At 33.4% G+C, this 63,597-nt stretch overlaps 2 protein-coding genes and 1 long non-coding RNA gene across 10 annotated transcripts in view; 1 reads left to right on the top strand and 2 right to left on the bottom strand.

Annotated features, from left to right (window-relative positions):
- The window catches only part of LOC141909349 (uncharacterized), a 2,953-nt gene extending 1,684 nt beyond the window's left edge, over positions 1-1,269 (bottom strand). For all 7 annotated transcript variants that reach the window (XR_012619694.1, XR_012619696.1, XR_012619697.1 and 4 more), the window contains exons 1-3: positions 987-1,269; positions 800-904; positions 1-488 (exon numbers count right to left, since the gene is read on the bottom strand). The exon at positions 1-488 is cut by the window's left edge and continues 371 nt beyond it. Coding sequence is in view for 1 of the 7 variants with exons in the window: in XM_074799771.1 (XP_074655872.1) it covers positions 1-488; positions 800-844 (533 nt within the window). In the remaining 6 variants the exon portion in view is untranslated. The remainder of the gene's footprint in view (positions 489-799; positions 905-986) is intronic.
- A 16,093-nt stretch (positions 1,270-17,362) lies between these two features.
- Positions 17,363-21,619, bottom strand: LOC141909350 (uncharacterized). The gene is made up of 3 exons (XR_012619700.1): positions 21,561-21,619; positions 19,393-19,494; positions 17,363-19,279 (listed from the first exon to the last, which is right to left on the bottom strand). It is a non-coding gene; the product is annotated as an uncharacterized LOC141909350 (long non-coding RNA).
- Positions 21,620-33,223: 11,604 nt separating this feature from the next.
- Positions 33,224-60,768, top strand: LOC141909348 (spliceosome RNA helicase DDX39B). 2 transcript variants are annotated; one of them, XM_074799769.1, is made up of 10 exons: positions 33,224-33,316; positions 35,421-35,654; positions 39,978-40,105; positions 41,575-41,851; positions 43,022-43,140; positions 44,194-44,325; positions 46,072-46,181; positions 51,503-51,647; positions 56,404-56,551; positions 60,518-60,768. In XM_074799769.1, exons 2-10 carry the CDS (start codon positions 35,453-35,455, stop codon positions 60,529-60,531), a joined length of 1,275 nt encoding a protein of 424 aa, XP_074655870.1. In that variant the 5' UTR covers positions 33,224-33,316; positions 35,421-35,452; the 3' UTR covers positions 60,532-60,768. The 2 variants fall into 2 exon arrangements, with proteins under 2 accessions (XP_074655870.1, XP_074655871.1); XM_074799770.1 differs by lacking the exon at positions 33,224-33,316 and adding an exon at positions 33,327-33,499.
- Positions 60,769-63,597: the final 2,829 nt, after the last annotated feature.

The following is a 63,597-nucleotide window of genomic DNA, read 5'->3' as shown; positions in this document are numbered from 1 at the left end:
TTGTTTTTTGTCATATCTTCATTCGAATTAGTTCCACAATTTTGATTCATAGTCTGATCATAGATCTCATTAATATTCATTTCATGTTTTTCAGTCATTTTCATTTCATCTTTTTCATTTGTTTTCAAATCATAGTTTCCATTCATATGCATTTCATATTTTTCATTCATTTTCATTCCATGTTTTTCAGTCATTTTCATTTCATCTTTTTCATTTGCATTCAATTCATAGTTCTCATTAGTTTTTGGTTCAAAGTTTTCATTGATTTTCACTTCATACTTCTTGTTTTGATTGTTATCAGAGTTTTCTTTTTGCGTTTCGTTAAAGTTTTCATTTTGAGCGTTTTTTAGGTTTTCATTTAAGATTTCATTTTCAACTCTTCTGTAGTCTTCATCTTGAGATTTTTCATAATTTTTTTCCATTGATCCTTTTTTCATCTCTCTGTTTTGTCCAGTTAGGGCTGAGGGAACTCCAACCACCTCCACCTTCTGAAAATAGAAAAAAAATTCATTCACTATACGTTCGTAGAATTTTCTAATGAGTTCAATTCAATTCAATAGCTTATAATTATCTCAACAAGAACCAGGGATGATACGACACTGGTCAGTTACACACCCTCTAAGCAACTGGTTTATGATTTACTGATATGGTTTTTTCTGATAAAATACCAAAATCAGGCACCAAAATATTGCGCAGCTAACACATGTGATGAACAGTTTAATGAATTTTTTACTCGGAAAAAAGGCCTACATACTTCTTACTAGAAGATTAACATTTGCCTATGAAAAGAGGGTCTTACCTTCTTCGGCTGAAAGCTACCAGCTCTTCTTTTCCTTTTAGGCATGATGAGTAATGTACTGATCAATATCCTATTTCAAGTATCAACAAGTATCAAGTATGTGACCTATCACAAAAGAAATATTATCACAGCATTATTAATCAGCCTGTAGGAACTTTCTCTAAAATTTCGAAACAATAGGTGACACCTGCTACAAATAGGTATGGTGTGTTGAACAAGCAGCCTGTCAGCTGTGATAGCTCCGCTGGGTTTGGTTGATGGCAAGATTGGAAGAAAATTGAATAAAATGTGTTGAAAACAATGCATCAAAAATGTCTCCAAAACTAAACAAATTAACTGGATTTTGTTTGCAAACTTTTGGAATAAACCCTATAACCCACATAGGCTAGACGTAGTATCCTGAACAAATGTGCAACGACGAGTATTAAAACAGGCAGTGAACACTATTATGGTTCGCCCGATTACCGATTGGTGGCAGTAATAGGGGTAATGGGCTTTCATACCAAAGGTCGAAAGGTCGAGCCCGAGAAATTTTCCAAAATGTTAAAATAACAACAATTTCTACTTGAATTAGTCGCGTACACTCCTAATTCAAGTAGAAATTATTATTATTTTAACATTTGGAAAATTTATCAACCTCAACCTTTCGACCTTTGATATGAAAGCCCATTACCCCTATTACTCTTAAAATATTCATATATATATGAATAACATTTAAATCATTGAACTTCTAAAATCAATTTTAATAAAAAATATAGTATTAAAATGGAAGCAAATAAGTACTACTGCCCAACATGTAATATCGATATAGATAAATCCCAAAAAGCAAGACACAATAAAACTAGAACACATTTAGAGAATAAATTGAAATTAGAATATGAAGATGATATATTAGAAAATAAATTAGAAGAATTAAAGGATGAAAAAGAAACATACAAATGTGATACATGTAATCAATCATTCAGTGATAAAAGATATTATAAAGAACATTTAAAATCTATAAGTCATATTAGAAATAAGAATAATGATATTTTAGGTGAAGATTATTTTGATAATGATAACGATAAGAAACAGAAGACAATTAAAAGAATAAAAAATAAATTAAACAATAAAAGGCCATACATGGAAGATGTAAGAAATTATATTAATTCATTAGATAATAAAAAAGATATAGAGATAACCGAAGCATTTAAAAGTGATATTGGTCCAGCAGCTATCGAGTTTAAATTTCATAAAGGTAAAACATTAGAAGAAAATAAAAAACATTTAGAAAATATGAAAGAAATAATAAAAATAATTACAGACGTTGAATATCCTAAAATTAGTATATCAGTTAAAGTAAAGTTTATAAAATCTGAAGATAAACCAATATATAATATAAATTCTCATTCACAACATATTATATCTAAACAACATATAGATGATAAATTAAATAAATGTTATAATGAAATAAAAAGTAAAATAGAAGAGAAATATTTTGAAGGATCAGGTTTAATATTTGATGAAATAATATTTATGACTTTACATGTTTATAACACAAAATATAATAAGTTAACTAAATCAAAACCAATTGATGAAAATAATGTATCATATTATAAAGAACCAGATATTGAAGCATCGAGTTATATTAAACTACCATTTAAAACTAATGCTGTAATAAATATACAAAATGAAGATGATAAATGTTTTCTATGGGCTATAATAAGTTGTTTACATCCAACAGAAGATATTACACATAGTTTTAGATTAACTCATTATAAACCATTTGAAAGTAATTATAAGATAGATAAGTATCCTGTTAGAATTAAAAACATCCCCAAAATAGAAAGAGATAATAATTTAAAGATAAATGTATTTGATTTAATTAAATTACCAAATACAAAAGGAAATAATATTAAACATTATACATTAGAACCTTTATACCTATCAAAAGATTATGATTCAAATGATGTTATAGATATACTATATTATGAGAATCATTACATGTGGATTAAACAAATAGATTTATTTTTCAAATCAGAAAATGATCACCATAAAATATATCTATGTAGAAAATGTTTACATAGATTCAGTAATGAAAGTACATTATTAAATCATAAACAACTATGTGATAATCATGATTATTGTAAATTAGTTTTACCAAATGAAAAAGATAAAATATTAGAATTCAAAAAATATGATTACAAAAATAAAGTACCATTTGTAATATATGGAGATTTTGAATCATTAAATAAAGAATTAACAGATAAAGATAGAAAAGATATATATTATAAAAGAAAGAAATTAAATTCTAATGAAAGTGATTATTCAGATGAACCACCAAAAACAAATACAATTAAAAAGATTCATCAATCAGCTGCAGCTTTCGGGTTATATATTAAATCTAATTATCCAGAACTAATCGAAAGTGAATATTATAATTATAGAAATGAAAATGTTATCAATCATTTTTGTGACTTATTAATTGAATATGAAATAAGATTTAGTAAATTATTGAATACAAATAAAGAAATAATTATGACAGAAGAAGATAAAGAAGAATTTGAGTTTGCAGATAAATGTTATTATTGTGAAAAGATATTTAATTATAAAGATAAAAAAGTAAGAGACCATGATCATTTGAATGGAAAGTTTAGAGGCGCTGCACATGAGAATTGTAACTTACAAGCTAAGAAAATTAACTTTGTACCAGTTATATTTCATAATCTATCGGGGTATGACGCGCATTTATTCATCAAACAGTTATGTCATAAAATAGAAGAAATCAATAATGAAATAGAAATATTAAATTCAAAAAGATCAAAAGATAAAATACCAACTTATAAATTTAGAATGTTAGCTAAAACATCTGAGAATTATATATCTTTCCAATTTGGATGCTTAAGATTTATAGATTCATATAGATTTTTAAGTAGTTCATTAGATAACTTATCAAAATCATTAGTTGATGATGAATTAAAGATATTAAAAGAATATTACCCAAATTATGATGATTTTAAATTAATGAGATATAAAGGAGCGATTCCATATTCTTTCTATAAAAATCATAATGATTTTAATATAACTGAATTATTAAAAGAACAATTTTATGATGAATTAAAAAATGAATATGTTAAAGATGAAGTTTATAATAGAACATTGAATATTTGGAATCATTTCAAAATAGAAAATCATGGTCAATTAGTAGATTTATATTTAAAATCAGATGTATTATTATTAACCGATATATTCGAAAGGTTTAGAGATGTAAACCTAAAATATTTCAATATTGATCCTTGTCATTGTTATTCATCACCAGGTTTAACTTGGGATTGTGGATTAAAATTTACAGATATAAAAATGGATTTGTTAACAAATATAGATCAATTACTATTATTTGAAAAATCTATAAGAGGAGGTGTTTCAGGTGTATTGGGTGATAGATATTTCAATGTAAATGATAATCCTGGATATAAATTATTATACATAGATGCAAATAATCTTTATGGTTGGGCAATGATGGAACCACAACCTTATGGGATGTTTGAAATAACTGAAGTTTTACAAATTGATAAATTTGATTGGAAGAAAAGAATACTAGATATTGCAGATGATTCAGATACTGGTTACTTCTTTGTTGTAGATTTAGAATACCCTGAAAATATTAAATTCAAATCTAGAAATCTAGCATATTGTCCCGAACATAAAACTGTTAAACATGAAGAATTATCAAATTATCAAAAAAGAATTAAACCCGATAATCATATTCATACAGAAAAGTTAATGGTAACTCAAGAAGATAAATATAATTATGTAGTACATTATAGAATGTTAAAATTCTATTTGAATCAAGGAATGATATTTAAAAAAGTACATAGATATATTTCATTTAATCAATCTAAGTGGTTAGAAAAATATATAGATTTTAATACTACACAGAGAACTGAAGCTAAAACTGATTTTGAGAAGGATTTTTTTAAGTTAATGAACAATGCGTTCTATGGTAAGACTTGTGAAAACATAAGAAATAGAAGTGATATTGAGTTAGTTAGTAATGGTAAAAGAATTAGACATTTACAATCGTATCCGAAATTTATAGGCAACAGAATATTCGATGAAAATTTAGCAGCAGTTAAATTAAAAAGAACTTCTATGAAGTTCAATAAACCAATCTATGTTGGTGCATCAGTTCTAGAAATTTCAAAATTATTAATGTATCAATTTTACTATAACATATTACAACCCCATTTTGGAGAAAAAAATATAGAAATATTATATCTAGATACTGACAGTTATATATTAAAGATAAAAAGTGATTTAAAATCATTAAAACATCATTTTGATTTTAGTAACTATCCAAAAAATCATGAATTATTTAGCAATGATAATAAAAAAGTTCCTGGGAAGTTTAAGGATGAAAGAAATGATAGAGTTCATTGGTATTAGATCTAAAATGTATTCATATAAAACCAAAACTCATGAAGCTAAAAAGTTAAAAGGAATAACCAAAAGTGTAGTAGAAAAAAATATTCATTTTAAAGATTACATCAATTGTATATCTAATGAAGAAGTTAGAAAACATAAAATGAAATGTTTAAGATCTGAAGATCATGAAATGTATATTGAAGAGATAGAGAAGATAAGTCTAAACCCATTTGATGATAAAAGATATATTTTAGATGATGGAATCCACACAGTCGCCTATGGTTGCAATTTAGATGAATATATAAAATTCAAAAGAGAAGAAACAAAAAAAAAAATGAGATTATGAAAAGGATTCTAACGTGTTAATAAATTTCAATAAAAATTTGTATAATATATGGAGAGTAAACAAGTACACAGTGAATTCTTAGATAGAATTAAAGATACTTCAAGCGTTAAATCTGTAGATTATAAATTCAAAAAGTTAACAGAATTAACAATTCACAAGAAATATTTAATTACTAACATTGAAACAATTACTAATAAATATGGAGATAAATTAGTAATTCATTTAGAATATGAAGGATTAAAAGGAAATATATATAAATTCAGAACTTATTTACCAGATAGATTTCATAGATTATCAAGTGAAGATCTAGAAGAATTATGTTCTGGAGATTTCTATTTCGTATACAAAGGTAAGAATGAAAAAGGGCACCATGAAATAGATTTCGAATGAAAATATGTAAAATAAATGGTAGAATTAAAAGAATACAGAATATTTGTAGATTCTAGAAAACTTACAAATTATAAATCTCATAATTTATTAGTACAATTAGATAGAGAATTCAAGAATTGTGTAGATTTAAAATTAGTAAATATAAGTTTATGTAATTCTTTTTATAATATATCGAATAAAACTATTGAACATAATACTTTTTTAATTCATATTAGAAATATAAATAAATGGTTTCATCTATTTCTAAGACCAGGATTATATAATTTAGAAACATTATCTCAAGAAATTAATCGTAGAGCACGGTTGAAAATTAGAAAAGATGATAAATTTTTAATAAGATTTATAAAAAGTGATAGCTCAAATAGAATTAAAATAAAGGTATTTGATGAAAGTCAACATGCATTTATGGTAAAAAAACCTATAGCTAAATTGCTAGGAATTGAACCAGATGTTGTTACAGTAAACGTAGAAGGTATTTCAAATATAATACCTTTTACACATTTTTATATTTATTGCAATTTAATTGACCCAACAAAAACATTTGAAGCAACTAAAGATACAACATGTAATTCTAGTATATTAAATATTTTACCATTAAAAAATGTTAAAGAATTTGGAACGCAAATAAATTATAATTTAACAGAATGTGATTTCAAACCATGCATTCCTAGTTTTAATAATTTTAGATTAGAAATTAGAAATCATAATGGATACTTAATTGATTTAAATAATTTCCCTGTAATTTATGAATTAGTTATAAGATGTAAGGAGTAATTTTTTTCACTATATAAATGAATATAACTGTTGGACCGAGTATATGTTTTGGGTTTGATTTTAAACATGGTAAAGAAATGAGAATTAAACTAAATGATGTAATTACTGATATAAAAAGTAAATCATTTAACAATGCATCAATGATTGATAAAGAAAAGTATAATATAGAAAAAGTAATTGATTTAATTAAATCACCTTTAGAATATTATGAATTAAATGAAGATGGAATTATTGAAGATATTAAAAACATATTATCCAAAATATATGATAATCATAAAACTAGTAATGAAATAAATGTTGAATTAATCATAAATAAGTTAACTAAATATTTTGAAGATAGTAATTTTTTTGATAAATAAATGAGTGATAATAAGTGGATAATAACTGGATTATATAATGGCGCATTACTATCAGTTGGAACTGTTGGTTATTCAATGGTATTAAAAAAAGTATTCAAAATGGGAAGTGTTAATGTTGATAGATTTGATATAAATGATATTTTGAAATTAACGTTAGCAGTTACTTTATCTAATTTAACAATTGATTATTTGGAAAAACAAAAATATATTCCTCCCATATAAATGCATAATTTTTTTGCTAAATAAATGGCTTCTGCAATTATAACTATTATAGGATCGGCAATTGTTAACGCTTTAGCATTTACTGGTGGTGGTTATTTATTTAAACATATTGATAAAAATAGTTCATTAGGAGAACAAAGAAGACATAACTTAGCGTTAGAGAAATACAATAAAGCTGCAGAAGAATATAGAGAAAAGAGACAAAACTATATGGATTACATCAATAAAGAATTATATGATCAGAAGATTTCACATAGAGATTTTCAATCAGTTGATGATGCAATGAGTTTATATAACGCAGTAACCAATAAAGAAAAATTACATCTATACAAACCTAAATTATCAGATTATTATACCCCAAGTAAAGAACAACAGAAATATGAAATAATATGGATTTTAGGTGGAACAGTTATTGTTATATTTGTTGCTTATAAGTTTACTAATTAGTAATTTTTTTGTTAAATAAATGGAAGATAAAGTTGATAGTATTGATATTATTCCTCATGATATAAATAAAACTAAATTAAAAACATATTTAGAAAAACAAATATTAGAATTTGAAAGTGACCTAAAGATAAAAAAGAAAAAATATTTAAAAAGTAAAATTATATATTATTTGATTATAAGTGGTTCGGTTACAATTAGTTCTGTAATAACATTTTTAGCAATATTCAGCCCATTAACACCTTTAGCTATATCAATTGGTGTATTAGGATTAAGTTCAAGTGTTTTAACTGGTATAAGTTCAAAATTAAATATAAAAAGAAATAAAGAAAAAATTAAAACTAATATAAAAGAAATTAATAAATTAAAGAACACACTAGATTATATAATAAGTTTAAATGGTCATATAACAGTTGAAGAACAAGATAAATTATTAAAAGAATTAATAAATTATTAATTTTTTAATTATATAAATGGTAGATAGTTTTCCAAAAGCTTTCCGATATAATAAATCAATTAAATATAATATTCCAGCAATAGATTTTAATAAAGATATTACATATAGAAATGAAGTTTTAGATTCATTAACTAATTTAGAAATTTATGTTACTGAAACTAATAATTTTAATGCAAAGATGGAAAATATATTTCATGTATATTTAATTAATTTTAAAAAATTGAAAGATGAAAAACAATGGTTATTAAAATCTAATATGAAGTATTGGCAGAATCAATTAAATTTTGCTGTTTATTGTGCAACAACAGGATGTGGAATTAGTTGGAATGATCATTTGAATAATGCTAAATATAAATTAATTCAAAGTTTATTTAGATTTCATACATACTTTCAAATCAGAATAATATTAAATGAATTAGAGTGCGCTTTACCAGGATCTAGGTATTTCAAAGAATTAGATAATAATATCAATTTATCTAAGTTTTATAAAATTTGTAATGAATTTAATATAGATATAAATAATTCTGATTTTAGAACAAAAATTGGAACAATAAGATCACTTCCTTGCCCTAGAAAGATTGCAGAATATTGTGCACTTCCTATACCATCTAATAGTTTTTATAATATCTATAGTAAAAAATTAGGTTATGGTAAAATAGAAACAAAGGATTTAGAAACATTAAATTTTAATAAATTACCGAAATTTTATGATCATTTAAAACAAGAAAACAATAATGGTTGGGTATATTTTATTTTAGAAAATAGTGAAGGTTTTACAAAATCAGGTATAGAAAGAATAAATCAATCTATTAGAACTTATTTGATTTGTATTCTAGGATCACAAGTTGAAACAAGATCACCGATAATTGGAAATTTGAATACATCATTTGATACACAAAAACAATTTAAAGTTTTATTTGAAGATTCCATACATAATGATAAAAATAGATCGATTCCAGAAAACATTATAAGATATCAAAATTATTTAGATAAATCTCATGTAAGACTAAATTATTGTATAGGCCCTAATCTATTAATTATTTCTAATGATTTAGTATTAAAGATGGGAAACATAATTGGTTACAATAATCTAATTAAAACTGCAACAATAAATAATTCATTTGGATTGAATGATATAAATAAAAAGATAATTACTGCTCCAAAATTAATGGAAGGTGAAAAAAATAAAAAACATATTCAATCAACAGAAACTAAAACTAAGAATATTAAATTAAATAATGATCTAAAATAAAAGATTACAATACATCAGAAGATACAAAAACTGATAAAATTCAACATGATATAATTAAACAAAATGATGATAATAAATCCCATGAAAATACTAAATTAGCTATAACTTGTATAGGAATTGTAATCGGAGGAATATTATATTTTAAATTTTAATTTTTTTATTATGTAAATGGATGTAGAAGGTGGAGAAGATTATGAAATGGGAGAAATGGGATATAATAATGAAGGATATATTGATGATGATTATAATGATGCAGAAACTAATATTGATAATGATGATGAATCAGCATATAATACTAATTTAGGTGAAGATGATGATTCCGAATTACGTGAAAAATTAAATAAATATTTAGAAGCTCCTGAAAGGGGTAGAATTTCAGAAGAGAAAGAAAAGAATTTATGGAACTATTAGTAAAAGAACAAGAAAAATATCCTGATAAACCTATGGAATTATATAGAATGAAATCTAGAGTAACAGATACAATTGTTAACGAATTATTACCAAAAGTTGTAATAGATGAAATTGATACTGAAGATGTTGTAGAACAAATTTTTAAAGATGACCCATATTTCACAAATAATTTAGAATTTAAAAATGATGCATGGTATTATAATCTTGATTTAAATAGGAATACTGTATCAATTCAATTATCTAGAATGGGTCAAGAAAATATTTTTGAACCTGGAATGCGAGCATTATCTACAATTGAAGGTTCAAAAGGTGGTAGAGAATTTCTCAGAATTATATGGAATGCAATCGATAGAATAAATGAAGAAGAACCAATTCCTAAAATTGATATAAACAAATATTCACCATTTAAAAATCCAAATCCAAATCCTACTGATGTTGATCCAGAAACTGATGAAGATTTTGCACATCGATTAGATAAATTAAGATCTTCAACACCCGAAACATCGAGAAGAGACACTCAACAAATTGATAATGATTCAAGTCAATTACAATTAACATTAGAAAAACAAATTGATAGATTAAGAGATTCAGAAGAACTGATGAATAGTATATCAGATACATCTGGTTCTGAAACTGGAATAAATCGAATACAATCTTTACTAGAAAAAGGATTACTTGATTTAACTGATGAAGAATTAAAAGAATTTCCTGAACAAGCACGTAGAGAAATTAAAGGTATGCAAGAATCAGCTGGTGAAATTGCTAATATTAAGATGAGATTTTCTAAAATAACCATATTAGAAAAAGAATTAGTTAATGTAGATGAAGAATTAAAACAATTAGAATTAAATAGAGATCTTCAATTAATCGAGGAAGCTGATTATGAAAGCAGAAAGTTAGCTTTAGAAAAAGAAATAGATGATTTAGAATATAACATAAAATTACAAAAAGAAGAAAGAGATACATTATTAAAATCATATGATCTTAATCATATTAAAAAATTAAAAGTTATTTTTAAAGATTTGTTGATAAAACCAGATTCTAAAATATCATTGAAAGATAGAATAAAGTTATTATTTAAATTAGAAGGAATAACAATTCTTTCAATTCTAACAGCTGTAACTATGTTATTTACAACAATTGGTTTAGCAATATCAAATGCTTTAAAATCTACTCCTACTCCAAATAAACCAGATAAACCTCCAGGTAATAATTCTATACAAGATAAAGTTAAAGATGGTTTAAAGAAATTAGCAAAATATTTATGGGAACTATCAAAGAAATCTGCTGCAGCTTTACCAGGAGTTATTGCTTCAATTGTTGGTTTTATATTGAAATCTGCAGGAAACATTATTAACTTTGCTGCTGAACATATTATTTTATTTTTAATTACGGTTGTAAGTGCTATTATTTTTGGGTTAGTAAACATGATTAAAAATAAATAATTAATTTTTTTGTTAAATAAATGAGTGGGAGTTATATAAGTCCTTCTAAGATTTCTAGAATATCTAATGCTATTAAAGCAGAAAGATCACATCATATAATTACTCATAACCCTTCAAATATTAATCCCGATGAAACTTTATATGTTAGAATTCCGAGATTAACACAAAATACTTTTTATGTTCCAAATAGTATTTATTTATCAGCTGATATAAAAGTAATCGGTAATAATAATAATTATGTTGTTGATAATGTTGGAAGATATTTGATTAAAAAGTTAACAATAAAGATTGGTCCGGAAACAGTTTTCTCATTAGATGATTATAATTTATTTATGCATTATAAAGATTTATGGTTAACTAAAGAAAATAGAAATAATATGATATTTCAAGGCATCCAATCAGAAAACCAAAATAAATTAAGATCAGAAGCTAAAAGCGCAATATTAACAAATGATGTAGATAAATTGATAAAAAGTATATATGGAAGCAAATATAAAATTCCATTAGACTTTGAATTGATAAATAATAATGCACCTTTATATAAATACGTAATTCAAGAAGATGTTATATTTGAGATAACATTTGCTCCTGTAAATGAAATTGTATTATCTAGAGTTAATAAAGATATGAGTTATAAATTATCGAATATATGTTTAGAATATGACACAGTAACTGATGAAAATATTTCAAGTATAATTCAAACTCAATACAATCAAGGGTTTTCATTATTATATGATTATATTGATAAATTTAAAACTGTAACTATTAATGCAAATGATGAAATAATTAATGAGAATATTAACTTTCCTAGAAGATCTATTAAAGGTATATTAATATTTTTTACTATTGGAACGTATACTAATGGCGCAATAAATGTTGATAATTATTATAATCCTGAAATAACAAAAGTAGAAATAACTATCGAAGGAATAGCGAATAAAATATTTTGTCAAGGAATGAGAATGATTGATCAATGGGTAGAAATTAAAAAACATTTTATGAATGAAAAAATAAAATCATTTGAAAATTGTAATATTAATCAAATTGATTATTATACCGGTAATAAATATGCATTATGGTTAGATTTTAGAACAACTGAAGATAACTTATTACATGGTTCTGGGAAAAAATTACAAAATACAAAAGATGGAATACAATTATTCATGACAAAGAAAAAGGGAATCAAAAATTTTAAAATGCACATTTATATTATATCTGATGCGCAATTAAATATTGTAAATTCACAATTAGATAGTGTTATGTATTAAAATTTTAACTTTAATAAAAATATATATAATAAATGGAAGGTGGAATATATGAAATACAATCTCCAAGTGAAATGATATCAGATATATATTATATATTACCTTATGATGAATACAGTAAGTATTTTGGAGATTACTTTAATCAATTCAAATATAGAATAAGTAAAATAGATAAGAATATTGAAACAAAAATAGAAGATAATATTGAACCTAAAATAGAAGATAATATTGAACCTAAAATAGAAGATAAGAATGATATTGAATCTAAAATAGAAGATAATGTTATACCTTCTACATCGAATGATGATAAGATTGAAACAAAAATAGAATATAATATTGAACCTAAAATAGAAAAATCAAATGTTCAACCAAAAGATAACATCAGATGTATGTATTGTGAAGAAGATTTTGATAATTATAATGATTATTTATTACACATCAAAAAAGATGAACATATTTTACAATTAGTAAAAACATATGCCAATATATATAAAGATAAATGCAAAGAGGATCAGAATTATTGTGCCTTCTGTAATGAATGTATAACAAAGGCTAATTGGGCAAAACATTATAAATTAAAAACAAAAGGTGGAAATGATTCAGCCCATGCAATACAAGTATTTAAATCTTGGTGTGAAAAATGTAAAGAATATGTAATATATGATAAACAATTGAATCATAAATACTCAATTAAACATATTGGTACAGATAATGTAATAGAAAATCCAACAGTTATAAATCCAAAATTTAATAATAAGAATATATTAGATTATCGGTGGTATAGAAAAACATTTATAGATTATTTATTGAGTAATGATATAGTTACCATATTGAAAAAGTTAGATAACTTTAAACCAAATGTAAGTTATGCAATGAACTTATTTGAACTTAAATATGATGATTTTAGAGAATTTTTAAATAAACATCCATCTAAAACTGAAATCGAAAATTATATTCCAAAAATATTTTCAAGAAAAACATTCAATAAATATAAATTTGGGAATCATTTAGGACTTATATCAAAGATAATGCAAAGGGATATATATTTAGAATACAATAAGCTTAAAGAAAAATATGAAAATGAAAATTAAAAAGATTATAGAATTCACTGTATACTGATGGATGAATGGATGAGTTGGAAGAGTTGGATGAATTGGATGAGTGGAAGAGTGGATGAGTATGATAATATATATATTTTACTTTTTAACACATAAATTGGAAGAATAGTATGAGTATAAATATAATATTTTTATTCTTTATTAAATTTAACAGAATATATATTTATTATTATATGACATTTATTATTTATTATTATATGATATTTATTATTTATCATTTTATTATTTATTATTTTATAAAAATATATTTATTATTTATCATTTTATTATTTATCATTTTATAAAAATATATTTATTATTATATGACATTTATTATCTGTCATTTTATTATTTTATAAAAATATATTTATTATTATATGACATCTTCAAATCAAACTCTTACTGTTTTAAAAATAAAAAACATATGTAAATTATATATTATTACACTCATCCATTCATCCACTCTTCCAATTCATCCAATTCATCCACTCATCCATCAGTATACAGTGAATTCTATAATATTTTGAATTAGGATTTTATTTTATAAATTTATATTCATATGGAAATTGTAATCTCATAAGTAATTTGGAACCTTTATTATTTTTTAATTTATTCATATATTCATCATGTAATTCAGTAGGTATAATTTGATTTTCTTCCAATGATTGTTGCATAGATTTTCTATCTTTGTTGTAGAATAAAACTAGAAATCTTATATTGTCTCTAAAATCTTTCACAATTGAATTATATTTCTGATTTAAAACCCATCTTTCACAATTGAATTATATTTCTGATTTAAAACCCATGTTGTTATCCCAAAATGTCTACCAGAGAAAGCTAAATAACATAACTCACTTTCTCTAACTTTTGAATCATGTAAATTTGCGCAATCATCTATAATGAATAATGTATTTGATCCTTTATAAGTATCAATTGCTATTTTTATACAATTATCTAAATTATCTTTCACTGTTTTAGAATTTAATATAATAAACTTTTTATCTTTAAAAACTATATCTCTATTATACGTTTCATTCATTTCATAAGTTGGGCAGAATAATATTATATTATCAAAATGATTCTTATAAATAGTTTCTAATAAATCTAATATGAAGTGTGTTTTACCACAATTTGTAACTCCAGTAACTAACATATTATGTGGTTCAAATATAAATAAATCTTTATTCATTTATTCTTTTAATTTTACTAGATAAAATCCATTCATTGAATTTATCATCATATCCTTTATATTTCACCAAAGAATACTTTTTTCCTTTAAGAGTTTTTGTTTTCAATACTTTTTCTATTTTGTATTCTATTTCATCTGGATTTGGTACAAGTGATAATTCTTGTTCATAGAAATAACCTAATATTTCTTCATCTTTTAGATCTTCTAATTTATAAACAAAAGGATTAGTTAATATTATCTTTTTAATTTTAAATATTTCTTCAGTAAAATTAGGGGTATAACCTTTATAAAATGTTTTTCTATATTTAGAAATTCTAACGTGTTGTCCTATTTTAAATTTAGGTTCTCCAAAATCATGTGTAACAAACGCACCATATAAATTATTCCAAACTATTTCTGAATTTTCTTCTTTTCTAGCTTGTATAGGTTTCATATTTATAGAACTATGTTTAGAATTATTATAACCTTTAGCTAAATCATCTAATACATCGATATATTTATATGTTTCATTAGCGGTGAAATATTTCCACATTCTAGTTTTCAATGTTTTATTAAATCTTTCTATAACGGATGCTTTTTTATCTGAATGTGTTGAAAAATATTCTACATCGTTATCAGATAATAGTTTTTTAAAATGTTTGTTATAAAATTCCTTACCTTCATCAAATTGTATCTTATCTGGAATAGCTTCTTTAAATATAGATTTAAAAGCATTTGTTACTTCTATACCAGTTTTATTTTTAATCGGGATACTCCATGCGTATCTACTGAATATATCTATAACATTTAGTATCCAAAAATATCCTTTGTTATATTCTTCTAAGTTTTTCATGTCAATTAAATCTGCTTGCCATTGTTGGTCAATATATGAAACCATTACTTTTCTTGTTAAATATTTTTTATCCATCTTTTTATGAATTTGATATGTGGGTTGATTTTGTAACCATGATTTTAATTCACTATATTTTATATTGCTATTATCAGATTTAATTTTATCCCATAATTCTGAAACCTTAGAATATGATACTTCACTTTCTGGGTTATAATATAACGCTCTTAAATATTGTTCTTTTTTCATCTTATTTTAATCCATTAATAATAATTTAGATTTAGTTTCATTTGATTTATTTTCTGGTATGATAGGTTTATTGTCTGTACACGGATAACTAAGTTTCCGATCATCATTGGAATCATCTTTATCATCAGATTTGAATTTTGATTTATATATTACACCGGATAATATAATAACTGTTACTAATCCAATTGTAATATATAATTTATAATTACTTCCAGCATTAGAAGAATTAGATGGATTATTATTTGAATCAATACCACCGTGTGGGTGCTGTACGACACCATCAGATAAAGTCTGTGATTCATTTATGTCAGTTAATTTCTTTTTCTTAGCTTTTTTTAATTCTGAAGATCTTTTACCTAATTCTCTTGCCCATTTAATTTGTTTATCGGATCTAGCCTTTTTCTTAACTCCATCACTCATTTATTTTAGTTAATTTTTGTTCTGATTCATTTTCTGTTTCGATGTTTTGTTGTAGTACATCTGTTTCGTTCTTACCTGATTTATATTCCATAGGTTTGATGTTCGAAAATGTTATGACACCAGTAGAAATCAATGTCATAACCGATCCTAATTGAAATGAAGCATAACCAACCCATTTTTGTAATTCAGTCATAACTAAATAGTCATTTTTCAAATCATTATATAATTTATTTTCATCATCAATTGGTATTAACTGGTTACATAATTTTGAATAACATTTGACAATACCATCTGAAATAGAATCATTTATTTTAGATAATCTTGCCTCTTCATAAATCTTAAAATATTTTATTACTTTATCTGGTTTCATAGAGTCTAGTTCTTGAAAAGTTATTATTTTTCCTAAGAAGTCCTTAGATTTCCCTCCAGCAATTAATAATTCAAGATGATGCTTACAATATAAATAGTATTCATAATCTATATTGTTATTAACTTGAATAGAATTAGAAACAACTGTATCTTTATTATCACTAATACCCAAATCATCTAATGTCTTTTCAATATCAATACTATTCTTACTCGATTTCTTTGACATTTATATTAGAGGAAAAAAGCAAAAAAAAATATTATAAGTATTCTTCAAATGATACTAGTATCTCTTTAGGTTAATACTAAATTGACTAGGTTAGTTAAAGTTAAAGAATTTCTATTCAAATCTATTCAAAATCTATTCAATCTAATGTCAATTAGAATTACCAAACGAAAATATTAAAAATATAATAGAATTCACTAGCTAGTTGAAGTTATTGTTTTTTTATTATATTTTATTTAAATTAGGATTTAATATCTCACTACTATTGTCTATCTATTAGGAGCAGTAACTATAACTGTCCAGATAAGTCATTTCGGATCCTCGATAATAAATCCTCAACTGAAAATAAATTCAAAGAAACGACTGGTGGAAATATTATTTCATAAACAGATATATTTATTATACACATTTTAGCGATCGATAATAGAACAATGGAGAACAATAGAAATGCGGTCCAATCGGACCGGTTATTGCGCAATACACAGTTAACAGTAAACAATACAATATTAAAACAGATATATACAATCGAGATCTAAGACCTTCAGTATTATAATTTATAATTTTGTCCAGAATTCTTTAATTACTGGATTGTTTCCAATCATTTCTTCAATTTCTGGTAAATGTCTTACTACTTCACTAAATGCTAATCCTAATATTTTGAATTTTTCATATTTTATTAATCTATGTATGTGAATGTTGATTTCTAACTACCAACGTGGCGCACGTTCGACCAAACTAATTATTTCTGCACAGATGTTCTTTGTGATGAAGTTAATTAATTCTTTAGAATTGAAAACAAGATATATTTGGCAACATATGTTTTAGTAGTAAGCAAAAGCAATGTATTATATACATACAAAGCTCAAATAGAATTACCAGCTTTCTAACCACTAATCAAAACCTCAGAATGCGGTTGATTCTGTGAAATACTATTCCATAATTCAACAAATGTCTTTGCTTTATCCAGTTGATCTAAATATAATTTCATATCTAGTTTATTAGATTTAATTATGTTTTCCTTCTTTTCTAAAGGCCTTAAATGTTTCCAACTCCAAATAAGTTTTTTATTGTATTCATCATTCATGTCAAATTTAGAAATCGGCAACACATGATCAATATGAAAGTATTCACCATAATTATCTATATTCATTTTATCGTCGAATTGATATATTATCCATGATTTGAGAAATTCATCTGAACAACCCAATAGATTAGATAGTGTTTCTGAATATGTTTCTTTGTTAAATAATTGTGTTAATCTAGACCGTAAACATTGTTTCAATCTAAAATTAAGATCTGTTTGATATCTTTCTCTCATATATTCTGTCATATAATCATTATAAGATTCTCTATTATCTTCTCGATATTGTTTGGTATATAGTTTAATGCAAGTTTTACAGTAATATTGAAAACCATCTTTGCTAATCTTACGCTTACTAAATTCTGTTAATGATTTATCTAATTCACATTTAGAACACTTCTTGTAATATATGTTTATAACACCAGTGTTATTTGTAATATTGATAATTTGTGGTTGTTCTGGTTCCATTTATTATACGTATTTTTTTACTAAATTGGTTAATAATTTATAATCCTCTTCCATTTCTTCGACCAACATCATCCTTTTTCATTCCTCGCTGCTTTTGATAAGTTGTTTCGATTCCTTGATATCTAAATAATACCACTGGGTAAAACCGCTCTTATAGGAGCACTTTTGCTTAATGCGCATGCGTTAATCATAATTATATATTCATTCTGTGAAATAGAAACAACTGAACATAGAAAATTCAAACGCATGTGCACTAAGCAAAACCGCTCTTATAGGAGCGCTTTTGATCAATGCGCATGCGCTAATCATAATTATATTTACATAATGAATATATAATTATGTAAATAGAAACGACCGACATAAAATATCTAAACGTGTTCGCATTAGGCAAAACCGCTCTTATAGGAGCGCTTTTGCTTAATGCGCATGCCCTAATCATAATTATATATTCATTCTGAATAGAAACGACCGAACATAAAAATTCATCAATCAGATTTACACAATACATTATACAAGTTGTTCAGTCATTTCTTCTAATACATCATTTGATTTCTATAAATATAATTTATAATTACAAACATTTTTTCAATTGCTGGTAAATATTTAACTACATCAACAAATGTTAAACTTAATCATTGGAGTCTCAATGTTTTTGAAATTCTTATATTTCTTCTTCGATCTTTTGGTGATTCTATTGATTCGATATCCATTGCTGTTGATTCCTCAGTCAGAAAGAGTATCTTGAGTTTCTCTATCACTTCTTGATGTATATGACTTTTTATTAATCTAAAAGATAATTGCGGTAACTCTAGCTATCTAAAAGATATACTAAATACACTTAAATATATCTAAAGGTTTCATATTTAATAACCCCAATAACTACAAAAAACAGTACTTACATTTAGATTTAGAATTGTAAACTATAAACTCCTAATTTCGTTTCGAAAGATAGAATATCCTGAGCACAATATTACAGCGTATATCCATTTCCGGGGCGATTTCTAGAATGACACGTTGTTGATTATGACACGTCATCTAGTTCCGGTTCTAGAGTGTTCTCTCTCTACACATTTGTAATAATGATTCATAATATCTCGTCGTCATAGTAACAACTGTAACGGCTGTGAATTTATAGATTTATTCCATAGCTCTATACATTGAATGTATATAGGTTAAAATAGAATCATGTTCTAGTATAAACATCTAGAACAAACGTGTTGAGACTTGTAAATTATGAGATTTGTGATTTGCTACGTTCGCCGTATACACAACGCGTTGAAGTTGAAAAAAAAATCAATAATAAAGGCATTTAGATCAATGAAATTAATTAACTCTTTACAATTGAAATATAAGCTGGTAACATATGTTTACTAGAGCTAATACAACCAACTATATAGCTGAGTATTATCAGGCGTTTATAACGATTCAACATATTTTTCACTATATGTTGAGTTCCTTAATTCGATAAATGTCTTTGCTTTAACCAACTGGACTAAAAACAAATGTGTTCTAGTTTTATTGTGTCTTGCTTTTTGAGACTTATCTATATCGATATTACATGTTGGGCAGTAGTACTTATTTGCTTCCATTTTAATACTATATTTTTTATTAAAATTGATTTTAGAAGTTCAATGATTTAAATGTTATTCATATATATATGAATATTTTAAGAGTAATAGGGGTAATGGGCTTTCATATCAAAGGTCGAAAGGTTGAGGTTGATAAATTTTCCAAATGTTAAAATAATAATAATTTCTACTTGAATTAGGAGTGTACGCGACTAATTCAAGTAGAAATTGTTGTTATTTTAACATTTTGGAAAATTTCTCGGGCTCGACCTTTCGACCTTTGGTATGAAAGCCCATTACCCCTATTACTGGTGGCTCATTTTAAGATGGGTTGAAACAAAAATAAAAGGGTGGTTTTCCCTCTGAAACCTGTTGTTGCGGGGAATACCTGCATGATGAGTCTTGTTTAAAAAAATAAATAAATAGGAAATTGAATAATTGGTCGTCAGGTTCCGTTTTAGAAAAGGAATGATGCCAATACAAATATCAACAAATTCAAGTCTTGGAATTACTCGTATGATGGCACTAGTCAGAACCGGAAATTGGAACCTAAATCCACCTTGTTTTGTTGATTTGCAATAAAGATCTCTCGCTTCAAGTTTTTAATGAGCATTTTTTTTCACTAAATTTGTGATTTTTGGAAAATTTTTGACAGTTGAAGTAACGTTTTGTCCAATCTAACAGATTTCCAGGATATCATACTTAAAGGATTAAACGTGATGATGTATGTACGTAAAATACACTTACTAAAAAGGAAGTGCATATTTAACCTGGATCCGGTCACCGACTTCTGAACGCTATTTTGCCAAATCCATTTATTATGTAACAATTAAATCATTTTATTGGGTTTAGGGTAAGGGTTTGGATAGGGTTAGTGTCAAGAGGGTGAGAAGAGGGTCCACAGGGTTCGATTTCACAAGTAGGGATAGGGTTAGGGTTAGGTGAGGCTAAATGTAGCTAAAACATTCGGATGGTTTTCAATGAGCTCTGTGATCTAATAGGAAGACGCTAGGCTAGTAATTCACTGGTCCGGGTAAACTCTGTTCTCCACACTTCCTTCCAATTATCTAAGCCGCGCACCTCTTTGCGCATGTGCGTAGTAAATCAGCCAATTTAGAGACAATATTTGGTAAAATAGCGTTCAGAAGTCAGTGACCAGATCCAGTAAAATAACTACTGCCTACTAAAAAATTGAGAGGCCAGATTTTTATTGCAAATAAACTAGAACATGGCAGATTTAGGTACCAATATCCAGTTCTAACTAGCGCCATCAGTCGAGAAATTCAAGAACCTGACATTGTCGATTTCCCCAATAATTAGGCAGGCACAATTAGGCCTATGGGCCTAGGTAGATTGAATATACAAACAGTAGACTTAAGCTTGAATCAGATCCAGAAAGCAGGATACATTTTTACACTCCCAAATGGTCTGACATGAGTGGGCGGAGTGTACTGTAATTTATGTATAATAGGCCTTCAATTTGAAATTAGCTGACATACGATTTCAATTAAGATATTTCTGTGTTCATTAAAATTGGCAGTCCCTTCTTATAGTATTTATTCACATTCACGAAAACCTGATGACTTGTTCGCATTCAGCAGAATCGGGTGGCTTAATCATAAGTCACAGGGTCAGGGAGATGGAGTGCTCCCTGCTCTCGCACACAGACACACACACACTAATGCAGTTCAAATCCCATTATTCAATATTTAAGCTGCTGTCTATATAGGCCTAAATATTTTCTACCCATACCACAAACACTATTATTAAATCATACGCATTGGGTCAACCTTAACACCTAATGTCTATTTATTAATGGATGAGACCTGTTTTTCTGGGATATTTTGCTTACTTTTTGGGATACATACCTCATTTATGTCTTAACAGAATGCCAAAAATCGCGGACAACAACTGAATATCCGATATATTTCCAGTTCTGTACCAATGGGGTACCCGCAGTGCTACTGTGGCAATCGAGGATTCCACGTATGGCAGGCGAGGATCCGCCAGGTGTCGCTAGTAGATAGTTGGTCGTCCACGTTCGATTTCGTCTACATTTCAATTAAACCTAAATGAACTTTTCTCTTAAATGAATGAATCATTTTTGGAAACTTTACCGATATCCGATTAGAAGAATGAAAGTATTGTATATTGGTAGGTGCTGTGATAGTATATGGATTGAGGAGTTCAAAAATCCAGTTCAAATGTCATTGAAAATGAACTAATTTTGACAACGAACGACCTACTGCTTGTCGCGCCATCTGGTGGTATAGCTGGTTTCGCGGGTACCCCATTAGATGAGTTGGTTAAAAGACTCCTTAAGTCCAATTGAATGCGAGAGAAAATCCTCCATTTTGTGAAATTTCTTGAATTTTTACATTGTCACCATGCCTACGAAATGAAGTTATTTTTCTTGTGGGGTCTCAACAACTAAATCAGGGTGGCGTAGGCATGGTAACAATGTTCAAATCCAAGAAATTTGACAAAATGGAGGATTTTCTCTCTCATTCAATTGGACTTAAGGAGTCTTTTTGCCAATCCATCTAATTGGTACAGAACTGGAAATATATCGGATATTCAGTTGTTGTCCGCGATTTTTGGCATTCTGTTAAGACATAAATGAGGTATGTACCCCAAAAAGTAAGCAAAATATCCCAGAAAAACAGGTCTCATCAATTAATAAATAGACATTAGCCCAAATTTGGCCTTTTAAAAGCTACTTCTATGTGTAAGTCATGCGGGATTCGATATCGATCTCACACCAACCAGACCCGACTGCTACCACAACGCGCGGATCAAGACGAATTCCGGTCGGCTTTTAATACCAGTCGTCAGATTACGTGGAAAAATACATCATATTAGGCCTAACCGTTATATATACATACCTCTCTGAAGATTGGTCACAGAAACACACAACAAAGTCGTAAAAATGCAAGTAACGTAGAGTGGCGTCGCACGTTGTAAATAAAGAAAATGGCGTCCGAGCTAAATTGACGCATGCGCACGAAATCTGAAAACATTGAATGGATGTCGTAGGTCGAACCCCGATTTATAAATCCGAATCCGTGATTTATTTTGAAGCTCAAGGTCGTCGGGTAATTTGCAGGCTTTTCACGATGTACATTTATCAATGGATGATGATTCTTGCGACATTCTTATTTCCTGTTTAGACCAAATAATTACGCGGGATTAATTCATAATCAATTATAATACGCAAATTGGAAATGGTCAGGCGCTGAGTTATATTTCTTTCATAATTGAAAATTAGGTTTATAAGCTGCTAGTAGTCGAATCTGAGAGGAGTTACATTTTATGAAAAATTTTTGGCTGGAAAGGGGAAAATTAATAATAATAATAATAATAATAATAATAATAATAATAATCAACAGAATTACAAGAGGGTTTCTGCGAAAGCAGCAGAAACCCTAAATATAGCTGCAAAGCAGCGATAACGGTTTTCTGCACAGTCTTAGAATCCTGTTCAACGGTGGATTTCAACAAAGCATTTGATAAGGCTCAACATCAGCCATCACTGAACAGGCTATTAGGAAACAGTATCAATGATAGGTCGCCCAAATGGCTCAGCAGTTATTTCTGAACGGAAACTTGTAACCGAAATCAACGGAACGCCTCATCTTGGAATGAGACGGTCTAACTAGTGGAGTCACGCAAGGTATCCTAAGTCGTCTTCTGTTTAATGTCCTGACAAATGACATACACAGTAATCCAAAATATACCAGACCGAGTAAATTTCCAAAACAACCTTAACACACTGTTCGACCAAAAAACTTAATGTTCCGACAAAACCACGGGCGACAAAACCAAAATTATGAATTGTCGCAGGTGACAAAACCAAAATATTGAATTGTCACGGGCGACAAAACAAAGATAATGAATTGTCACGGGCGATAAAACCAAAATAATGAATTGTCGCGGGCGATAAAACCATAATATTGAATTGTCGCGGGCGTTAAAACCAAAATATTGAATTGTCGCGGGCGATAAAACCAAAATAATGAATTGTCGTGGAGGACAAAAACAAAATATAGCTGCAAAGCAGCGATAACGGGTTTTCTGCACAGTCTTAGAATCCTGTTCAACGGTGGATTTCGACGAAGCATTTGATAAGGCACAACATCAGCCATTACTAAACAGGCTATTAGGAAACAGTGTCAATGATAAGTCGCCCAAATGGCTCAGCAGTTATCTCTGAACGAAAACTTGTAGCCGAAATCAACGGAACGCCTCATCTTGGAATAAGTCGGTCAAACTAGTAGAGTCACGCAAGGTAGTATCCTAAGTTGTCTTCTGTTTAATGTCCTGACAAATGACATACACAGTAATCCAACATATACCAGACCGAGTAAATTTCCAAATCGACCTTAACACGCTGTTCGACCAAAAAACTTAATGTTCCAACAAGAAAGTCTTGTTCGAATGAAAATAATTCTGTTTGATCGAACAATACGCTTTTTGCTTGAACCAAAACTTTTCTTCATTCTGACAAAAAATGTGTTCGAATAAAAAGCTATGTTATTGTTGAAATGAAAAATTTTTAGTCCCGGCAAAAAAATTTGGTTGAGCGAAAATAATTTTTTCGAACGAATGTTTGAATGAAAACAATTCTGTTCGATTGAACGAAATACTTAATACTTTCGGTTCGGAGAAAAAACTTTTTTCAATATACTTGTTCGAACGAAAAACTTAATGTTCTGACAAGAAAATTCTGTTCAAATTAAAACGATTCTGTTCAATTAAACGATTGTTCGAACGAAATACCTTTCGTTTGGACAAAAAAAAGTTTGTTCAACTTTGTTCTAACGATTTTTTCAAATTGGTTCAATCGTATAGATTATTATTGGTTCGAACGAAATAAATTTTGTTCCGACGAAAGAATTTTCAAGCGAAAGGTCTTTTGAACGAAAAAAAAGATATTTCTGGTGCTCCGCAGTAACTTAAAGCCGGACGTAGGTTGGTCTTGTGACACGATACGATCCTCGCGTTGCATCGCAAGTTTCGGTGCAAGTCGGTTGCAATACGATTGTGTGCGACTAGTTTCTGCCAGTCGCAAGAGCGAGTCGGTTGGTTGTGACAGTTGTGTCGCGTCGCAGAAAGTAGTACACGTATGACTCCATGTGACTGGCGTTGCTGAAAGATGAGGACGCCAGTGATATGACGACTCTACGGAAGCGATAAAGAGCCTCGAGTTGTCGCGTTCAAACTCGACAAGTCACCACATTTATGTCAATATATCGCATCAAGTCGACATAAATATGTCGACATATCGTGACGTTTTCACGACAAATTTTGCTTTTTTGCCCATTTTCCACGGGACAAGCCGTCATTTGAAGACATTTCTAAATGTAAGATGAGGACACCAATGATATGACGACTGAGTTTCAAGTCGTCATGAATATGTCGAGGCCCTTTATCGCTTCCGTACGACTGAGTTTCAAGTCGTCAAAACGTCACGATATGTCGACATATTTATGTCGACTTGATGCGATATATCGACATAAATATGGCGACTTGTCGAGTTGGAACGCGACAACTCGAGGCCCTTTATCGCTTCCGTAGATCTTTCATTAAGTAGGATCACTTGAATGATCGCTTTAATATCACTTTAAAAAAAAAAGAATCTGCCAAAATGACCTTAATATTCGACACTATATCGAGATGTCGCGTTCCAACTCGACCAAGTCGCTATATTTATGTCGACATACCGTGATATATCGCATCAAGTCGACATGAATATGTCGATATATCGTGACGTTTTGACGACATATTCCGTTTTCGCAACCATTTTCCTCGCGACAAGTCGACATATTCATGACGACTTGAAACTCAGTCGTCATATTACTGGCGTCCTCATCTTACATTTAGACATGTCTTCAAATGCTGGCTTGTCCCGTGGAAAATGAGCAAAAAGCGAAATTTGTCGTGAAAACGTCACGATATGTAGACATATTCATGTGGACTTGACGCGATATATCGACATAAATATGGCGACTTGTCGAGTTTGAACGCGACAACTCGAGGCCCTTTATCGCTTCCGTACTATATCAGATTAATCGACTTCAAATAGGCGAAAGCATAAGTCTTTATTACGTAATTAATTGGCCTAATTATTCAAAAGCTAATAAAGTGGGCGACAAAACCAAAAAAATTAATTGTCGCGGGCGATAAAACCAAATTAATCAATTGTCGCTGTCGATAGAACCAAAACATTGAATTGTTGGGGGCGACAAAACCAAACTAATGAATTGTCGCGGGCGATAAAACCAAAATAATCAATTGTCGCGGGCGATAAAACCAAAATAATGAATTGTCGCTGGCGATAAAACCAAAATATTGAGTTGTCGCAGGGGATAAAACCAAAATATTGAATTGTCGCGTGGGACAAAACCAAAATATTGAATTGACGCGGGCGACAAAACCAAAATAATGAATTGTCGCGGACGATAAAACCAAAATAATGAATTGTCGCGGACGATAAAACCAAAATAATAAATTGTCGCTGGCGATAAAACCGCGACAAAAAAAAATTGTCGCGGGTGATAAAACCAAAATAATGAATTGTCGCGTGCGACAAAATCAAAATAATGAATTGTCGCTGGCGATAAAACCAAAATATTGAATTGTTCGTGGGCGACAAAACCAAAATATTGATTTGTCGCGGGTGACAAAACCAAATTAATGAATTGTCGCGAATAAGTTATAATAAGATTAATTAATCGATGCATGAAAAACAATTAAATCACAAGGTGACTCAATCCCGTCTTTCAACCAATCTGCGCGATACCAATTAATTAAATCATTAAACGCATTGGGTTCCTAATATTTGAAATCATGTGATACAATAGTTGTTCTTTAGACTTGGCCACTTTCATTTTAGAAAACCGCGTACTAGACCAGTGGTCACCGAGGCATTAACCATTCCTTCAAGTTTTTAAAATTCGATGGTAACGTGGATTCTTCGCCTCTAAAAACTGTTTCGTTTATAGTTTTCTTTATATGAAAAGTGTTCATAGGAATTTGAAATTTGGAGTGATATCAGTCACAGCTCTAACCCTTTTTCATTGTCAGTTCTTTTTTGGAATTCAAGTAGATTAGTGAAAATATCAATGATGAAGTTCACTTATTATATCAAGTACCGTTTTTACCGGTACTCGAAAAACGCCTAATGAAAAACACCGAATCGGAAAACGCATATCTTCGGGTATAAACTGTGATATCCTTCAGTATGCAGGGACGGATCCAGACCGTATTAGCCGTATTGCCCAATACGGTCTAGAATTTTTAAGTGCCCTTCGAAATTTCACCGGCAATATTTTTGACGGCATTATTTCAGCAACCGCTAATTTCGTGTCCGTAATCCGGGCATAATTATAAAATTAATCGGTATATACTGCTACCAAGAAAGTGAGGAGAGATAATCATATTTGTAAAGCCTTTAATCATGATAAATTAAAAAGGGCACTTTCCTTTTGCAAGGGGCACTCATGCTTTAGATGAGGGCACCTTGTCCTTCCTTGCCTTTTCAGGGAGGGCTAAAGGGGCACTCGTACTTTAGAAGAGGGCACTATACGCGGAAAATGTTGAAGAAAAGGGCATTTTTTTGCCTAATTTTTAAAATTTTAGGGGCACTTTTGGTTTGGAAGATGGCACACGACATAAGGATAAATGTGAAGACGAGGCAATTTTTGCCGATTGTTAACAATGAAGGGGCACTTAGCCGTATTCTGTATAATTGTTAAGGGGCACTTTTAAAGATTATAGGGGCACTAGGCGAAGTTGGCGACAACCATTCATGGGTTCGCCAGCTTCATTTTTTATCCGCATGTCTTGAAATCTTGTCTCGAATTCGTTTATTCTGGATTGCTCTGCTAGCCTCTAGAAGCCCTCTAAAATCCTTTAAATGGTACCATATTTTCAAAATATTTCAGACCCCCCTCTAAGGAATTCGCGCCTTCGGCGCTCGCATTGACCTGGATACTGGGTGTGCCCTAAGATCAGAAAAGTGCCCTTAAATTTCCTTCCAATACTGTCTACTGGATCCGCCCCTGGTATGTTATGAACATCTTTAAAAATTTGTGTTCTAGTATAATACCCGAAGGTTTAACTATCGGACACATAAAATATTCGCCATAATCAAAGTTTTTAAGAAAATCTTTCTTCGAGAAAGAAAGATCTTTAAAAGAACGATTGGCGTCAATCTAATCCATTATGGACTGTTGTGAGTTTATTGAATAATCCACCTGAGAAATTTAAAGATTTCGAAGCGAAATTTATTCATATAAATCAAAAATGCATGAATAACTTGACGTTATTTGCGGGTCTCATGAAACACTTTCGTGCGCTCATTTTAAATCTAAAATAGCATAAATACATGCGTGTTTCGTTATAAACAAGGTTAAATTCCAAACGCACATGAAATATGGAGCCTGTATCACACGATATACACATCTTGAATTTTCTCTAACTACGTAGGCCCTTTCCAAATGGCAATTGTTCAGTTAACGGCCGACATTCAGAGGCACCTAAAAAACCGGTTGTATAGCACTTGAGATTTTCAGTGTAGGGCACATCTCACATCGACTCGGCTCGCGGTCGGTGGTTTAATGGGAACACATCTGGTTGTTACTAGTTTAACAGTTGACGAATTCAGAAAACTTTTTTCAAATGTCTTTGATAACTTTTTAAACATAGTATTCTTCTTAACTATATTTCGCTGATTCCATAGATATTTTTTCATGAAAATTGCTCCATCGATAACGGATTTAAACATACATGTAAAATGATTATTTTCAAAATATTCAATTTTCTCCGATTTTGAAGAAATTCTGACACAATATCATCTCCATTCGACACATGATTTTACTTCGGCGCCTTTGAAGGGAGTGTCACTTGTTGTTGAGTTCATATTTAGTCAAACAAGAAGATATGCCTGATTCCTTTTTAGAATTTAGATTTCGACGGATATCATCAAATTACTAGAAAGGGACAGCAGCTTTCGGTCATCCGCAAAAAAATACCTAAAATGCTCTCCTAGGGTTATGGAAAAACATGTCACGAAACATACGGAAAATCCTTTGTTTGGTAGACTGAAATTATTGAACTCTTAAATAGCAACATTCAGAGAAACAAAAACATAAGAATATATTCTCGCCCACCCTTTAAAAAAACAACGTGATTTCAATTGAAGATGACACGAAGCCTCATATCAAATGATATAAACGCATCGGAGCCTATATATTCATTCTCTTTACGAGGATGGGTCTCCACATTCATAGGATACGATACGAGATTCGTGGGTACGAATGATGAATACAACTGATAAAGCGCCAATTTCACTGATTCTTGCACATAAAGGTGTTTTAGAGTAATCTAGTTAACAGGTGTGTTTTAGGAGTGTTTTGAATTTAAATTCAAATCGGGGTTCATGACGAATATTGAGCATTCTACGGCTGGAGCAAGAAACGTGTGGGATCGTCCGCCAATGGTTTTGCCAAAGAAATAATAAGGAGCCAGTCCGTGGCGGCTATTGAAAGCGACGACCGCATGTGAATGCATTGATTGAATGACATCTCAAAAGTCAGATTATATAAAATTGAACATGATATATGGATAGGTTATTCGATATATACATACTGGTAAAAATGATGCCCAATATGTGATATAAATGTTCAATTAAAAAGTAGAAACCGAATCCATAATTCAGTCTGGTATTGTTATAACATCAAAACTCAAATTTAATCCTTTGTTAGATTGGTAGCCAGTGTAGATGAGCAAGAATAGTGGTCCCTAATTTTAATGTGGACTGTTCAACAAGTTGGAGTTTGTGTAAAGATGAATGAGTTTAAAATGGAGTGGAATTTAGATAATACTGTTTGAATGTCTATTACTCAATCTTTTCATTGATCATAAAAAATTGTGGTAAAATATTTGACTCTAGGGTTGGTTTTAGATTGTATCTCTCCACGCCAGAGGTAATCACGGATATTGGACTACACAAAATTCCTTGTGGACAGCTCAACTTTTTAAATCCCTGGAAAAGCTCGCCACGGATATATCTCAGTAATGATTAATTTTCCCACAAATTCTCCCCTTCGAAAAACCTAAACAACCAATGTACGCTTGCTCTAAGTTTGCTAATGCACTATTGTTACCTTTTCTAGCTATTTGCACTAGCTGTTTGTCGCAAATAGATTGCATCCTCTATTACAGGAGTAAAGGATACAGCTCTGGGACCAGTTTCTCAAAAGAGAGTTTAAATTAACCATCATCCAATATGATACATGACTAAATACACTGAAAGAGATCAACTATGTACACATTTCAAATTTCAAACCATGTTTTATCATTAGAAAATTACGACAAAACGTTCGATCTCTCACTAGAGATAATCTTTTTGAATTTGTACACTGAGTTTACGTATCGTATTATCGTATTTTCAATTCTCTGCTTTTGGGTCAACAAGTACAAAGTTATTTTAGCAATGAAAATTTAATTGTCATTATAAATGTTAACTATCCACTGGTAAACTTACTAACTTTTGGCAACTGAACTTAGATCGTGGAATGGTCTCAGATGGCCAGCTGATCCACTCTTTATATATACTACTAAAGAAATATACAGTATAAGACGTAAAAAGTATATGAACATATTATTTATCTTTATATCGCGATAATTCGTGTACGTATGATTGAAAAACGATATTCTATCGAATCTCATGGTACTTATGATTATTGTGTATAGAATCAATAATTAGCAACCCTCCACGGATACGAAGCAGCCTAAGTTTACATCCTACCAAAATTATCCTCGAAACTCTCAGCATTATTTCAAGGGTCGGTCTTAGAAAATATATGAAGGACGTGTTCACAGGTTAACGAGGCCAAAAATCTTCCCCTTCAAATTTTTACAAGCAAATATAATATACTTCATGCTTTTGATGCAGAAAAAAATACATGTCCACAAAATGCAAATTGTGTTTTCAAAGTAAACGATTGAGTGTGGGATTGTTTCGAATTCAAGGTTTTCCCATTAACACTCCGGTATTTTTCAATAAGATAATTCAAACTATTGTTGTGATGGCCAGTTGAATACTTCTTCATTATATTGAAAGATATGTTATACTTAATGGATCTTTTCTTAGGCCTTACAGCTTTCTCTATTGGTTAGCGTTGTGATCACTCAAAATTAACTTTAAGTTTGAATTCTTACTGATCTACTACATCTCTATAACAAAAATATATTTCATATCAGGCAATTAGCTTTGATCTGTGGTCAGTGGACAGCAGCTACGAAACATTTAAAACTACTACATTATCATTCCATCTATTCATGTATATATAATATGATATGATATCTTCTTTGTTCAGTTTAAAAGTCTTGATCGTAAAAGTTTGACAAGTCTCGCATGTTGGTACCGATACGCACGTTCACGCGAGTGAAATGTGCACGTGACAGGCTCAAATGCGCACGTTACAATTAGAAATAGAAACGTTGTACGTTCAAAACCCTACGTAAAAATCTTATGCATTTTGGCGGAATTTCAAAGTTAGATCGCTACCTAAAACAAAAATCGGACAAGACTTTTTCAAGCGACAAATTTAAATGTAAGAGCTAGTAGTACCAACGAAGGATTCACTTAACATATAAATTACTTATGGGGGTTCTGGTTAGCACTGGTAACTGGTCTGTACTGGTCAAGCATTGGTCAGTTACACAATTTTTAGATTAATGCCCACATCATATCTAGTTATTTGACACCAAACAACTTAATTGTTTGCAAACCAATAATTTACTATATGGTCAGTACTGGTCATGCATTGGTCAGTTAAAAGACCATAGTCCACGCCACATTTGATACCAAACATGATTGGATTGTGTCGTTTCGAAAATTTATCTGTTGGGCAATTTGTGGTGAGCCCTGGTTCGTTAGGTTCTTATTTTGCGGGCATTTTATCTCGAACCACCGAAAGACCGAATCACTAATTAATTCACCAGATCGTTTATTGCTGAAAATGAAGATTAGTGTTTAACTAATAGACCTTGTCTGAACAAAATGTCTCTGGTATGGGTCCTATGGAATCATGTCCTTAACTGTACACCGTACTGTATCTTTGTACTGTATCTTTTTATGTTCACTACTACCGTAATTGACTATGATGTTTTCAAGCTTGAAAACATCATAGTCAATTACGGTAGTAGTGAACATAAAAAGATACAGTACAAAGTGGTCTTAGGTACCGCTTATAGCCGAAAGTCGTTGATTTATGTGAAATTTACATACAGCGCCACCCGTTGATAGTAAAACTAACCCGAGCAATACGGGTGTTAAATAGATACGCTAGCAAACCGGCATTCTCATAATGGTATATCTTTCTCAATATTCATCTCAATATTCATATCTCATGAATTGGTCAGTGGTGGTCAGTGATGGTCAATTTATGAATTTTCATTGGCCAATCCTTTCTAACGTGGTATATAGTTCTCATATTCGAGAAGCATGAATTGGTCAGTGGTGTGGTCAGTGATGACCAATTTATGAATTCTATCTATGGCGAATCCTTTCTAGTTTGACACCATAACGCGGTATATAGTTTTCATATTCGAGAAGTTTGAATTGGTCAGTGGTGGTCAGTGATGGTCAGTTTATGAATTTGCAATGATGATTTCTCAGTAGTTTGAAAACAAACATGACTTGAAAAATTTCAGAAATTCGAAGTCAAGTGTTCAGACTCGGGGATATCTCAATTGGTCAGTTTCTGACCATCATGGTGTCACCATTGTGGTCCGTAGCTCAAATGAAACATGTGGAACTTAAGGGGCCCAAAAGCGTTAAGTCATATCCTGAGTTGATCCAAAAATGCCCTAACTGGAAAAGGCAGTCTCTCAATTGGACGAAACCAAATCGGACAGGACAATTAAAATTTTGGAAGGCCACAGGCAGTGGTCTTTCTACGAAGGCCACGCGGTGATCGATCGCATATTATTATGAAATCTTTTTTTTTTCAAGTTTTCATTGGCCTCTCTAGACTTTGGTTGAATTCTTCGAATATGTTTCTGAAATATAGTTGAATTGATTGTATTGTATCCCATATGTTCCTAATGTACTTCCGTACTTTAAGGACTGGTTTTAGGTGTAGTCTGGAACCAGTCAAACACTATCTGACCAATCAGAATTTAGCTGCGGACAAAGCTTGATGGTGAAGCGATCTTACGGCGTCTTCTGGTTTATATATTGTTGGTGAGTTTATATCGCGTAACATCTCGTATTCGGCTGAGTTAATCAGGAAATTTCAATGATAGCGATGATTGAATAATTGGACAGTTTAGTTCAGTGGTACTGATATATATTTTTTCTATGTGAAGCAACAGGGAATCGTTGTTTGAGCTAAAATAGTCACAGGGGCTCGTATCAGAGTTGTAGGTAATGTAAAAACGATAATCTGTTAATCCAATGTATATAGTATATATAAAATAACAAGGGGCTAACGACGCTCACAAACTACTCAACTTCAGTCGCTTACTATTTCGTTATTTCTCATTAAGAATGGAACTAGAGTCTAGTTCCATTCTTATTCCACCAGTTTCCTGGACATGTTGCGTGAGGCATGAATTTACGGCGCTATTGCACTTTCCAGGGGCGGATACAAGGGGGGTGCACGAGGTGCAGTGCTTCATCTAGCATTAAAAAAGGGCAGGGTGCTGATTTCAAATAAGGGCATTTTTACGCGTGATTCCATTGGAGCAAGGGCACATAATAACGCACTCACGTCCGTTTTAGGGGCAACCTGCAATGTTCCCTATTGCAATTGCATAGAATCGAGGTACCCCCTACTACAATTGAAGACTAGAAACTATGTTTCACTCTTGCCATGAGTGACACACTTGACCACAGTACATCCTTACACCTATGCCTGTCAATGAACAAAAATAATCAGATAGGGCTTTCAAAATTATTTGGAAAACCAGTTGCAGGCAAAAAATGGCAGAAAAAAGCCAGCAATAGTGTATAGGCCTACATGAAATTGCATTTTTAGCCCACTTGGGACTTTAGTCCCAGCGGGCTATTGCGTTCACTTGTCGTCCGTCCGTCCGTAGACGGAATCCAGTTATTTTGGGAAGTTTTGAAGACGCTTCAAGGTAACTTCTTGATATTTGGGTTATACATGTATCTACCCTAGACACATCAAACTAAAAGATACAAACTAAAGGAAAATTAACGTAGAAACAGTTACCCGCTAAAATAGATTAAGGGAAGCTAACTAAGGGGTAATAATAAAGAACAATAGTGAGTATAAATAAAAATTAGAACTTGAAATCAGTAGTAAAAAGACAAACTAGGGGGCACTTAATTAAAACAATGGTGAATACAAGTTGAGAGACTAAAATAGATGAGAGAACAAATAACAAATAATCAAAGGGGAATCAAGTGTTGAGTTTAACCAGTTTACAGAGGAATTTAGATATAAGTTTATTATGGGGTGAAAAACCATTGTTTAGGTTTACAACATTGTTAGAATTTTCAATTATTAATGCTGATTCCAAAATATGTCTTTTAGTTTTATCGCTGCAAGGGTAAATTAATTCAGCATTAGCGAAATCAAAATTGTGTGAAGTCTGAAATACATGACTAGCAACTCCGCTTTCAGGTTTAAAGTTTTTACATCTAACTTATGCTCTTTTATGCGTTGATTAAGGTTCCGACCTGTTTCTCCTATATATACGTCGTCGCAAACTTTACAAGGTATTTTATAAATTCCACAGTTTAGGGATTCAGTTTTCGGTTTGTTATTAATCAATATGTTACTAAGTTTTATTATTGTATTTAAAGATAAGTTGTTTATTTAGTGACCGAAGGGAAACTTTAGAATTCTCGAGGAAAGGTACATACGGTACAAGAAGGCTGTATCATCTACCCAATCGCCAAATCTTAATTCCCCAAATTTCTTAAAACTTCGATTTCAAATTTGCAATTCCACATTAGCTTATCCCAGAAATTCTACATTTTTTTCGCAGGCGTCAAATAATTTATTTAAGTTAATTTTCTTGTTCCAATTACGAAATCACCTAGCCTTATTGTATACTATAATATATCGTTTAGAGTAAAAAGTAGAAAATCTTTTAAAAAGTGTCGGTTACCCTTTAAGGACATAGTTATTCTATATGGTAACCAGGGGGGCGTTGAATAGTGGAATAGTATTTCCTTATTAGATTGGTACCTAGGCATATTTTGTTATCACAATCAATGACTAAATCGCAGATTTGCCCAAATTCAAGCCCTGTCGTTGCAAACTGTGGTCACTAGGCTCCTGTTGAGACTAGGTCTAGTACATTTTTTTTTTCAGATTTCTTGCTGAACATAGCTTTGAAGGGAAAAATGGCTGAAAATGATGTAGAAAATGAATTATTGGACTATGAAGAAGAGGATCAGGAAACTACTGAAGCTGGAGATGCTCCTGCTAAAAAAGATGTAAAGGGAACCTATGTCTCAATTCACAGCTCTGGTTTCCGTGATTTCCTTCTAAAACCTGAATTGTTGCGCGCTATAGTTGACTGTGGTTTTGAACATCCTTCTGAAGGTGTGTATAATAAAGATATATATGTTCTTAAAACAATTGCAGACCCTCGCCTGGTCTCTGTAATGAAATAGACCATATTCGTCCCTGGCAGATTATCACTGAATCTCGCTTCCCTCAGTATTGATGCCGGTATCCCATGGAATGAAACTGCATGCCTGAATTCAGTAATATATTGCAAATGATGTTGGCTCAGGCATAAAATAAAAAAGTCTTTGTTTCCGATTAGTATGATTTTTATGGGTAGGTAGGTAGAATATATTTTTTTTTATTCCTATCACGCGGATTGATAACTTGCTTGGGGAGTCGATAACTTTTGTTGGAAACTTTCTTGGGCTCTGATATTTTCACACATTTAATGCAGTAATAAAGTCTAGGTTCCTTTCGTATAGCCTATTGGCTATAACGGTTGTTGTTAGCATTGGTTGACGTCTGTGACATCATGCCAATTCTAGTAAAATAGATCGAAAATAGTAGTACGAAAAAATAGCGCCGACTCTTCTCATTTTCATAGTAACTTCAAATTGTCACTCCATTCACGTAAAACATTAGAAACAGCTGAAAATGACTAAAAAAAGTGTTTAAATTATTCCCCACAACATAGAGTCGCCAGATTTCTGATTTGATGGTCCAAAAAGTTATTCGATCGCATTTTTGCGTTCACTTTTCATCCGTCGTCCGTCCGTAGACGGAATCCAGTTATTTTGGGAAGTTTTGAAGACGCTTCAAGGCCCTGTCAGAATCAAGATGGCCAACTAGCAGCCATTGTTGTTCGCCAAAATCAGCACTTTTTACACATTTTCGAACTTTTTGAGGGAAATTTTGAAGACGCTTTGATCAATTACCTTGATCTTTCGGATATATGTGAATTCCCCCAGGGCCCATCAGCATAACAAAAATTGGGTCGATCGGACTCAAGATGGCCGTCCTATGACCTTTTTAGTGCCCAAAAATGTTAATTTTGGCCAAAATTCTGAGTCCTGTAGCTTCCTACTGGTTTATCATTTCTCATTGCAATTTGTGATGGGTATTCTTTGGAAAGGGATGTTTTATACCTGAGACAGGTATTTTTCATCAGCCAATTATGACGCAATTGGCTGTCATCTTGGTGTCAGCAGTACTCGTTCGTAAAAGTTTTTACACATTATATTGATACCTAAGCGTATTTTGTTACCACAATCATTTAGAAAGCTGTAGCTCATAACGTGTTCTATGATTGTGGTGAGTTTCAAGGTCATTGGTTTTTGTATATGGCCACCAGGGGGCGTTGAATAAAGCAATATCTTAGTATTCATATATTATATTCGTATCAATGTATATTTTGTAACCACAATCAATTGCGAAGTTGTAGCTCATGACATCATCTATGATTGTGGCAAGTTTTAAGGCCATAAGTTATTCTATATGGTCACCAGGGGGCGTTGGATTGTAGAATAACTTAGTATTTCCATATTAAAGTGGTAACGAGGCATATTTTGTTATCACAATCAATTACAAAATTGTAGCTGCTGACATGTTCTATGATTGTGGTGAGTTTCAAGGTCATTGGATTCTTAAATAATAATAAGAACGCAAATATCACAATCTTCATGATGATAATCAGTTATTTACATTTTCAAATTTTCGATCGATTTCAACTCATCTCTTCGAGTCCTTTTCAAGAAATGACATGAAAAGATACAAACTATGTATAGTATACTGTTACTAAATACAGAGAAACTAGGCCACTTCACGCCTGCATGATATTCTCTGTAATTAGTAACAGTATACTATACATAGTTTGTATCTTTTCATGTCATTTCTTGAAAAGGACTCGAAGCGATGAGTCGAAATCGATCAAAACGTCTGAAAATGTAAATAAACTCATTATCATCATGAAGATTGTGATAGTTGCGTTCTTATTATTATTTAACTATCTGGATACTCTTCCGAAATTATATCATTGGATTCTGTATATGGTCACCAGGGGGCGTTGAATATTGAAATTGTTAGATTGTTGAGCATTTGGAACCACTTCCCAAGTGGGCATGGTGTCCCTGGACCCCTAGTTTGGCTAAAAGTTACTGATTTTTATTCCTCAAAAAAATTCTTTTTTGGTTTGCCTTTGTTAGCGATATTAAATTGGCATTGAGCCAATTATGTAAAATGGCGTTACATCTTTTAGTCCACTTGGGACTTTAGTCCGAGCGGGTTATTGCGTTCACTTGTCGTCCGTCTCTAGACGGAATCCAGTCATTTTGGGAAGTTTTGAAGACGCTTCAATGTAATGTCTTGATATTTGGGCTAAGATGTGTCTACCCTAGACACATCTCCAGCTCAAAAACTGGCCCTGTCAAAATCAAGATGGCCGACTGGCAGCCATTGTTGTTCGCCAAAATCAGCACTTTTTACACTTATGAGGAAAATTTTGAAGACGCTGCGATCAATAACCTTGATCTTTCGTATATATTTGAATCTTCCAAGGGCCAATCACCATGAGAAAATTTGGTGAATCGGACTCAAAAGGACCGTCCTATGACCTTTTTAAGGCCGAAAAATGTCAATTTTGGCACGAAGTCTGAATCCTGTAGCTTCCGACTTGTTTGCCATTTCTCATTGCAATTTGTGATGGGTATTCTTTGAAAAGGGATGTTTTATACCTGAGACAGGTATTTTTGATCAGCCAATTATGGTGCAACAGGCGCCCAACTTAGCAGTGTCATCAGTATTCATTCGTAGGTGGGAAAAAGTTTTTCCAGAATATTGATACCTAAGCATAATTTGTTATCACAATCAATTAGAAAGTTGTAGCCCATACATATAATGTGTTCTATGATTTTAGTGAGTTTCAAGGTCATACGTTTTTGTATATGGCCACCAGGGGGCATTGAATAATAGAATAACTTAGTATTTCTATATTATGTTCATAAATAACTAAGTACTTCTATATTATGTTCGTACCTATGCAAATTTTGTTATCACAATCAATTGCAAAGTTGTAGCTCGTGACATCGTCTATGATTGTGGTGAGTTTTAAATACATTAGTTATTTGATGTGGTCACCAGGGGGGCGTTGAATAGTAGAATAACTTAGTATTTCCTTATTAGAATGGTACCTAGGCATATTTTGTTACCATGACCAATTGCAAAGTTGTAGCTCATGACATGTTCAATGGTTGTGGTGAGTTTCAAGGACATTGGGTTTTGAATATGGTCACCAGGGGGCGTTGAATAGTAGAATAACTTAGTATTTCCTTATTAGATTGGTACCTAGGCATATTTTGTAACCATGACCAATTGCAAAGTTGTAGCTCATGACATATTCAATGACTTAATATTTTCATATTAAATTGGTAACGAGGCATATCACAATCTACAAAATCGTAGCTGCTGACATGTTCCATGATTGTGGTTAGTTTCAAGGTCATTGGTTCTGTATATGGTCACCAGGGGGTGTTGAATATTGAAATTGTTAGATTGTTGAGCATTTGAAACCACTTCCCAGGTGGGCATGGTGTCCCTGGACCCTTAGCTAGAATTTCTTTCTTGTTTATGGTACCGGTATGTTACGTAGATTCCGTGGTCATACAAAGGGTTGGCAATATTCAATATTTATACACCCACTGATTGTGATATCGTATGAATTTGATTTTTTCCGAATATGAAATAGTTTTTCTGCCTACCTGTACCCTACAAAATTTGGACGTGTACCGTCAACGAATGTATTTTTGTGGCCTCGATTTGACTACAAAATAATTCTTTCAGAAAGATAAAATAAAATAATAGAAATTTGAATTCATGAATTAAAAAGATTTTTCATAAGCAATGCCCTTGCCAAACAGGCTCCAGTTGAAAATATTTCCCGACTTTTTCAATATCCGCCGTTTTCATCGGCTGCATTATGAAATAAATCATTTTACACTCAATGTTATCAATATTTTCACAGCAGTGCGCGCTGCTGTATAGTAAAGCGCATGCTTTTGTAGTACTGTATAGTAAGGTACTTGCTCAGTGTATAGTTTGCCCCGGTGAGAGCAGGCTGATCTATGTATCGTGTGCATGCTTGTGGGAAGCCACATGCATGTCAGCTCACGCCAGTGGTCTGGTGTAAACAAAATGCTTGAATATCCTATGATGTCAGTATTATGATTACCCTGATATGAACAACAAAACAAAAAAGTTGTTCATAAAAAATAACTTCTTGCTATCAACTATTTCCTGGTCGAATACAAATTTTATTTTCTATTTTCCTAATATAGAAGATATGTGTTCATAGGAGTCTTTCAACATTTATAAAAAGCACTAGTAAGCGAGTTTTTGGATTGGTTTTTCAAATTTCTATTTCAGTGCAACATGAATGTATCCCACAAGCAATTTTGGCTATGGATGTTTTGACACAAGCGAAATCTGGTATGGGTAAAACCGCTGTGTTTGTCCTGGCAACACTTCAACAACTGGAACCTGTTGATAATCAGGTAAGTACATTCTGGTCAGTTTAAACTGATTTCAGGATTAGAATAGGAGGTGAAAAATATTAGTCATTGATAAACTTAACTGTAATTATTAAAAATCTGCCACTGTAAAGCATCAGAATCTCCTGATACACCAAGGATAGCTCTGCACATATAGGCCTAAAACACAAATATAATGTATGAAGTTAACATTTTGTTGAGTTTTCTGCCCAGCCTGTATGACGGAAAATGCAGGAAAACCCTGAGCTCTAAAGTATTGTGATCTGCGATCAAATATAGTATAGGCCCTAAATGAACTAATTGTTATTAAAACATCTGTATCTGCACTCACATAAATGTATGAAGTTAACATGAATTAATTTCTAGGGCCAGTATCAATGTACATATACAGATTAAACACGGATTATATGGAAAACACAGGAAAACCCTGAGTTTCCAAGTTGAACCTCCTTAGTGCATGGCGGAAAGTAGTCTGAATACCAGTCGTTGTTACGGTTCCCTACAACGTCTAACGCTAAAGTATCATATAGAGGTTAACTCCTGATAATTGCAATGCAACAACTGATTTTAGTGTCAAATCAAACCTTTGTACTAAAATAAATAAATTAGTTACCTTGTTGACTTTGAAAACGTGTTTTATAATAATATTTGTGGCGATTTAAATCGCGAATCGGAGAATTTATTGATTTGATTTGAATTGAATTGAATTGATTGCCACTATCGGGATTTCCAATACGGACTAAATTAATATAATGTGAAAATTCAATATGTCTCTCTAAAATTACTCTAAATGTTATTTTTTGTTGATAAAACGCATAAATTTTGGTAAATTTTAACCTTAATAATTTGAAACAAGATTAATATCTGCATTGGCATCAATGTCAGTCCAAGTGTAAGTTCGAATCCGTAATTTACACTCCCATCATGCACCACGAAAAGTCGCCATATTTGTTATGTTGCTTCACTTCAACTATTTTTTGAGGCGACTAGTCAAAAGTTTATAGCTACTACGATTGTCAAAAGCTACTTAGGATTACAAATTTATGCACAAACAATAGTTAACTTCTATCTGATTACAGAACAGTCAGTTTGCGGTAAGTTGATGGTGTTATAAGGGGTAAAATAGACGCTCAAAGCCTCGTCCCTCAAAATGAGGGACGAAAATTAACCTTATATGAGCACTTTAGCCTAGACGTTATTTCAGGAACAACGGCTAGGTATAAGACTAGGCGGAAAGAGATTGCTTTAGATTTTGAAATTTCTAAGCTCAACTTTTCACACCAACTGAAATTCGAGTTGAGAGCTGTGCATAAGTAAAATCTGTAAAAACTACGAGATACTGAAATCTTAAGATTTTAGTGGTATTCTGGAAGGTTTGAAGTTGGCAGCCATGAATGTTCTCGATGAGGAGTTTAAATCAAACTACCACACTCATTTTCCAGTAGTTCTATATTCTAATTCTATATGCACAGGTGTCAGTTTTGGTGTTGTGTCACACAAGGGAGTTGGCATTCCAGATAAGCAAGGAGTATGAGCGTTTTAGCAAATACATGAACAACATTAAGATTGCTGTATTCTTTGGAGGAATATCAATCAAGAAAGATGAAGAAGTATTGAAGAAGAACTGTCCACACATTGTTGTCGGTACCCCTGGTAGAGTTTTGGCGCTGTGCAAGTCGAAAGTCCTTAATCTGAAACATCTCAAACATTTTATCCTCGATGAATGTGACAAAATGTTAGAAGCCTTAGGTAAATATATCTTTCTTTGACTTTCAAATGAAAAGTGAAAAATGAAAATTTTATGACGGAGAAGAGACCGAGAAGAGAATTCTATGAAACATTGCATTGACTTAGTAACTATAATTAACATTCAAAGTTGGATATATTTTTGCATGAAAATTTATTCAATCTCTGATCTGGGAGATACATTTATTGACTTGAATTCGGCAGCACATCTATAAGGCTCCTATGATACATTACTTCCCCCAATCAGCCGGTAACAAAAATCCGCTGTTTTGCCCATGGTTTTGTGGTTTCTGAGATCGATGTAAATTTGATCTAAAAATTGAGGGGTGATAGGGTGAGCTCTTCCAATTCATTACTACAGCATCGACATTGTTAGCGATGATGGCTTCAGAATAATGATGCTCACTTGGTGCCGCTATCATTAGATAGTTGTTGTAACATAAACATTGAAAAAATCAATAGTGCAGTGCAATATAGAAGACAGTATAGAGGTGAAAGCGGAGAGTAGAGCCGTACAGTTAAGGAGATACATGTGTGTTAAGACAGGCAACCAGTCCATTAGCTCATAGTGTCGTTCTCCACTATTCTTCCATTTACTCACTATTTCACAGAGTTTACCTGAGTCGGCCCCTAGTGATCACATTGAACGTCGAGGGCATTCGAACCATCACATTTCCTAACTCGCAAGGCTAACGTGAGAATCAAGATGGCGGCCCCCTGGTGTGACATGTTATATCAAAAAGCCAGTAATGCAGCTGCAAAAATACACTATCTTCACGCAAAACCATTCTCTTGGGTGGAAAAAAATCTAAAATTGTCTAGCTTCAAGGGGCCCCCACTCGCGCTCAGGCACCCGCTTAGCTGTGATACTGACTAGTTCAATTTTCTACGTGTTAATATTTGGTAATCATCAATATTTCAGCAGATTTGCTGAAGGCCCTCAGATCCCTGTAGCTGTCAGGGTTTGTTCTTGATCATGGTTTGAAATACTGATTTATGTTAATCCTGTCATGTATAAGAGAAGCAACAGTATACAGCGGTATGGGTTAATTCAAAAATACTTCCAAAAGGATGAAATATCCTATCCATTTCGTGAGGACTGCTTTATTTTCATCCAGCGAGAACACTAAGTATATCATTTAAGTTCATGGAACTAAATTTTCTAAATTGTAGATATGAGGGGAGATGTTCAAGAAATATTTCGAATGACTCCACATGAGAAACAAGTGATGATGTTCAGCGCAACATTATCGAAAGATATCCGACCAGTTTGCAAGAAGTTCATGCAAGATGTAATTTCCTATTCCATTCAACATCAGAGGCGAGCGTCATAAAACCGATGGCGTTATGTCATTAAATACACCACCAATCGATGTCAAAGCTACATAAAGTGCTTCGTCTTTCATGTGTGGTATCCTATATCTGCTGCCATGTGCGTGTGTTTGTGTGGAGCCAGTGAATCCTGTGTCATACAGATTGCAGAAGACGTTTGCCTCCCATTGAGTAGTTGTATCTTGCCGTCAGTATTGTCATAGAAAACAAAATGTATTTCGCTAGGGTGGTACATTCTAGCCATTCAACCTTCTCTAGATTTGAATTCTATATCACCTAGATAGATGATGAATGTAAGATGAAAATATCTTTTAGAATTCATGTTTAGTCAGCATTATGATCCTAGGACCATATAATTCTTTGAATGCGTTCTTAAGAATATGCCATGTGGTCGTATATCCATTAGAAATGAAGTCCCCTTTCCAGTTCTACAATACGTAAAACCTTCGAAATTTCGGGGCCATCATCCTTGAGGATGGTGGCTGAAGAAAAAATCTTGTTCCATTGCTGCTGGTTATGATTTGAAATGTTCGCGTCTTGGGGCAGTTCTGACTTAGTTTGAGATTATCTGTGGCTGATGGTTATATTGGTGTGCAGTGTAAACTGGATGGAGTACACGCAATCTGGACAGAGGAATACAGATAAATGCAGGAATTTTATTTATTTATGAGTCTTAAACTCCAATTGTGAATATAAGAAATAAAGGTGAAGAGGAATAATGCAGTGTAAGCTCATATCTACATTGAGATAATTATTCAAGCTTATATCTACAATTCATGTTATGTCTAGGTGCATGAGTTGGCTAGAGTGCTTGTGAGTTATAATCCGGCTAGCGTCTCCCTTTCTGGGGAGAGTCTTTAAACTGCTGGTAAACAGCACAGCTACCCTCGACAGTTGTGTTATTCTTCATTCATTTGATGCAATGCAGACCTTAATTTACTTAAAACCAGTTCTAGAATATGAGAATTTATGCAATACTAAATGTTGATACTTAGAAGTGATTTTTTTTTCAGCCGATGGAAGTCTATGTTGATGATGATTCAAAGTTGACTCTGCATGGTTTACAACAGCATTACGTCAAGTTGAAGGATAATGAGAAGAACAGAAAAATGTTTGATTTACTGGATATACTTGAATTTAATCAGGTAATATTCTGAAATCCCCGTTGATACATTCTGCCAGAGAACCTACTGTAGTTGAATAATTATTCTGCTGATTATGTCATCCCGAAAGTTTTCCGATTTTTGGAAATTAAAAACAACCAAATCCGATTTATATGTATACCTTTATATGTATCTAAGATTTGGATATTGTCGCAGCTATCCTTTTCATTGACTCCAGACATAAACAACAAACGATCTACAGCGCGTGGTAGCAAGCAGACTTATTTTGTCAATAGTCAATGCTGGATAATGGACCTCAGATGCGCCAAGAACCCCTTGAGGACCACTAAACCCCACCTAAGCCAGCAGTTTTCTCGTAGTTTTACTTACTTCCACGTTCAAAAGGTCCATAAACCCACCGGTTGGTACTTGGGACTTAAGTCCCAGCGGGCTATTGCGTTCACTTTTCGTCTGTCCGTCCGTAGATGGAATCCAGTTATTTTGGGAATGTTTTGAAGACGCTTCAATGTAATGTCTTGATATTTGGTTTATACATGTATCTACCCTAGACACATCTTCAGCCCAAAAACTGGCCCTGTCAGAAACAAGATGGCCGACTGGCAGCCATTGCTGTTTCTAAATTGGGTTGATCGGACTCAAGATGGTCGTCCTAGAACCTTTTAAGTGCCCAAAAATGTTAATTTTGTTCCGAATTCTGAGTCCTGTAGCTTCCTACTGGTTTGCAATTTCTCATTGCAATTGCTGATGGGTATTCTTTTGAAAGGGATGTTTTATACCAGAGAGAGGTTTTTTTGATCAGCCAATTATGGCGCAATTGGCGGCCATCTTGGTGTTATTAGTCCTCTTTCGTAGTTGGGAAAAGGTTTTTCGCCATTATATTGATACCTAAGCATAATGTGGCGTTGCGAGTCACAAAGAAGACCAGGTTCGGAGATAAAAGAAGAGAAAGACTAAAAACACGACGGGTTCAGTCTACACATCATAAGATACTCGTTTATTTCGGTCACACACGGGCTAACGACCTGTCCCGACTGCACATGCGCATATGATGATTCGCTACATAGGCTAAGGGGGAGTGAACACTATATGGTTACTGACATATTTACATAAACATCCTGTTCTCGACACATAAAGCAGTTTCAAGTCCATTGGTTTTTGTATATGGCCACCAGGGGGCGTTGAATAATACAATATCTTAGTATTTCTATATTATATTTCTAGCAATACATATTTTGTTACCACAATCAATTGCAAAGTTGTAGCTCATGACATCGTCTATGTTTGTGGTGAGTTTTAAGGAAATTAGTTATTCTATATGGTCACCAGGGGCGTTGAATAGTAGAATAACCTAGTATTTCCTTATCATATTGGTACCTAGGCATATTTTGTTACCATGATCTAATTAATGCAAAGTTGTAGTTCATGATTATGGTGAGTTACAAGGTTATTGGGTCTTGAATATAGTCACCAGGGGGCGTTGAATAGTAGAATAACTTAGTATTTCCATATTAAATTGGTAACGAGGCATATTTTGTTATCACAATCAGTTACAAAATCGTAGCTGCTGTCATGTTTTATGATTGTGGTGAGTTTCAAGGTCATTGGTTTTTGTATATGGTCACTAGGGGCGTTTTGTATTGAAATTGTTAGATTGTTGAGCATTTGAAACCACTTCCCAAGTGGGCATGGTGTCCCATAGACCCCTAGTTGCCATTGTTTCCTTCTGTATTCTGTTGACTCATGGCTTGGCATTTTTCTACCTTTTAGGTGATCATTTTTGTGAAATCTGTACAAAGGTGTATTGCGCTTGCACAGCTCCTCATTGAACAAAACTTTCCTGCTATTGCAATTCATCGTGGTATGGCTCAGGAAGAAAGGTATGTAGTAAGTGCCTGAGAGCTTTTGCTCTCATCAAAAACTCTGCACGGAACTTGTGTTTTGAGTGTAGTGTAGTGTAGACACACAACCCAGGTACAAGAAGCTAGTGTAGACTTAGCTTAGCTGAGATATATACAGTTAACGCAAGTGTGAAATTTGCAATTGTATCAAATAAGGCAATTACCACATGCCCTCAATTCCATAAATACAAAAAACCTGTGGTATCTTTCATCAAATGTTGAAAGATACCTTATGTTTCTTGTATTTTTGGTTTACCTTTGTCAGCGATATGATGTTGGCATTGAGCCAATTCATGTAAAATGGCGGTAGGTTTTTTTTTGTGATCATTTTTTAGCCCACTTGGCACTTAAGACCCAGCGGGCTATTGCTATTCAGCGGAGAAAAGCTGTTATGTCGACGAGGTATCAAAATAAAAGAATATATTACTTTATTGCTAGGCGGGCTTCAACCTCTAAATCAATACCATCAGTACTCTATATTTCCTACAGTACATACCGATCATTGTCAAATGCACAAGGTATTTACTTAATACAAGTATATAACACACTCCCACACCTGCCAACCGTTAGGTTTTTGCCGTATTCCGTTCCGGTGCTACCCGCGGTAATACGGCGTTACTGGCACAGGCAATGGAATACGCTTTGTTTCGATATCGTTCCGATGTTATGCGAATGAGCAAATAAATACGGACTCAATAAAAATCTCCTTATATTATGTCAATAAAGGTAATTTTGCAGTACATAATCGGTATTTTAATGGTTTATTAACATTAATTACATGGAAATTTGGTTTTTATTTGAGTAATTGTCACGAAGTTTCCATACAGCCGGGAACCAGTCTAGCGAATTTTCGGTTACAACGAGTAATACCGGGAACCAGTCTAGCGAATTTTCGGTTACAACGAGTAATTTTCATCGCTCAAATTGTCATGAATGTTGCAAATGGCGGACGAAGTACACGACGTTTTGTCAAATCTGGAAAATTCGGAGGGTTAACTGTTTTCTAGTTGAGTTAACTGGTAATTATAATCTTTAATTGATGGTAGATTAAGTTTACCTGTGATAGTGCGAGTAGGTGATGGGGTGTGTCTGATGTCTCAAAATTGTTAATATTTTATGGAAACAGCAGTTTCAAGTTTAATTTCATAATAAATGCATTTTTTAAAATTAATTTCTTTAGTAGTTTTAATATTCTATATTCTGATTTTAATGCGAAAATTCGTTACTGGCCATATTGAAAATGTTACTGGCAAAGGTCACATCAAGTCTAGTGGGTCACTGGCAAAATCTAAAAAATACTGGCAAATTTGAAAAATGTTACTATCTTGAAAAATTCAATGTTGGCAGGTCTGCACTCCTATCAGTATGCTGGACTCACACTTGACATTCGGAGTAAGCGTTCGCTGTGGGGGAAAGGAGATCATTCGCTGTGTCGCTTGAAGTGTTTATCGAGTTTTACGCGACCTTAAGGCTTTAGGCCTACCGGAACTGACTGTTACTGTCTCAATCAAACACAGTATAATTGTTGCGTTTATTAACGGACTCATTGGATTGAACTTCAAAACAAACTTTACGATATTTAGGAGGGTTGTTATTCAATAGGCCTACGACAAATCTGTCCGGATGTTAGGCCTACGCATATTCATAGGACTACATAGGCTAGTAGCCTCTACTAGGTTAATACTAAGTTCTCTGTAAAGGAGGAATCAGATTTATTAAAATGCATGTTAATTAGTGATTAACTGCTTCTCACTTGCAACGATCAATCACAATTATCTATTTTATTGCCAAAAATGAAGATTTTTTTGAAAATTTCGACTGAGCAGACAGCTTTATAAACCAAACTTTTCATTTGAGTTTTTTCATCATAAATGAAACTGGTATTTCATTATATCCTAATGACTTAAGCCTGGCGTAGGTCGGCCTTGCAACGGCTTGTGACTCACTGCGACGCCATTCACTGCGACCGCCAGTGACGATTGTGTCACAACTACTCATCGACCTACGCTCCCTTGCGACAGTCAGCAACGCCAGTCGCAAGGAGTCGCACGTGTTCTACATTCTGCGACGCTACACGACTGTCACAACCGACCTGCATGCTCTTGCGACTGGCAGAAACTAGTCGCTGACAATCGATTGCAACTGACTTGCGCCAAAACTTGCGATGCAACGCGAGGATCGCATCGCGTCACAAGACTGACCTACATCCGGCTTTAAGTTACTGCTGAGCCCCAGAAATTTCTTTTTTTAGCCCACTTGGGACTTTAGTCCCAGCGAGCTATTGCGTTCACTTTTCGTCCGTCGTCCGTAGGTCCGTAGACGGAATCCAGTTATTTTGGGAAGTTTTGAAGACGCTTCAAGGTAATGTCTTGATATTTGGGTTACACATGTATCTACGCCAAAATCAGCACTTCTTACACATTTTTGAACTTTTTGAGGAAATTTTGAAGAAGCTTTGATCAATTACCTTGATCTTTCGGTTATATGTGAATCCCTCCAGTGCCCATCAGCATATCAAAAATTGGGTCGGTCGGACTCAAGATGGCCGTCCTATGACCTTTTTAGTGCCCCCGAATTCTGAGTCCTGTAGCTTCCTACTGGTTTGTCATTTCTCATTACAATTTGTGATGGGTGTTCTTTGGAAAGGGTTGTTTTATAACTGAGACAGGTATTTTTCATCAGCCAATTATGACGCAATTGGCGGCCATGTTGGTGTCACCAGTACTCATTCGTAAGTGGGAAAAAGTTTTTCCACATTATATTGATACCGTATTAAGCGTATTTTGCTACCACAATCAATAAGAAAGTTGTAGCTCATAACGTGTTCTATGATTGTGGTGAGTTTCAAGGTAATTGGATTTCGTATATGGCCACCAGGGGGCGTTGAATAATACAATATCTTAGCATTTCTTTATTATATTCGTACCTATGCATATTTTGTAACCACAATCAATTGGAAAGTTGTAGCTCATGACATCAAACAGAATTTTCTTGTCAGAACAAAAATGTTCTGACAAGTATATTGTAAAAAGTTTTTCCTCCGAACCAAAAGTATTAAGTATTTCGTTCAATCTAACAGAATTGTTTTCATTCAAACATTCGTTTGAAAAAAATTGTTTTCACTCAACCAAATTTTTTTTGCCGGGACAAACTGTTTTTCATTTCAACAATAAAATAGCTTTTTATTCGAACACATTTTTTTGTCAGAATGAAGAAAAGTTTTGGTTCAAACAAAAAGCGTATTGTTCGATCAAACAGAATTGTTCTCATTCGAACAAGATTTTCTTGTCGGAACATTAACGGTCAAACAGCGTGTTAAGGTCGTTTTGGAAATTTATTCGGTCTGGTATATTTTGGATTACTGTGTATGTCATTTGTCAGGACATTACACAGAAGACGACTTAGGATACTACCCTGCGTGACTCCACTAGTTAGACCGACTTATTCCAAGAGGAGGCGTTCCGGTGATTTTGGCTACATGTTTTCGTTCAGAGATAACTGCTGAGCCATTTGACCGACCTATCATTGATACTGTTTCCTAATAGCCTGTTTAGTAATGGCTGATGTTGTGCCTTATCAAATGCTTTGTCGAAATCCACCGTTGAACAGGATTCTAAGACAGTGCAGAAAACCCGTATTGCTGCTTTGCCGCTATATTTCTATATTATATTTGTACCTATGCATATTTTGTTACCACAATCAATTGCTAAGTTGTAGCTCATGACATCTTCCATGATTGTGGTGAGTTTTAAGGACATTAGTTATTCTATATGGTCACCAGGGGGCGTTGAATAGTAGAAAAATTTAGTATTTCCATATTAAATTGGTTAGAATCAAGATGGCCAACTGGCAACCATTGTTGTTCGCAAAAATCAGCACTTAACACATGTTTTTGAGGGAAATTTTGAAGGCGCTTTGATAAATTACCTTGATCTTTCTTCTATATTTGAATCTACCGAGGGCCCATCTGCATAAGAAAGATTGGGTCGATCGGACTCAAGATAGTCATCCTAAGACCTTTTTAGTGCCCAAAAATGTCAATTTTGGCCCGAATTCTGGGTCCGGTAGCTTCCTAATGGTTAGCCATTTCTCATTGCAATTTGAAATGGGTATTCTTTGGAAAAAGATGTTTTGTGCATGGTTCCTACAGCCCCTCAAACGCCTCAAATTCCAAAATCCATTTTTGAGGGTACACAATCCCTCAAATTCTGAGTTTTAGCCCTTGGGCCCTCAAAATCCCCTCAAATTCTGAAAATTGTGTCTCTCAAGAGAATTTTGTATCACCTATTTCTAAAGGACCTTTCTTCAAACATTCAATGTAGGCCCCTACATCCTGAATTGTGAGACAGGGTGAATTATTTATTGTCTTGTTTGATGATAATCACATCAGTTGCTTTAATTACTGTGTACACACTGGAATGGCATTTTATCCTGCAATTCTCTTGTTGGCCAGATTAGTTAAAACAATGGTCATAAGTGGGCTATAGGCCCTGATCTTGTTATCATCCCCAATTATAAAAAAAATTGAAAGTCCATTACCGTCACATTCTTTGCCGGAAACGGTTGGCAGCTTATGAAGAGAAGGTTGAATTCCAGTGGACCCGGAGCTATAGACTTGTCACTGCACATCAACGTGAATACTATAATAGTGAATACTGTAATACTATAATCTGGATTTACTGTATTCAGTGTATACATTTTCAAGCATGAATTCTCCTTTATGTGAGTTAAAGCAGTTTGTGATTTACACATCATTGAACCCAAGTATTTATACTGTTGAGCCCTGTACTGTGAGAGAGAAATAAACTAGACGTCTTCTAATACAGTCGTTTCGTCGTTCGTTCTGAGTCTACCAGGGAAGGCGTTTACAATCAAACCCACATGTTTTTAAATTCTCTCAACTGGGAAGGAGGGGCTTTACTTGGTGTACTACAGTACGATGGTTTGATTGAAAAGATGACAAGTCAAATCTCCTGGGGGATATGAGGTTTTGATTGAAATAGCAATAAAAGCCTGTCAGATATGGTACATTTATTCAACATAAATTAGTATAAGAAGGATAATTTAAGCCCACTGGTCAGCAAAAAATTTTTTTTATGACAAAATTTGCGGACCTTATATACCTCGGAAATCGCATACCTCAGTCCCAAGAATTCCAAGGTAAGCGGAGTCTACTGTATTTATCCAGGAGTTTAGCAACAGTTACTTAAAGTTCCTAGTTGAGCTGGACGCAGTTCCACAGTTCCACAGAACTATAAATATAACTATTTTAAATAAATGAGAAAAATTTTCTATTCCAGGTTACAGTGCTATCAGAAATTCAAAGATTTCCAAAAGAGAATCTTGGTTGCTACAAATCTGTTTGGTCGTGGTATGGACATCGAAAGAGTAAACATTGTTTTCAACTATGATATGCCCGAAGATTCTGACACCTATTTACACAGGGTATGTGAATGTATTTATTCATCGTCGTCCATCATGAGCATGTCAATGTGCTAAGTTGTTGAAAATTGAATTCATTAGTGAATTTTTAGCCCACTTGGGACTTTAGTCCCAACGGGCTATTGCGTTCACTTATCATCTGTCCGTCCGTAGACGGAATCCAGTTATTTTGGGAAGTTTTGAAGACACTTCAATGTAATGTCTTGATATTTGGGGAAGTTTTGAAGACACTTCAATGTAATGTCTTGATATTTGGGGTACACATGTATCTACCCTAGACACATCTTCAGCCCAAAAACTGGCCCTATCAGAATCAAGTTGGCCGACTGGCAGCCATTGTTGTTTGCCAAAATCAGCACGTTTACACATTTTTGAACTTTTTGAGGGAAATTTTGAAGACGCTTTGATCAATAACCTTGATCTTTCTTATATACTTGAATATAGGGCCCATCAACTGGGTCGAACGGACTCAAGATGGCTATCCTATGACCTTTTGTGTGGACAAAAATGTAAATTTTTGCCCAAATTCTGAGTCCTGTAGCTTCCTACTGGTTTGCCATTTCTCATCGCAATCTGTAATAGGTATTCTTTGGAAAGGGATGTTTTATACCTGAGACATGTATTTCTGATCAGCCAATTATGGCGCAATTGGCAGCCATCTTGGCGTCATTATTTGTATTGCACCTTGCACATAATGCACGTGGGCACAGTGCCTTAGTAATTATAAGTACAGCCCTAGGCTCGCACTGTGTCCCTCATCTTATGTCTGTAAAAACTATGTTTAACTCATATATTGTATCTTGCATGACATAAATGATGAAAAATAAATTATATATATATATATATATATATATATATATATATATATATATATATATCTCATCAGTACTCATTCGTAGGTGAGAAAAAGTTTTTCCACATTATATTGATACCTAAGCATATTGTGTTACCACAATGTATTGGAAAGTTGTAGCTCATAAGGTTTTCTATGATTTTAGTGAGTTTCAAGGTCATTGCTTTTTGATTGCTTTTTGTATATGGCCACCAGGGGGCATTGAATAATACAATAACTTAGTATTTCTATATTATATTTGTACCTATGCATATTTTGTAACCACAATCAATTGCAAAGTTGTAGCTTATGACATCGTCTATGATTGTGGTGAGTTTCAAGGACTAACTTATTCTATATGGTCACCAGGGGGCGTTGAATAGTAGAATAAGTTAGTATTTCCTTATTAGATACCTAGGCATATTTTGTTACCATGATCAATTGCAAAGTTGTAGTTCATGACATTGTCTATGATTGCGGTTAGTTTTTAACCCTTATAATACCACTTCTGTATGGCATACGATACAAATTGACAAGCTAGCATACCCGTACCGTATGTGATACAGTATCGTTTAACTCCTCTTCTAGAAGGGCATATCTATCAGTGTCAGCTGGTGCTGCCATCTGCATAAAATCCGAGATGGCAACAGCCAGGAAAAAACAATTTGGCTGGATGAAACGGTTCAGCAGCTCGTATGTGATGCTGGTGATTTGGAATTGGGTAGTGAACAAATTGAGAGTCACAACGAATATGACAGCAGCAGTTCAGATGATCAGACTTAGTCAGAAAATAGGTTTATAGTGCCAGCAATGATTTTGATGAAACCGAAATCAGTGACAATTTTTTGATGGGTTTCGTCGTCAGACGAACCCATCTATGGCATCGTCGTCATGTCTGTCTGTCTGTCTGTCTGTCCGTCTGTGGATGTTTCTTTATGACACGATTTAAGCTGTTTGTGTGGACCGACAATTCTGTAATTTCACACAGGTATTCTCTACTTGATGTAGATGGTGCAGCTTGGTTTATATTTGATTCCGATGGTTATAAGTGCTCTAATTTGGTTAAAAGATAATTAACGTAACTCGCTAGTTCAAGCCGCTGTATAGCGCGTTGCTACGACGACGCTCGATGAACATAGTGGTACTCGCTGTGTAATACTGAACACGTATATACCTGTAGATATTGATCGTACTAGCACCGGTTGCTGTATAGCGCGTTGCTACGACGACGCTCGATCAACATACTGGTACTCGCTGTGTAATACTGAACACGTATATACCTGTAGATATTGATCGTACTAGCACCGGTTTTAGATAGCGCGCGCTGATCAGTCTTAACACTTCTCGGAACTGCTGTGCTAAATGCTGAGAGGCCGAAACTACGCGCAATCATTTATTGGGTTCGTCACATTTGATAGTGAATGGATAAATAACCGGTGTCAATGACGGTCGCTACTCCCCATCAGTATAACTCATCAGTATAGAAAATAATTCTTTTGAGTTTTTTTTTTCAATCCCCGAAGTTGTTGTTACTATGTTGACATCGCCGTTTTATAAGCTTACCGCTGATTCTTCTAGTATTTTCAGGGTCACAAGACATGACGAAGTCGCAAAGTTTTGTACAAATTTCACGAAACAAACAATTATTTAGGCGGCACCTGATCTATTGATTAATTATGATAAATAATGTTTATTTCATTAAAAATTTCTTTTATTCAAACACTACTTTCATCGCACATAGCGTGATCGGTAGGCCCTACTATTCTACGGTAGGCCATGGACTCTTTCATGTGGTAGCCCTATTACAAATGATACAATCCGCGCGTCCGTGAATAAGTGACACGTGGTGGGGCGGGTTGTGAGGGGCATCGAAACTAATCCGTCACAAATAATAGATAGAAAACAATACCTTAAGAGGTTAACTTTTATTAACATCATTACCAAATCAAAACCTGCACATCCTATCATAAATAGAAATTCTAAGAATTTATTTCAAAGAATAATAAATTACGTCTAAATATTGGGATTCGAACTCGTAGCATCGATTCAGGTGCCTTTCCCAAAGCGGGTATCCCGCGGGGAAAACCCATTACTATTTATATCGAGAATCGCCTTTTTGACAGCGAGTTCGGTGAATGAAACAGAAACAATTACACAGAAACCCATCATGGAAGGTTTCTTTCTGGTTTAGACCCTGTTGATACGGTTGTCATGGCAACGGACACCAATAACAATAATGAAGAATCATAAGCTGTCCATCTTCAAGGTCACATATATCCAAATTATTTGGCTTATTTGTAAGCCCAAAGGTTATCAACACCCTGGTATACAATGTATCAGTGTCAAATACATGGGTAACAATTTTCTGAGGCCTGAAATTATACCCCAATAAAACCCCTTACATCCGACCTTCCGACATATCGGTGGAAAAGTGAGTATAAAAATAAATCTTTTAGTTGTGCTATTGCTTTGAAATTTTGACTACATAAAGTAAGGATATATGGCATACAATTTCAGTTGGAATTGAATAGATCAGTGCATTTTGCTGGGAGAGAGCAGTTTATCTGAAACTTTTTCGTGAATTTTTTCATAGCGGCTATCTTGGAGAATGTGACCTTGACCTCAAATTCACTTATACCCACATTATTTATGTCTACTTTGTTGGCCCAAAAGTTATCAACAACATGCTATATAATTTTTCTGTGTCAGATACCTTGGTAACTATTCCATGAAGCCTCAAATATACCCCTATAAACCCTTAACTTCCCTCCGGTACAGCAGCGGAGACACTATGTGGTATTGAAAGGGTTAAGGACATAAGTTATTCCATATAGTCACCATGGGGCGTTGAGTGGTAGAATAGCTTAGTATTTCCTTATTAGATTGGTACCTAGGCATATTTTGTTACCATGATCAATTGCAAAGTTGTATTTCATGACATGTACTACGATTGTGATGAGTTTTAAGGTCATTGGGTTTTGCATATGGTCACCAGGGGGCGTTGAATAGTAGAATTACTTAGTATTTCTATATTAAATTGGTAACGAGGCATATTTTGTTATCACAATCAATTACAAAATCATAGCTGCTGACATGTTCTATGATTGTGGTGGGTTTCAAGATCATTGGGTTTGTATATGGTCACTAGGGGGCCTTATGTATTGAAATTGTTAGATTGTTGAGCATTTGAAACCACTTCCCAAGTGAGCATGGTGTCCCTGGACCCCTAGTTTTTGATGAGAAAAAAATAAATGTATTTCCAAATCGGTCAAAAATTATATTGCTGAGAATTTAGAATGTCCTGGCAATTGTTGGCTCTCCCAGAAAATGGGGATCTCAGTCCCTCAAAGCAATTTTCTGGGAGGCAGTGTTGCCACTTCTCCGGATTTCTCCGGAATTCCGGATTTAAAAAAAATCCAATTTCATTTCCGGATTTTTGGGAGAAGTCAAATAACCACAAAAGAAAACATCGCGAAAAAAATAAAATCAATTCGGGATTCGACCCTAAACATCAAAACGTGACGGCTCCGTAGAGGGTTCGAAAAAGCCGTATTGTGCTGCCACGTAGTGGCAACAACCCCGCAGTACATGATTAAACCAAGATGACGCGACGATCGAAATCGATTGACGCTTCGTTTTGTTTTTTGGCTCTCTGGTTTATGTATGAGGTGTATTTGACGGAACCAATCGCTATTTGAAAAAAAGATCTATAGGCGGTAATGAAAGTGAGGCCTATAACGCGTATTGCGCCAGAACGCAATATGCGTTCTAATTTCAAAAAATTTTTGGGGGGAGGACCCCCGACTTATTTTCCGGATTTTTAGCTTCACATAAGTGGCAACTCTGGGGAGGGGTTGGCAGCTCTGATTACATCAAGTAGTTAATTCAAGTGAAAGATGATTTGAAGTTCATTTTTTTATAACATAGGTTGCTCGTGCTGGACGTTTTGGTACAAAAGGTTTAGCTATTACCTTTGTCTCCGATGAAAAAGATGCCAAGATCTTGAATGAAGTTCAGGAACGATTTGAAGTCAATATCACAGAATTACCGGATGAGATTGATCTCTCTTCATACAGTAAGTTTCATTCCACATGCAACTGTCGGTTACATTTCTTCTTGTCAAAATATCAAAGCATCAGTTAGCAAGGTAAACGCATCTCCAGATTCCCACTCTGGTGAATCTAGCGTTTCAATTGAATTTCATGCCCCTTCCCTACTTTGATGGAATGACCTTACCACTTACAGGTAATCATGCCAATTTCATTGTCAAGTGACATTATCAATACGGGATATCGACAAATTCAGGTTCTGGAATTTCTCATTTAATGGCACTAGTCAGAACCAGAAATTGGAACCTAAATCCGCCATGTTCTTGTTCATTTGCGATAAAAATGTTGCACTTCAATTTTTTAGTAAGCGTAATCCTTTAAGTATGATATCTTGACAATGTGTTGGATTTCATTAACCCTTTTAAGTTTTAAGTTTTTTACACTGCGACTACACTAGAAACTCAATTATATTCAGGCATTGTTGCGCTTTTCGAAAGCTCTCATTATCATATTTGGAGCCATATAGTTCAAAAACTATCAGTCCTATAGCCTAGCACATAATCCCATGGCAGGGATTCGGCCACGGCAAGAACCTCTGCCACAGTAGACCGGGTGCGCAGGTACATGCCACATAAAAACTTGTGGCACCAGTCAGACTGCTGGTTGTATAATCGCTGACGTAAATTTCACGCAAGAACTGTAAATTGGTAAACCCAGGCTATAATAAAACGGGATATCTGATTGGCTTATAATGACCGCACTCCGTCTAGTGTGGCAGGGTTTCGTACAGTGGCAATCTCGATGCCATCGGGTTGAGTATTACAGCATTGGTCAGTTTTTAGTGGCATTGAAACAGGGGCTGTCTAATGCAATGGCTTTGCACTAAAATAAAATCCTATTAGCGAAATCTTGCTAAGCTGCTGTTAAAACATCTAAGTGAAATTCAATTTCAAATATGCATTATCGTCTTTAACTAGCGTTCCTTTAAATCTTCCCACAAAAGTTTTGTCCCAAGTTGTAAAGCCCGATTAATGAGCCGCATTTATGTAATTCTCAAAATGAGCAAAAATTGCAGTCTTTTCACTGCGAGTGGTTTTTATCCTGTAACATGGGGGTTCTTATCCTGTAACAACATGTCAAACGTGTAAATGTAAATGTGATACATATCGATGCATCTGTGATCAGAGAACATGCATCTAACAGACACATCGGAAACAAACATTGGTTGGGTATAATTGCCCAGGTTCCACATTTGAAAGCGAAAAGATGAGGAAATATTTTGGCGGCCTATTTTCTCCGCGTATGAACCTCTAAGAAATGTGTTAGAGATAGCCTCCACCAAGCGTGCCGGGCTAGATATTTTTTAATAGGCGCTGATTGGCTAAATAAACAAAATATGTTGAAAAGAGGCGATGAATCTTGATAATTTTTGATGGGTTTCGTCGTTAGACGAACCCATCTATGGCATCGTCGTCATGTCTGTCTGTCTGTCTGTCTGTCTGTCTGTCTGTCTGTCTGTCTGTCTGTCTGTCTGTCTGTCTGTCCGTTTGTGGATGTTTCTTTATGACACGAGTTAAGCTGTTTGTGTGGACCGACAATTCTGTAATTTCACACAGGTATTCTCTACTTGATGTAGATGGTGCAGCTTGGTTTATATTTGATTCCGATGGTTATAAGTGCTCTAATTTGGTTAAAAGATAATTAACGTTACTCGCTAGTTCAAGCCGCTGTATAGCGCGTTGCTATGACGACGCTCGATGAACATAGTGGTACTCGCTGTGTAATACTGAACACGTATATACCTGTAGATATTGATCGTACTAGCACCGGTTTTAGATAGCGCGCGCGCTGATCGGTCTTAACACTTCTCGGAACTGCTGTGCTAAATGCCGAGAGGCCGAATCTATGCGCAATCATTTATTGGGCTCGTCACATTTGATAGTGAATGGATAAATAACCGGTGTCAATGACGGTCGCTACTCCCCATCAGTATAACTCATCAGTATAAAAAATAATTCTTTTGAGTTTTTTTTTTCAATCCCCGAAGTTGTTGTTACTATGTTGACCTCGCCGTTTTATAAGCTTACCGATCATTCTTCTAGTATTTTCAGGGTCACAAGACACGACAAAGTCGCAAAGTTTTGTACAAATTTCACGAAACAAACAATTATTTAGGCGGCACCTGATCTATTGATTAATTATGATAAATAATGTTTATTTCATTAAAAATTTGTTTTATTCAAACACTACTTTCATCGCACATAGCGTGATCGGTAGGCCCTACTATTCTACGGTAGGCCATGGACTCTTTCGTGTGGTAGACCTATTACAAATGATACAATCCGCGCGTCCGTGAATAAGTGACACGTGGTGGGGCGGGTTGTGAGGAGCATCGAAACTAATCCGTCACAAATAATAGATAGAAAACAATACCTTAAGAGGTTAACTTTTATTAACATCATTACCAAATCAAAACCTGCACATCCTATCATAAATAGAAATTCTAAGAATTTATTTCAAAGAATAATAAATTACGTCTAAATATTGGGATTCGAACTCGTAGCATCGATTCAGGTGCCTTTCCCAAAGCGGGTATCCCGCGGGGAAACCCATTACTATTTATATCGAGAATCGCCTTTTTCACAGCGAGTTCGGTGAATGAAACAGAAACAATTACACAGAAACCCATCATGGAAAGTTTCTTTCTGGTTCAATTTATACCCATAAATTGTCTAACACACTTCATTTTAATTCCATAGCAAGTGGTGTATGTTATACGCAAATTTAATCATTCAGCATCAGCGGTTTATGCTGTACGGAGCATGTCTATTTGAGCCATTGGGGAACACTGCCACTTTTATATTCATGATGAATCATGTAGTTGCATGTCATTATTACTGTGTATAATGCTGAGATCGTTTTATTTGACATATTTTCATAAAGTTTACTTGGTTCAACATGATTAAGGTTACTTTCTTAAATATTAATGCACGGACCCCCTGAACATGATGTGTTTCCATCACTGTTTAAGGTGATTCCTTACTTTCCGAACGAAGTTTCTGCAAAAAAGGTCATGGAAATATTCTGATAAAGACCTCTTTGGCAGATTCAGACGGGAAAACAACACGCACATGCACCTATCGCAATATATTTTCCTATGCCGTTTTGAAAATACAAGGGCTTTATTTTCAGGGCACTTTTTCCACGAGCAACTAATAAGATGTCCCAGTACCTAGAAATTGTATAAAATTGCACTGAAATTTCATATTTTCAAACTTTTGTTTTGTTTGCATGGATACTTAACTTGCCATTTTCAATGTTCATGGATCCGTGGATCTGTTCCTAGATAGCCCTTCTAGCATATTTGACATGGAATTGACAGGTCATTTATGATTTGTGAAGCTACCGCATCATGCCCCATGGGGCTCTTGTTGTCAGATTCATCAGAGGGAAATAATATTATGAAATAAAATTGATTCTAGAAGGACTGCAATCGCAGATCCATAATTAAAATATGAAAAGTACCAGGACTCGAACCGCCAATCAAAATTGGGCCTCCAAGTGCTGCCACCAATATGATACCAGGCAACCAGTCTTTACATCGTCAGCTGTCGCAAAATGTTTTGTGATACCTTGTAGACATTCATAGTAATTTCTAGCCTTTGCAGTGAGGTTTTATCATGAGGGTTTATGACGAAATATTGTAAATAAAAAATCGCTCATTAAAAACGTGGCATTTTTATTGCAAATGAACTAAAACTCGGCGGTTTTAGGTTCCAATTTCCGGTTCTGACTAGCACCTTCGAACGAGTAATTCCAGGACTTGAATTTGTTTCCTTCTAAACAAGTGACACCACTTAGTAACATGCGTATTTGACATGCTTATTCTGGTTACAACTGTGCAGCCCCCTCCTTAAATTAAAATTCACTCTTGTATCAATATTACTTCCATGTCCATGCTTGTTCCTCAAAGATAACATAATTATTTTTAGTTGAAGGAAGATAATTAACATTAAGATGGAGGATGAAAAAAAGCGCAACGTCAATGATTTTTCCAAGATGTCTTTTGAGGAATTGTTGAGATCAGCATTTCATCAATTTTCGAGTTTCTGTGAATAATGGTCGATTCGAAAGTTCCTGACATTTTAAATTTAGTTTTATTGGAAGTCTGTATTTAGCACCATTTTTCATTTGGTTCTGTATTATTTCTACATCATGTATTTTATGTGAATAAATTGTCATTATACAGCTTAAGCATGTCAGATTTATTTTGGTTAAGTCTCCTAATATTCCCATCAATATACGGCTAGGCTCACTAGACTGGTCTAAGTGTGGGAATAAAAGGTAAGGATGGTTCATTAGATCCATTTGACATCATTTTGACATCACAAAGAAACCACCTACCCGGTGTGTTGAAACCCAAACCAACACTGATTTCAGTAGAGAAGGACCATTTGAAGCCATCCATTGTGTCTCAGCCCAGTTTGCCGTGGCATTTGTTAGGCAAAGGATTTCAAATGTACACATTTTAATTGGTACTGACAGCTGAAGTGGCTGGACCTCGTGCAAAGATTTAGTGAGTCAGCAAAATCAGCTGGCTGTAGCTATAGTCACGGCAAAGAGTGGTAACAAGAGAAAGCGTTTCGAATGAATTCAGATTTGCTTTGCTACCTTGTTGCATTTCTGATATATCTTAGAATTATTTTCAACTCTGGAAATATTCAAGAGTGCATAACTTTTATAGTTTTCATAGGTTTGTTTTGAAGTTGTCCGGGGTGTTTTGATGGACCTGGAATCTGTTTGATTTAGAACATACAACACAGCTGTAGAGGCAATCAGTAAAATGTAAAAATCGTCCAGTGTCTTTCATCTGTTTCCGTATATTACGAACTGATCGCTCACTTTTCACCTTTCCAGTTTCAATATCTACTTTTTCAACCGTTGATTTCTTGTATTTCTCGCGAAGATAATTCAAAATTTTCAAAACTATTGTTTATTCTTTAGAACTATTCTGAGGCCCTTTAGAATGTTTTTTTCAATTCATAAGACTGAGGCAAGATGGTGTATCATCGCATCACGTAGAATAAAAACATGAAAAAACACATCCGCATGAATAGAATGACAATATTTTTATAACTTTTCGAAGACTGCTTATGAAAGCTCTGGTCAGTCAGAAACCTATATATGCACTCTTGGATACAGTGGCCAGACATCATGCTGTGGAGTGCTCAGTTACCATGCAGTAACCACGGGAATCGGGCAATGTTATGATAGAAAATGATCCATCACAGCTGCGCTGACCCTCTGCAGCAGCACACACACGACACACACACACACACACACACTTGACTAATCACTTTACAAACACACTGACAACTACAATACACAATCACTAAGTTGCTACAATAACTACACTCACAAAACTTGCACCTCATTCCCTCAGTTCTTTACTATTACACAAGTCAGTTTAAATCATGTACTACATGTTGCCCTGTGTAACACCATCAACATCAGGAAAATCGAAGAGAAAGAGAGGAACACCAATATTATCAAAAGAGCGAAATATCGTTTTAAATGTGTTTGAATACTTGAGAAATAACTCAAAAACCGTTGAAGAAACTATCAAAAGGACAGCTCAAGCTACTGGAATAAGCTCCAAAAGTATTGAAAGAATTAGACGGAAATAATTCGATGGCGGTATCAATATCTGAAGGATATTCGACAGTTCCGTAAAGATGAGAGGATCATATTCTTTCTGGATAAGACGTGGGTTAATCCTGGTCATACAACATCGTCAGCATGGGCCGTCGCCGATCATCGACAGGCTTTCTCATTCTCCAGTTGGACTCAAAATTCGCGGAACTGTGCGCTTAATTGTTTTACATTTCGGGTGTTTGGGTCCGTTGGACCGTTAGAGGCTGGGCAACACAGCCAGTTCCACGAGGGTGTAGCAATATGTACACATTGGTATGTAGCTTTAATATTCACAGAAATAAAACTGAATAAGTTAAATGTTTGGGTCCGCTGGACCGTTGGAGGCTGGGCGACACAGCCAGTATCACGAGGGTGTAGCAATATAATAATAATAATAATATTCACAGTAAAAAAGAAACTGAATAAATTATATTGAGAATGTGAGGTACACATTGTGTTATTTCTTTTATTATGAACAGACGTCGGTGTATGAGTGTACCATACTACCAGTCATTCCGATGATTGGGAGACTTAACGATTGTGTCTAAGGCGAATAGTAGTGATAGCCTAATCAGATAGATGGCGTGTGTATCAACGCATTAAAACCGTAATCGTAATGCTAGTCGAGGCTGAGGCCTTACAGTGGTGGGTAGTGGTGAGAACCGATATGGATGTTTGATTTGTTCGTCAAAACAGGGTCCGTTGGTGTTGCGAGGGTAATCTCACCGATCATCTGTCGGCGTATGTATCAACTACGTCTATATTTCAATCCGTTTGGATAGAGGATGGTGAGGACTCCGACGTTAACCGCGCATCTCAACCTTTGACTTGAAACAAGAAATATACAATTATTCTAATAAAATTCATATAAATGAATAACATATATAATAGCCTGTTTTATTCCACATCGAACACATTTAATTCCCGAAACGGAAACCAGACCTGGTGGTCAGAAACGGCTATCGATTTCTGTATTTCACACCAGCGGGGTTCGTGGACGTGACACGACTCTGATAGCAACGACGAGATCTCTCCACTGTTACAACCACTGAAGAAATAATTATATATATTTTGTAAACATCCGAGAAACATACAACACACTTTATTTCTTCAGATACACATTATAATATTGCGGATTATCAACTCCCCATTTTACAATACACATATTAAATCACCGTAATAATATTACCTACCACTGTTATAAATACCAAACTGAAAAGTAGGCCAGCTATGTCAAGTTAGACCTGGAACAACCGATCACCACTTCAAAGTGAACTTTAGCCATGAAGCATGGACTTATCAAATTAAATAAGTTCCAGTAATACACAGATAATATATTACATTAATATAGAGCTACCAACCTGAAGAAATAATGATA

The sequence above is a fragment of the Tubulanus polymorphus genome, chromosome 7, assembly GCF_964204645.1.
Source record: "Tubulanus polymorphus chromosome 7, tnTubPoly1.2, whole genome shotgun sequence".
NCBI lineage: Eukaryota > Metazoa > Nemertea > Palaeonemertea > Tubulaniformes > Tubulanidae > Tubulanus > Tubulanus polymorphus.
The sequence above is the reverse complement of the archived record's forward strand: the minus strand, read 5'-3'. Positions and strand labels throughout refer to the sequence as shown.

What these genes read in the sequence shown, in the direction of transcription:
- LOC141909348 (XM_074799769.1), top strand. Translation starts at nt 35,453, where the DNA reads ATGGCTGAAAATGATGTAGAAAATGAATTATTGGACTATGAAGAAGAG. An exon ending in CAAAATGTTAGAAGCCTTAG is followed by an intron (nt 41,852 to 43,021) that starts GTAAATATATCT and finishes TCTAAATTGTAG; the next exon opens with ATATGAGGGGAGATGTTCAA. An exon ending in ATATACTTGAATTTAATCAG is followed by an intron (nt 44,326 to 46,071) that starts GTAATATTCTGA and finishes TCTACCTTTTAG; the next exon opens with GTGATCATTTTTGTGAAATC.